General features: G+C 53.6%; 2 protein-coding genes across 2 annotated transcripts; both read right to left on the bottom strand.

Annotated features, from left to right (window-relative positions):
• Window positions 1-3,609: 3,609 nt before the first annotated feature.
• Window positions 3,610-12,616, bottom strand: LOC133351406 (calcitonin-1-like). Its single transcript, XM_061566576.1, has 4 exons — window positions 12,527-12,616; window positions 7,540-7,681; window positions 6,584-6,754; window positions 3,610-5,294 (listed from the first exon to the last, which is right to left on the bottom strand). The coding sequence occupies exons 2-4, from the start codon at window positions 7,620-7,622 to the stop codon at window positions 5,015-5,017; spliced, it is 534 nt and encodes a 177-aa protein (XP_061422560.1). The 5' UTR covers window positions 7,623-7,681; window positions 12,527-12,616; the 3' UTR covers window positions 3,610-5,014.
• A 7,481-nt stretch (window positions 12,617-20,097) lies between these two features.
• LOC133351353 (solute carrier organic anion transporter family member 1C1-like) lies at window positions 20,098-52,365 on the bottom strand. The gene is given in 16 exon segments (XM_061566487.1): window positions 20,098-20,368; window positions 23,093-23,210; window positions 24,678-24,742; window positions 27,215-27,393; window positions 28,779-28,950; window positions 29,735-29,930; window positions 30,226-30,390; window positions 31,055-31,288; window positions 31,291-31,308; window positions 32,374-32,472; window positions 33,111-33,260; window positions 33,724-33,878; window positions 34,803-34,935; window positions 35,277-35,418; window positions 43,192-43,270; window positions 52,259-52,365. Coding segments are annotated over 15 exon segments (2,172 nt in total). The 5' UTR covers window positions 43,267-43,270; window positions 52,259-52,365.
• Between the last annotated feature and the right edge of the window lie 311 nt (window positions 52,366-52,676).

Genomic DNA, 52,676 nt, shown 5'->3' with positions numbered 1-52,676 from the left:
GAGAGCCACGTGGACCACTGCCCCACGCTGTCCCAGACGTCTGGGACGAGGTGGGAGCTCTACCCACACTCTACCCCGGCGAACGCGACCTGCCGTGCTGCGCTTTGAACCCAGCCACCCGAGTTCGATTCCCGCTCACGGCCACCGACACCGGTGACGATGATCTCAACCGGTCCTGGCCGTCCCCTCGGTCGACTCAGCCTCAAACGAGTACCTGGTGCGATGTGCAAACATCGCCACTGGGGAGACAAAGGCGGTCGGGCGTGGTGTTGACCACCCACACCCCATGCTTGTGCCGTGCCTGCCTTCATAGGTGCTCGATAACAGCACTTGCCCCACCAGTCTGCCCAAGGCTACACGGGGGACCTTTGTCTTTGTGTGTCTATGGAGAAGGTTAAGAACCGTGGCTGAGGAGCAGATGTTGGGGCCCCTCTCTCCCTCCCTCCCCTCCATCCCCTCCCTCCCCTCCCTCCCCTGCGCTACCCCCTTGACTCCCGGCTTGAGCCCCGCATTCAGGGTTCCTGGCACCCATCCCACGCGCGGCGGCAGCCGACGCCACGACGCGCGTCTCGATACGCGCGGAATGTCACCGACTCGCCGCTCATTCATCCACTCATTTAGTCGTTCTTTCAGCCACCGGCTCGTTTACAGTGCTGGTGTATCCGTTCGGCGATGTATCCGCCTTTCAATCGCTAGCTCACGCGCTCGCGCATTCGCTAGCTTACCACTTATTCAATAAATCAGTCACTCAACACGTGAATTCAGTAACTCATGACCGATTCATTAATTAGTTCAGTCACAAACTCGCTTGCTTGGCCACCAGCTCATTCACTCAGCCATTGACTCATTTGCTCAGCCGCTAAATCATTAATTCAGTTATTAACTCATTCACTCCAGTCAACCCACACTTCGTAATTCCGCATTGGTTGATTATGATAATTTTGGCAATGTTGACCAACCTCCAGAGGCTGCGTGATCTGATGGCCATTGTAGTCGTGAGTGGGGCGTGCTGATAAAATGAGCCGTGGTGAGACCGGGTTCTCAAATGCAGAGAGTTGGTCTCAGCCCGGTATTCAGTGACTCACATAGAGACCCATAGACTCACACAGAGACCCATACACTCACATAGAGACCCGTAGACTCACATCGAGACCCATAGACTCACATAGAGACCAATAGACTAACATAGAGACCCATAGACTCACATATAAACCTATAGACTTATACAGACCCATAGACTCACACAGAGACCTATACACTCACATAGAGACCCATAGACTCACATCGAGACCCATAGACTCACATAGAGACCAATAGACTTATACAGACCCATAGACTCACATATAGACCCATATATTCCCACAGAGACCCATTGATATTCCTTGAGACCCGTAGAGTCCCATGTACACCCCTGCATAGACTCGTGCAGACTGATTGAGCCGATGGCCTTAGACCGGTCACCAACGAGTGCACACCAATCCGCATCGTCCAAGGGCGGTCTGCCAACTCCCGTCGGCTCAGCACGACGCTTAGAAGTCGAACTTTCGACTTGACTGACGTCAGGCGAACCGCTCTCTGCGTGTCCTGGACATCAGTGAAAAAAAACTTCATAGCCCATCGCATTCCTCCAATTACTGGAGGACGCGGGCTACCATAATGTGTATTCATACTGGACTCCAGTATACTAGAGTCCAGTATAAATACATATCGTGATAGCCCGCCTGCTCCTCGTGTCGATGCATTGAACGCGCAACTCAGAAGTAGCTAATTGGCATCTAATGAACAACTTCCGAGATGCCGTTCTCCCACACAGGTTGGTGCACCGATCGATTCTACAGCTTCCCCGTGTGGAGATGTCTCAACTTGACGACACGTGCGGGCGTGTGTGCGACACATAGAGACCCGCGCATGCGACACGTGTGTGTGTACGACACGTGCGTGCGTGCGACACGCGCGCGCGTGCTAATCTACTGCTGGACGAGGGCCAAACTGGTCACGAATATGTGACCACCGCGCGTTTGTGAATGCGGGGAGCATAGACGTGAGACGGTTAGAGCATAGCACGACACAACAGTGAATACTTCAACTGACAACGTTGGTGATGGTCACCCATCTAAGCGCTATCCAGACTCAACCACGCTCAGCTTCCGATATGTTTGGAGCCGCGGACGCATTCCGATTGATGCTTGGCCAGGCCAGCACATCCGGAACGCCGTACGGTGCTTACAATTCAGGCGATAGAGATGAAACATCTCAGACTCACTCACTCACTCGCCAGTCTCCGCGACTCACTGTTTATCCAAGAAGACCACGGCTCTTCGCTACAAGTAGCGGACACTCCCCAAAGTCCCGCCACATCGTCGTTCGGGCTACGCGCGCCTCCTTTGTATCCCCGCGAGCTTCTCTCCCGTGTCCGTCTCCTGTGCGAAGTCAAAGCCCCCACGCGTAGCCGCGCTGTGTCTAGGGCGGTGTTAATTATACGCCAATTAGCTCGGTGGCTGCGTGAGAACGGGAAGCTCCGCTCCCACGCTGATTTAACCCAACTGGCCTGCAAATGAGCAGCAGATACCGACTCAAAGCATATGCAAAATCACAAACCTCGATCTGTCTTTCCAAAAAACTGTACACATACATAAGACCATCGGCCTATTGGCTTTCCACGCCTATATCATATCAGAGCAGCATTTGCTCAAACAAGCAACTCCGGGGGGTTTATTTGGAGCGCCCTTGCCAATAACATCTGGGTAATCCAGGAGCATTTGTTTAACGAGGTGAACTATGCTGATTGCACCCAGATGGGTCGAATCCGGTCCAGAGTTTGCTGTACTGATGACACCTAGATCACGGGGTTCAACTGCAATTCGCTAACTACTGCGCCACCACTCCCCCGACATAATGATATATACGTGTTGCTGTGTGAGGGTGGCGTGTACTGTGTGTGTAGTGTGTCCATGTGTTCTGCGTGTCTTAGTGTGTCCTACGTGTGAGTGTTGTGTACAATGCAGTAATGTGATGTGTGTCCTATATGCCTCTCTGACGAGCAGTGTGGGGGGCATGGGGGGAGCAGTTCTCATCTTAATGTCTGGCCTGAGTCAGTGGCGAAATTCCACATTCCCATTACGGGGACAAGTCCATCCATCTCACAAATGATGACTTCCAAGTGCACTGGTGGGCGAGCTTGGGCAAGACGCGTGGCTAGAGGATGGGGCGATGACCCCGGCGGTCGAGACTGACGTCGGAGTGGCAGTCAAAAGAGAAAATCGCGCCCGTGAGGATCTCCTCCGCGGAGATGGAGCGATGAATTAAGCTGAGCTCTCATGGGCCATCGCTCGGCGGCTCGCTGCATCGCAGTAGCGTGGTGAAGCTTTCATTCAACAGTGGATTGAACGTGGCTGCTGCTGCTGATGATGATGGATAACGATTGAGACCATCGTAGTGGCTTGCTGTTGATGGTGGTGGTGGTTGTGGTGGTTGTGGTGGTGGTTGTGGGGGTAGCGATGCCAACTGGCCACACCCGGATTCCTGTGGCATGCAGCAAAGGTAGGGACTTCCGAAACGTGCGCTTCGCATGACTTTTGATAAATAAAATATTTATTGGATACTTTTAATTTACACGCAGCATCATCGTCGTCTTCTGTGTTCGCGCGCGTGCGTGCGCGTGCGTGCGCGTGTGTATTTGGAAGGCATGTGCATTGGACTCAGCATCATCAGCACACGTAGCCGTTTTATATAATCATCCGACACAGATACGACTATTCACAGTCTATGACATTTAGTATTGTTATTATCATAACTAATCATGATCTATATGCATGTAATAGCGATGCGCGTAATGCACCAATGCTGCACACATACTTGCACGGGACTACGGGTTTATATATATATAATTGCATGTCATATGCATACACAGAGAGAGAGGGGGGCAGGGCAAGCAAGCGAGAGATGGTGTACATCACATTCAGAACGGGGCGCCGATTTTACACATGACACCTTCGCCAAAGTAAACACCTCAATCGCTGCAGGTGATCACGTGGAGAGGAGTGCACGTCTCGGAGTGACTTGGCGTTCGTGAACGGAGCTCACCCCGTGGCACGAGAGGTGGGGAATTGTTGGCCAAATGACAATACCACCGGACACTTTATTTACCATTGAGGACGAACGAAATAAATAAAAACCTCATTGAGTCTCAAGACTCGCTATTTCAGGAGGGCCCTACCACATTGAAGACGTTTGACCTTGAATTCCGCTCTTTAGAGGTTTCATTTTGTGCAGCGGGTCAGGCCCTCACCCCGCACTGCCGCCTGCTGGCCCACTGTTACGCCCATACCCCGGTAACGCGGTGTAGCCTTAACAGACTGTTGGGGCAAGTGCTGTTAGCGAGCACATATGAAGGCCGGCACGGTACACGAGGGGGTGGGTGGCCTGCACCACGCCCGACCGCCTTTGTTTCCCCAGCGGCGATGTTTTGTATACACCGCACCAGGTACTCATTTGAGGCTGAGTCGACCTAGGGGAGGCTCAGGACCGGTTCAGATAATCGCCACTGGTGTTGGCCGTGAGCGGCAATCGATCTCGGGTCGCCGGATTCGTAGTGCAGCGTAGCGCTAACCGCTACACTACCGCTCCCCACCCTCAAAAACAGAGACACAGACACGCACAGACACACCTCACAGACACACACAGACACGCACAGACACGCGCAAACACGCGCTCGTCACGGCTCGGTGAGCACTCCTGCCTCCTTGCTCTCATCCACGCGCCCGGACACGCGCGTGGATGATGATGATGAAGACCCCCGCGCCTGCTGCATCTCTCACACTCCCATCAGGGACACGAACTCGTGGCGGGTGGTGGGGGCAGCTAGGGTGGTGTTGGTGGATGGTTGGGTGGGTGGGGGCGCAGATAGAATAAAGTCGCAGATATTTAACAACAGAGAGAGAGATAGAGACGGGAAGAAGGAGGCACGGAACGCAAACGACTTCAGCAGCCACCGCCGCCCCCCCCCACCCCAGGTTCAGACCGCACGCGGTGGGAGCGACGCCGGCTTGAGGCTGGAGGCGGACGAGGAGAAGGAGGAGGAGGGGGAGGCGATCTCCCCCGGGCCCTGGGAGCCTCCCCGGGGGATCCCGGCGGGGGAGGAGGAAGAGGGGGCCGCGCGTCGCTTTCGGCCAGGCGTCCCGACGCCCACGTTGGTGCGCGTGCCGCTGAGCCGATGTAGTTTGTCCGTGAGGTCCGCCAGGATGCACGTGCTGAGGCCCACGCAGCGCTTGGACACCGCGAGGTCCCGCTCGGGGCTGCCAGGAGGAGGGGGCGGCGGGGGTGCAGGAGGGGAGGGGAGGGGAAGAGACGAAGTGACACGTGGAGGTGACACTGATATTGATATTCATATTCTTAGGTTTTTTCGGTAAAATAAAAATCACGACGTTTCGGAGGCAACACAAGCTTCCGTCTTCAGGTGGTACCGTCACAGCCACGACAGCTGTATCAAGTAAATGAGAGATTGCAGAAGCTACCACTCCGTTTATTTAATGGTTGGAGAAGGTGGTGGGGCAAGGGCCGCATACTTTTATTAATATGGTAAGGTGAGGCTTGAGACTAAGAATAGACTGCATAACAAAGGCTGAGCCTTTGTTATTGAGAGGTGCGGTTTATGACTCAACCTGTAACAAGGAGACCACCACTAGACATGGTAAAACTGTGATGGTTGTCTGTCAAATAAGATTTTCAAATAAGTGTAGTTAAATCTTTTTTGCATGGTTAATCACATCTTTCCAATGATTACTCAGTTTGTAACCGTCATCACGGTTGAAATTATGTCTGTGTTTGTATATTTGTATGGCTTCGTGTACAAACCTTTGATGGTAGCCAGGAGGTTTGCAGAGAACCATGGTATTGACTTTATGTTTCAAACGTGCTACACACTCGGCAATACCACTGTCTTAAAAGAAAAGCCATTGCCCGAAACGTCGTCGATTATAATTGTGGTTTGTGCTCGTGCACCACTGCCAACGCAGCAGCGCTTCTATACCTTGCACTGCTATCGTGGTGTTGTAATGTTTGTTATTGTAATGTTCTGACCTGCCCCTACTGGACGTCTGTGGAAAAGAGCTTTATAGCTCATCGGATTCCACCAGGATAGCTAAATATTCTGCTTCTGATTCAGACCGCTGGTTCTCAAAGAGGCGCCCCACGCGCGTCTCGCGACTTGCGTCTCATCTCCACACAGCCGAAGGGGGCACCCCCAGTGGCAGCTGTCCACGTGTCGGTAGGGGTATGGATCAGCGCCCGGCTTGCAAGGCGGGCTTTACTGCGCCACTGCTACTTCTGTGTGTGAACCCAATTGTGCCATTTGCGGGTATTTTGTATTATTTGGCAAACTTGAACCGTGACGCCGGCACAACAGTGGCCTTCTCTGGCGAGTGACATCACGGAGAGAGGGGTGGGGGGTCTTTAACGTCTGCTGTGAAACACACGGAGCTTCGCTTTTACGGTGAAGATACCCGACAGTATTTTCCAGGGCGCGCCTACTGGTGTCGAACTGCGAACCTCCGACGGGGGAAGACAGCAGGGTGTGGGCTCTCACCTGCCATCCCATCCCAGGGGCTCCGACTCCCACTGCCCCCCCTCCTCATCCTCTTGCTGCTGATGCTGATGCCCTCTGCCGTCGCTGGAGGAGGGACGGAGGTAGCCGCTCACGAGCGCGCCCAGCAGCCTGCCCGCCACGCCCGGGGGGCCTCCCTGCTCCAGCACGAGCCTGGGTGGCGGAGCGGACGAGTGAGTTCGTGGGTGGGTTCGTGGTTGAGTGGGCGGGTGGGTGAGCGTTCGTGGATGGGTGGATGAATGAGTGAGTGGGTGGGTGGGTGGATGGGTTAGTGGGTGGATGAATGAGTGTGTGAGTTGGGTGAGCTTTCGTGAATAAGTTAATGAGTAAATGGGGTGAGTTTGTGGATGAATGAGTGGGTGGGTGGATGAATGGGTTGGTGGGTGGATGAATGAGTGTGTGAGTTGGGTGAGCTTTCGTGAATAAGTTAGTGAGTAAATGGGGTGAGTTTGTGGATGAGTGAGTGGGTGGGTGAGTGGGTGGGCGACTGAGTGAGTGGGTGAGTGAGTGGGTGGGTGGGTGAGTGGGTGGGTGAGTGAGGGAGCGGTAGCGCTGCGGTTAGGGCGCTGTGCTACGACCCCGGCAACCCGGGTTCGATACCAGCTCTGAACCGGTCCTGGACCTCCCCTAGGTCGACTTAGCCTCAAATAGGTATCTGGTGCGGCATCCCAAGATCATGGTATGCTAATCTTCTCTGTATCGTTCCAATGTTAGTATATATACTGCCGGAGTAAGAGAGAAAGAGACAGAGAGATAGACTGAGAGATAGACTGAGAGAGAGAGAGACGGAGAAAGAGAGAGAGATACACAGAGAGACAGAGACAGACAGACAGAGAGAGACAGAGAGACACAGAGAGAGGCAGAGTGAAAGAGACACAGAGAGACACAGAGAGACACAGAGACACAGAGAGAGCCGCACGCGCGCGTGTTATGTGCACCTTGGAGGCGCGGCTCTGGAGCCGCTGAGCCGAGCCGAGAGGACGAGGCAGGCGAGGAGGAGCGACGCGTGGCGCGGAGACATCGTGAGTGAGCGGGGACGGCGGCTGCGGCTGCTGCTGTTGCCGGAGTGATACAGCAGGGCTGTCGCGACACCAACAGGGCGATGCATTTGTGTGCGACGCGATTCGACGCGACCACGGGGCGACATCACGCGACATCACGCGACGCGGCGAGATGCGACGCTCAGTCAGAGATTTAGCGCGGTCGTGTGCCACGCGGTGCGACACCCATTGCGAAGTAGGCTCATTTCCCGAAACGTCGCGTATCATATACGTTACCTTTTTAAATGCCACGGTGTTTTCATTGATGAGTGTGTGGGGGGTTGTGCTTTTGTGAATTGTGCACCGCTGCCAACGCAGTAGCAGCAGCAGCATCACCAGACGATGTGTTTAAGCGCCACGTAACGGCACGTAGTGAGATAGTGCACGGTCGGCTACGTACGGTGCCAAAGAAGTTCAACGCACGTTGCGACTGCCGTTGTCGGTCGACCCGAACGCACTGGCGGACTCCGTGGCTCGAGCGATGTGCTCGGCACGTGCTGCCCGCAGCGGCGAGGGTTGTTAGCGAGCGCGTGCGAAGGTTGGGACGGCGCACGAGGGAGTGACGCGGCTCGCAACCCGCACGGCCGCCTTTGTCTACCACAGGGCCAATGCTCAAACACCGCGCCCAGTTAAGGCTGAGTCGACCTAGCTGAAGGCCAGGATCGGTTCAGATATCACCCTTCACTCATGTCGGCCGAGGATGGGAAATTGGATCGCGATGCGCTAACCACTGAGCCCACCGCTCTCTCTCTCTCTCCGAACACGCAGCGCACTCGGCTGCGTTGGGCGCTATCGAGGAATCGCCGCCAGCCCTCGACTGCGCGCGCACGGAGCGATGCGTGTCCGTGAATCTGGATGAGCCGTCGCTTCGTTTTAAAGGGCACGGGTCGTGATTTACCGAGCAGGGGAGGGGGGCAGTGTGGGTGGGGGGTGGGGGGTGGGGGGTGGGGGAAGGGGGGTGGGGGAAGGGGGGTGGCCAGCGAAGGAGAAGGAGCGACCCCCTGGACATGTACAGCACGCTTGTCATCCACTGCTGGGTGAGTGTCTCCCGCGCAGTGCGGGTTGGTTAGTTACACAGCGGAGTCGCCGATAGCACGAACCAGGCTCACGATCCAGGCTCAGATGAGCTTGCGAGATTGAGCGCGCTCCGGTGACTTGGACATTCGCCTACTTATCCCTCATCGAGCGCTACTACCGGAGCTGATATTGCCGTTAACTCCACTCATTGATTGCTCCTCCACTCGGGTCCACCACATCGACTCTTTTATCTCATCATCCACCACTGCGTTCAACCAGCACCACACTGCAGGTCATAACAACACACTCACTCAAGCACTCACCCATTCACTCACACACTCACTCACCACACTGCAGGTCACAACAACACACTCACTCACCCTCCCACTCAACCACTCACCCACCCACTCAACCACTCACCCACCCACTCACCCACCCACCCACCCACTCACCCACCCACTCACTCACCACACTGCACCTCACTGCTCTCTCTCTGCTGTATTCCTCGCGCTGCTCCCCTCTGGGATTCCCTTCCCCCATTGTCGTCGTCGTCACCATCGTCTCTGGCCCCCCAACTCTTACAGAAACAATAACCTCCGCTCAGTTCAAGAAACGCCTTACACTCTTTGTCGATTTCAACTATTATGATAACGGTGCTGTTTGTGACTGCCCGCTTGGCATGTTGGGCTTTTGAGCCCTGTGCTCAGCGACTTTGAGTTTCAAACATGGCAACAGAAATGCACTAAGAGCGCTCCGCCTTCGTGCATTGTGCAAAACACGACTCCGCAGTTGCTGGAGAACTGCGTCGTGGTCCTATCGTCTTCGAGAGGACCACGATGCTACGGTTGGCAGGGTTGGCTGCGTACGGTGCGAAAGAAGTTCAACATACATCAATCTAACTATAGATACACACATCTATACGTACACACAGCTATACAGACACGCATCTATACTTACATCAAAATAATCTCTATGAAATATGACACCAACTGAAAGCAGCGGCAGCAGCAACAATGATGCGCAAACACTGGGCCGGTTTCGCTGTAATCAGGACTCATCAGCACAGATACGGTCACCAATGCTGACTGCTGCAAAGTGTGCCTCTGGGAAAGCGCGTGCGTTGGAGGCGTCCCCGCGCCCACACGGCGTGGGCCCGGTGACTCCGGCTCATGCCAACGAGAGTCACGCCGCAAAGCGCGAGACGAGGTCAGCATCGCAGAGCAGGGCAATGATAGCGCAGGGCCTCAAACCGCGAGTGCCGAACATCTACAATCCTTCCCTGGAAGCAACAATGACAGATTCACTGATCAGTGATTTAGCCGATCGACGGCTCGTTTTGGGAATCTGGTGAAGTTCTATCGATATCGACTGCTGCTGATGCACCGAGACGCACATTGAGAGGGTGAGAAAATTCACGGAGCTAGCCAGCAATGCCTCATTCGCATCTCCGTCTCTCCACGTAAACACAAAATGAAAGTGAATTCTCACACATCCCATCAGCCGCACGCTCGAATACACAGCCCATCTCACACATCTGGGCGTGCGTACATTCAACAAAATCGACTCATCAATTGTGTTACGTTCTTACCCGTCCCTTGCTGGACATCTGTGTTAAAATAGCCTCGTAGCTCGTCGGATTCCTGCAGTATGAATACTAATCTTGATTCTGATTCCCGACCGGTTTCGACACAGAGTCTTGACATCCGCAGCAGAGTCGGGCTCGCTCGAACCACTGCTGGCGAACTTCCGCTCTCTCAGGCGAGGATCATATTCTCTTCTTGGTTCTTTCGGTAAAGTCACGTAGAAGGGAAATAATAAAATAATAAAAATAAAACATAATAAAATAATTATCACGACATTTCGGCCACAACGCAAGCAGCCGTCTGGCGTTGTGGCCGAAACGTCGTGAGAATTATTTTATTATGTTTAATTTTTATTATTTTATTATTTCACCTTCTACGTGACTTTACCGATAGAACCAAGAAGATGAATCCCTGCAGTCACGAAAGCTTCAAATCGAAATTTAGATCATCTTCTCATTACGCTACGGGGTCAATGGAAGGGGTCAGGATCATTGACCTATTGACAAAAAAAAAGTCCGGGGTACTTTTAATTTTCTGAGAGATGTCCTCTATGGCTGGAGGTGAGGGCATTTGCCACGTGCCTGCCAAAGATCCGACGGAAACATTTGATGTGGATGAATAAGAAGAGGCTTTACCCGTTCAAACACTAATTAGATACCCTATTGCACGGCATCAAGCCTGCATTAACCAAACACACTTGCGGCAAAACATACAACAAACATGCTCTGCTCATGTATGTATTGTTTTTTTTTAAAACTGTTTGACCTACCACCTGTTTCATTGCCAGCAAGGGCAAAGCCTATTTTTATTTTTTCATCATTTTGAAACTGGCAAAGAGGTTCCATCGATATGGAAACCTTTGTTGTCAGAGACAGCACTGAGGGTCTGGACCGAGCAATCTCCTGCCGCTCAAACGAGCATCGGGGCATCGGTGATCATCTCCTGTCCACAGCCCTGCCGAGCTAGTGGTGTAAATTCCACATTCCTATGACAGGAGGGGCGAGCCTATCCCATACGACAACCATACACTGGTGACTTCGCCACAACGTGGTACTTACTTTATGGATCGCGTAGGTTTGATGGGTTGAGACAACCCCCTGCCAACCAGGATTGTGTTGTGTTATTATAATTCGCCTATGGGATAATCATCGTCTAACATCAGTGGCGACCATCCTGCACTTGACCCGCCTGGTGAAGTATGGCGAAACAAACCGTAGACCGACATGGCATGGCGTGGAGGAGGGAGAGGCCTTCATCCAGCAGTGGATTACCCAAGCACTGAATGTTTATATCAGTAATATGAATTCATGCCGACGGCCAAATCACCCTGCATGCAACTCGTGAGATCTCGGCCGCTGAGCGCGGATGAGCCTGGTTCGATATCGCCACGGATGTTGACTCGAGTACACGCAGCGTCCAGCAGCTCGCACGAAGACGACGTGGAGACGCATCGAACGTTGTCGTTGTGACGGACACGCCACGTTGTGGCAGAAGAGACGTCGTATTAAGAGATATATATATAGTTATGTTTGTATAAAATATATTGATGATATTTCGCGATCCCATCTGTAAGTATACGGTAGAGCGAGCGGCTCGCAAGCGGAAGCCTGCGAGTAATCTCGGCCCATCATCCTATCGTGGTGGATAAAACGAGTAACCACTTTGCGCTACTTGTCAACAAGTGGTTGTCGCCTATGGAGGGGGGGATAACCTCGCCCCGTCAAAGGAATGTGGAAATTCCATCACGAGCTGAGTGAACTGTAAACGGAGGGAAATGGCCAACGATTCACTGCTCAATGCGAGGTAAGAAACCACTTTGGCTTACGTAAACCTGGGCTTACATGTGTGCACAGGTGTGCACAGGTGTGCACAGGTGTGCACAGGTGTGCACAGGTGTGCACAGGTGTGCACAGGTGTGCACAGGTGTGCACAGGTGTGCACAGGTGTGCACAGGTGTGGGGAGTGGTAGTGCAGCTGTCAGCCCGCTGCGCTACGAACCCGGCGAACCAGGTTCGATTCCCGCTCGCGATCAACATGACAACTATATTTAGCAGTCCTGGGACTCCCCTATGTCGACTCAGCCTCACATGAGTAACAGGTGCAGTGTGTCAAAATCGCCACACAAGGGAGACAAAGACGGCTGGACGTGTTACTGGCCACTCACCCCCTTGTGTCCCGCGCCGAACTTCCTAGGTGCTACTCGCTAACGGCACTTGCCCCAAGTCTGTGAAGGCTACACGGGTGGTCTTTGCTCAGGGGTGTGTACAGGTGTGTGTCAGTCTCACCTGATGGCTGGGCTCGGTTTCGGTGCTTCCTTCTCCCGCTTGCCCCAGGGCAGGCCGATCTCTCTGTCTCTGTCCCGCATCACGCCACGGGATATTTATACCGAGAAAGGCTGGGGCGTGGAGGGGCTGGATGGGTTGGGGATGTTGGGGGGGGGGGGTCGCTGGAGAAGATGTGGTTTTGTGGGGGGGGATGTTGGTGGTATTGGGGGGAGGGGGTGGGGGGCTGCTAACATGATGCGGGGGAGGATGGTATGCGCCGGCGAGGAGACACGTGTCTAATTCGCGTGTGTCTCTCGCGTGCGTGCGCATTGCGCTCCGAACACAGCCACTCCTGTTCCCTTCCGGGCCACGGCGAACATCACAGCAATACATCTGCACCGGCCCTGACCATCTGCTAAGTCGTCCTGCTACGATGTGTAAACATCAGTACTGGGGAGACAAAGGCGGCCGGTCGTGAGGACAGGAATATTCTCTGGTCCCTGCACTATTTAACATCTTCTTTGATCACGCCGTTCGAGAGGTTGCGCGTGGCTGTAAGAATCTCCATCTGATACAGAACGCACAGGAGACTGATCGATGCCCGGGTGCGGTTAAGGGATGACTCCCCATTGATCAACCATGTTACGCATGCGGATGATCTGCTAAATTGCTGCTTACTATGATAAAAGTCGGAGATTGCGCCGTTGAACCTGGAGCGTGACACTAAGAGATTGGGCCTTACCATCAGACCCACAAAAATATAGCGCCTGCCTGGCGCACTTGATGTCATCAAACCCTCCACTACCTCAACTCCCCACGAGTCACGAGGCACGTGTGCAGAGAGTGGAGGAGTTTCCGTATCGGAGCAGTGTGCTCGTGACTCGCTACGGTTTGACAGCAGAGTTCTTATTCCGAATCAGTCGAGCGGCATCATCTTGTCATCGGTCGCGCGCGTAAATAACGCTGCTGCGTGGAAGCCACGCGGCTTGTCGCTCTCTGCGACGCTACGGGTCATCTCGGTCACGGTTATGGCCTCTCTTCTCTGTGCTTGCGAAACGTGGAGGAGCTGACAGATTTCTGAATTTATCTGGACGCAAACCCATCGATGAGCTCCTTCGGCGAACGAGGCTGCGTTGCCTGGGTCACGTAGCCCACAGAGCGAGCCACCGCGTGCCCAGTCAGATTCTGTTTGGCCCGTTACAGGGGGCTAAACGGGCGCGGCACGGGCTAGAGAACAGATGGAGTGATGTGGTACAGGAGGATGAGGAGCTGAGTGGACTTGCCGATGACTGGTACCAGCGGTGTCAAGATCGGCCTCTGTGGAGGAGGCTCGTGAAGGACTCCGCTGGGGAGTTGGAGGCAGTCGCCCTCCAGCAGCAACGGAGAGCGACGCTGTTTTTGTGAGTGTGTGTCGCGGTTTCCATCGTATCGGTATGTTTGTGTGCCACTGTCAATGATTGTGTCAGTGTAAAGCTGTTTAGTTTGTTTCACGTGTATATTAATGTGCATATTCATGTGTGCTACTCTCATTGTGTCACTGTGTGTGAAATTGTAGCTCGTTGTGCTGGTGTGTATATTAGTGCGTGACGATGTGTGTGTGTGTGTCACTGTCACTCTGTGTTAGTACGTATCTGTGTGTGTGTGTCACCGTGTCTAGAGTAGCGGTTAGCGCGCTTCGCTACGAACCCGGCGACTCGAGTTCGATTCCCGCTCACGGTCAACACCAGCGCCGATTATTTGAACCGGTCATGAGTCTCCCCTAGGTCGACTCAGCCTCAAATGAGTACCTGGTGCGATCTGTGAACATCACCACTGGGGAGACAAAGGCGGCCGGGCGTGGTGCTGGCCACCCACCCCCTCGTGTGCCGTGCCGGCCTTCATAGGTGTTCGCTAACAGCACTTGCCCCAACGGTCTGTTCAGGCTAGACGGGGGATCTTTGTCTTTGTTTAGTCACCGTGTGTCACAAGAAGTCGTCTCGTGACGTCACGTCGTTTAGACAATGCTCCCTCCCCCCTCGCTCCCTCCCCCCTCGCTCCCTCCCCCCTCGCTCCCTCCCCCACCCAGCCATCAATCCTCATAACTATCGATTGGCTCTCTAAATCAAATCGGCAACTGGCATAACTCCCCCCCCACCCCTCCTTCCCCTCTTTCCACGTTGCCCGCATCGAGACCGCACCGGCCAAAAGACCATGGGGCAACGTAATGACATTACTCGCGCAGGAAATAAGATGACTTCTCTACGAGCCGGAGACATGTTTCCTCCTGCGACACTCCGGTCCAGTTATATAACTCCTCTTCTCACTACAGGATAGTTGCCGTTGCATAGACAGCAAATTCTACTCGGACGGTATTCTACAGATTTAAAGAGGGAACTTTTTTTTGTTCTGCCTGTGCATTTAGAAACGCGCGCTGAGAGTATTTGTAGTCTTTGGTTCTTTCGGTAAAGTCACGTAGAAGGGAAATAATAAAATAATATAAATATTTTACAAAATTCTCACGACGTTTCGACTGCAAATTTTTCAAATTTTCTTGCTGTCGATTTCACACCTGATGATGATTGCTTGTGATGCAGTCGAAACGTCGTGATAATTTTTATTGTTTATTAATATTATTTTATTATTTCCCTTCTACGTGACTTTACCGAAAGAACCAAGAATATGAATCCCTGCAGTCACGAAAGCTTTAAATCAAAAGTATGTATACTTTGGTTCTTTCGATGAAGTCACGTAGGTAGGAATAATAATAGATCACGACGTTTCGATCGCGGCGCAAGTAATCGTCATCAGGTTTGCGTTGCGATAGAAACGTCGTGATCTATTATTTTTTCTACCGACGTGACTTTACCGACAGAACCAAAGAGTATGGATTCCTGCAGTCACGAAAGCTTCAAATCAAGATTGAGAGTATTTGGTTGCGACACGTTCCCACGTGATAAGCCACTTCGTTGAACTATCATTTGTGGCCAGGTCGTTTCTGAAATAGCTCAGTGGGCCTTACCTGTTAAAATGAAAATAGTTTAGTAGTTTAGTTTAAAAGAAAAGTTGGGGGTGCGTCTTATAATTCGGCATATATGTGCGCGTGTATTTGTGGACGTCTTATAATCCATCATCATCAGTACCATCATTAGTATCATCAGTATCATCATCAGAATCATCATCATCAGTATCATCAGCATCACCAGCATCACCAGCTGTTGCCTATCCGATGTTATTTTTGGTTGTACCGCAATGCTGTTCCTGAAAAAGCTCATACACAGCACGTGGAGCGAACCGTTGGACAATGTGCCGAACAACAACAACAGGGGGTACAGTCAGAACACAGCCATTGTCTATCCACTGCTGGTCAGTAGCTGAGATGGGAGACTGCACGGACACATTCCAGGCGTTGTAGTAGTTGGGAAGCGAGGTGGTCAGGAGTTGGCAGCGAAGCGGTGAATTCATGAATCTATCTGTGCGGAGTTTAGTATGTGTGTTAACCCCTCTCACTCGCAGCCAACCTCTCGTCATGTAATACCGCAGCAGCAGCAGCACCCTCTTGAACATGAATCTTGAGACTCGGCGACACTTTCCTGGGTAAACGAGAAGCCTTGTTATTGTATTATTATTATTAACTCGAGCAGTGAGTGGGCTCCGGCAGGCCCCTCGCTAGACGGATTGACGGTCGACGGCCAACACTCATCACTGTTGCGTGGCAGCCAGGAACTGCGAATCGCGCCACAAGGAGATGGAGCGATGATTGCTCAGAGCGAGTCGCATGGCCTGGGTTTGATTACTGCATCGCAGGATCGCGAGAAGTGGCGACGGCCTGGGGAGGGGGGCCTTCATCCAGCAGTGGATCGACCATGGCTGATGGTGATGTTCTTGATGATGGTGATGAGAGATTCCGCAGTTGTCACGACAGTGATGTTCGTGAACTCCCACGTGCGTTTCTCGCCACTGGGCTGCCGCAGATCATTAACAGCAAATGCAGACCGAAGCTTTAAGCAAATGAGGATTGATAATTAGACAGGGTCTGTTTCATTTTAACATTTAACTCGAACAAATAACTCAACCAGTCGCCAACTTGACCTACTGGTTATAATGATGACACGAAGTGTACAGCTCCTTTCTCAAGCCACTGCTATACGAAGGCCTCCCCACGCGGCGTCGTCCGAGGATGGTTTGACCATACTTCACCTCGCTGGGTCAGTGCGGCTTGCTCGAAACGGTGCTGGAGGTATCAGCCCGGGCCCATCGCGCGGTGCCCCCAACCACTGCACCACCGCTCCTCCCAACTCCAACGCATTGGACTCGAGCGCAACGACGGTGACGCGCGAGTGGCAACTTCCTCGGAGTTGCTGGAGCCCCGAGGGCGCCAGAGCTCAATGGGCGTGACTCTGCATTCACGCACAGAGTCCTCCAGGGGTCTTAGGCCGAATAATAAATAAATAAAGAGTATTAAAAGATTAATTCGAAATCAATGGAATCAGTCTCATCTGCACGTCACCGCGTGCGCCCCCAGACTTCCCATTCTCCCCTCCCCACCCTCACCCCCCACCCTCACCCCCACCCTCACCCCCACCACCACCCCCACCCTCACCGTCCACACTGCGACTTGCTCAACCCACCCCCCATCTTCCACCACACAGCCCCCAGCCCCCTCCCTCCCCCTCCGTACCCCCCACCCCTAATTTGCTCAATGGAGTTCATCCTGGGCGAGAGGAACTTGCGCCGATGCGGATGATGATGACCGTGCTGATGATGATGATGACCGTGCCCCTGATGATGATGGCCGTGCTGATGATGACCGTGCCGCTGATCATGATGATGATGTGCGTAATGTGAACGCGGTGTAGAAAACGCGAGATGAAATGAGATGGATTTCCATTGCGATAAACGCAACGTCGATACAAAGGGATCGAATGAAAATGCGTTTGCATGGAACGTGACTCTTGCAAGTTAACGCGTCCGCACGGACCGTGCGCGCGTGTAGGGGTAGTTGGGAGCGGTGGGGCAGCGGTTAACGCACGGCGTTACGAACCCCGCGACCCGAGTTCAATTTCTGCTCAAGAACCATCAACACCAGTGACGAGTATCTGTACCGATCCTGGGCCTCTTCTAAGTCGACTCCGCCTCCAAAATGAGTTCATCTTGATTTGACTCTCGCCACTCCACGAGTCTTGCTTAACGCCAATGCTCATCGATAGTATCGGTCTGGAGAGCCAATAGGTTGATGGGACTACAACGACCAGCAGTTCCTGAAGAACTGCGCCGTCTATAAATTGAGCAAATGTGAACAACCGACGGACAGCATTGAGACAGCTGTAGACCGGTTTCGCAGACATTGTAGCGGTGAGCATCGGTCACTGTACTTTAGTGAAGATTCTCCAATCAGGATGACACCGGTGCACAACCGTCTTTGTCTCGCCACTGCACGTGGGTTGGTCGCAATTGCTCGAGTCACGGATGGCGACTGAAGACAACGTGACCGCAATGCACTTCTTCGGGAGCGTGTGGTTCCGCACAACGCGCAGCGCATCGTGCGCATTGTGCACGTGGCTGTGGATTGTGGGAACTCCTACCCAGAATGCTTTACAGCATCGCATCGTTAGTTTGTTTGCGTTGACACGCACACGGACACACAAAGGAAATAATTTCGCCATATAGCCTGAGCAGACTTTTGGATCAAGTTCTGCTAGCGAGCACCTATGAAAGCCGGAACGGCACACGAGGGGGTGGGTGGCCAAGACCCCGCCCGGCCGCCTTTGTCTCCCTAGTGGTGATTTTACACACCACACCAGGTACTCATTTGAGGCCCAGTCGACCTATGGGAGACTCATGGCCAGTTCAAATAATTCGAAGTGCAGCGCGCTAACCACGACACTACCGCTCCCCACACGGGACAGACACACAGACACACAGAGATGGACAACGACACGGACAGACCAACACGCAGACACACGCAGACACACGCTGACACGGAGGCAGACAGCTCGTCTGCAGGGAAAAACATTGATAGAGTCGTCTATCGGTTTCCTTTATGAAATGGATTTACAATTTATTTCAGATTTATAGACAACGGACAATTGCAATAATACAAGTCCGATATAATTGCACCCTTCGCATGTTCACAGCATCTCATTTGTATAGCATTGTTCGTAATTAAATAAAAAAACATTTATATCCAAGGTTGAACTCATCAATCCACCATCGGATTAAGGCCTCCCCACGCCGCCGCAACGGTCGCGTGGGATTTTCGACCATACTTCACCACGCTGGTCAGTGCGAGCTAGTAACGAGGAGAGGGAGGGGAGTGTTGACACTATTTGCCACTGATGTGGGCCGCGGCCCGGGAATCGAATTGGAATCCGCCGGGTTATTAGCGCAGCGCGCTAACCACTGCGCCACCGCTCCCTCTTCCCCAAGGACCCCCCCCCCCCCAAACGTCACGGGGGACAACACTTCTAGGAGTTTCAATTGTCCCCAAACCAGGATGGCTCGCGAGCACCTATTAATGAGGCCTTTAGGCCGCCGCTAACACACGAGCCGGTGGTGCGGTCAGAAACACGCACGCTAGGCCACCTTTACCTCCCCTCCGCCGTTGTTCACACTACACACCAATTACTCACGTTATTTAATTTAGGCCGAGTCAACCTAATGGTTGAGGCCCGGGTTGTGCTGTTGTCGGTCAGCCCCGGGCTGCCACCTGAGCGATCAGTTGCGTAACCGAGTTAAACTCGAAGTCGCACAACTTCAACGTTGTCGCCTGCAACTGCGTCCAAGCGAGTGGTTGCGCAACGCGGGAAATGAAACCGCGTGCTATGAAGGATCGTAACGACCAATCACAAGTGCGCAAGCGCGCAGCACGTGACGGTGAAACACGTGGTAACAAATTGCCGATGCGTTTCGATTGCGGTTGAAGAACTACTCGCAACAAGTTGCAGAGACGTCCCGCGTATAATCGATTAAGCTGCAATGCAACTCAATGTTGACCTGGCCATACAATTGCCAGTGACTGATTGCGGAACACATAACAATTATTGTGCCTTTCTGGAGGCAAATTGATGCCAATACGAGCACACACAGGTTACACACGAAGACCAACAGCGCCCATATAGTGGTATACACTGCAAGGATAAACTTGTAAGTGCTGTCAGCGAGCATCTATAAAGGTCACACACAATCAGGGGAGACCCAGCAGCGGGAATCGAACTCGGATTTTTGTTGGTACCGAGCCTCAGAGCCTCTGCCCAGCGCACTGCGCCGGGTTCGTATACACAGCACACACAACAAGACAAAGATCCCCCGTATAGCCTGTCATAGACTGTTGGGGCAAGTGTCGTTTGCGAGCACCGATGAAGGTTGGCGTGGCACACGAGGGGGTGGGTGGCCAGCACGACGCCCGGCCGCCTTTGTCTCCCGAGTGGCGATGATTTTCACACCGCACCAGGTACTCATTTGAGGCTGAATCGACCTAGGGGAGGCCGATGACCGGTTCAGATAATTATCACTAATGCTGGCCACGAGCAAACATCGAACTCGGATCGCTGGGATCATAGCACAGGCCGCGATCCGCTGCCCCCCCCCCCCCCCCGCCACCCCCCTTACTCCACTCACACCACCGTCTCCCTGTGGGGATCAGCTTCCGGCAGCAGCAGTTTCTGCGGCTCCCTCAATCGGGGATCATCCCCCGTCTCGGCGGGGCAGGAGTCCCCGTCGCTTCGCGCCACCGTGAGGAGCTCCTCGTGGCCCCCCGCGCCTTTCCCTGCGCCCCGCGCGGCCGCGGCCTCCCTCCGAAGTTGTCGCCGCACGTTGAAGACGACGAGGAGGCCGAGCGCCACGGCCGCGGTGCGGAAGCCCAGCATCAGGGACACCACGGTGTACCTGTTGCTCGCAGGGCCGGGGGGGGGGGGGGAGCGGGGGTGAGGACCGGGGCATCGAGACACGGGGACCGCCCCCACCCCCTCCTCCCCCCCCGTTTGCGACAAGAACATCATGGCGAGCTTATGGTGCGGATGACCATCGTGGTGAAGTATGGTCAAAGCAATCCCCAAGCTGAACTGTTCTATCAAGCGGGTAACTCTCCCCGAGCTACGAGCCCTGTTTCAGAGGGCGGCCTGACCACACGCGTGAAGAGAGCTCCTCATTCAAGCGGCTCCTCTTTCTCGTGTTCAGGTCCTGGCTCAAGAGCTTCTTCAACTCTTCCGACTGCGAGGGTTGGCAGCGGAGTGGCGTTTTGTCCGTTCCCGTGATGGCGTGGTTGGTGGTGGTGGTGTGGCTGCGGTGACGGTGGTGTCCAGTGATAAGAGGGGTTGGTTGTGTGGTTGTTGCCGCGTGGTTGTTGCCGCGTGGTTGCCGCGTGGTTGTTGCTGGTTGTTGCTGGTGGTTGCCGCGTGGTTGCGCGAGCGAGCGGGCCCAACCAGAGCGCGCGCTCCACGCAGCACGGACGTTTCAATCAGAGCCAATGTCCTGCCCCGCATAATGAATCAACTCATGAAAATACATTTCTGTTCAATCAGCGAGCTTTAATTGAACCCGGCAAAGGAGCAGAGGTCATTGCGTGCTGCCAATTACAGGAGAGCGGAGCGCTTGAATACCGGGAAAATGGGGGGGGGGGGGAAGGTACTTGTGGGCGGGGGGGGATGTGGACGGGAGCGAGGGGAGGGAAAAGGGTGAAGGGGGGGGGAGTTGGGGGCCGGGGGGGGGAGGGCGAATGCGTCAGAGTCATCATGCGCAGGGACACGGGGTCGCGATGCGCACCCCCCCCCCAGTCCCTGTCCCCCATCCCTCCACATCACCCAACCCCTCCCCTCCCTCCACATCACCACTACACCCCCCCCCCCCCCCGTTCGGCTCCCAACTCCAGACCTCACAAAACCAGCCGAGTCCTCGGCGCGCTAGAGACGCGCACTTGAGATGGTCCGTGAAACCTGGCAAGGGTTACGAGATATCCATCGCTGACGATCATGGGTTAGGCGCTGCTCACAATCAGGTTTCTTTTAGGGGGTTGGAGCGCGTAAGAATAAATGTATCCATTCGCCAGCCGCCACCCGACACAGCCAATGAGTAATTATTGTCACGTAAACTGAACGCGCCAATTGATTACGACTGCAGCCCACCGGTGTGTTGGAGAGTACATCCACAACATTCACAAGTTCAGCACCACGTTGTGCTGGTAATTACAAGCAGCATCATCAGGCGATTTTGCTAGAATTGTGCTGCTGCTGGTGGCAGTGATACTGCTGCTGATGATGATGAAGCAAGTGTCGCAGCTACCGAGTGAGATAGTCCCCCTCCTCATTAACCTCCTTCCGTTCCTTTCTTAAAGCCTCACCACCACTTCTCAATTGCCCATTCTCTTCCCTCCGCTCGCCCCTCCACTCCTCCGGTCCCTCCCCGAACCCCTTCGTGTTCCCCAAGCACCCCTCCCCTCGATCGCTACCTTGCAGCGTGTCTCCTGCCGACTCCATCGTTCCATCATGGGACCTCCTCCCCTTGCCAGCATCAAATTATAAGAATAGGTGTTCTAACAGATGCTAGAACACCAAACGAAAACCTTTTGCAAGCAATCATGTCTGCATTAAGCACACCTATACTTGAACATGCAAATAAATAAAAAGCATGCTGTGGTAGTATATGCATTGTCTTTGAAACTGACTGTCTTCTCCCTCTCTCACCTGTCCCCTCCCTCTCTCACCTGTCCCCTCCCTCTCTCACCTGTCTTCTCCCTCTCTCACCTGTCCCCTCCCTCTCTCACCTGTCCCCTCCCTCTCTCACCTGTCTTCTCCCTCTCTCACCTGTCCCCTCCCTCTCTCTTTTTTTTTTTTTCGAAGTCAAGATGGGCAGCTTTATCTAACACGAATCACCATCAGATATTTTTACAACAATCGTGCATGGGTGATGCGGCCCAGCGGCAGCACTCTTGATGGTTATTACTGCCATGACGGGATGTCAAGACATGATGTATCCTCTCCTTTGCAGTGGATGTTGAAGATCTCCCCTAAGTTCGTTCAAAACGAGTAGGCCATTGTGTGCCAGGGGTCATATTTGCCCCAATTAGAATATATCATGAAAACAAAAAGAAATCATGACAAATTACTTAGTTGTATTTACAAAGCAACGCTGCCTGCTACTGCGACACTACAGCAGACTGTATGAGACACAGTGGTACATTCCTTCGTGATAATCTTGTCCCATCAGAATGACAGCTCTGACATGAAACGTACTCAATTTTTTCATTGTTATTAAGCTCGGTTTAATCTGCCACACCAACGGGAGATGGGGAGGTGACTGCAATCTCTGTCATAGCAAAAGGTGGAGTCGTGTCGTGCGTGTGTCTTCACAGAGTGAAACCGGTGCAGCCCAGCTCCCTCTCTCACCTGTCCCCTCCCTCTCTCACCTGTCCCCTCCCTCTCTCACCTGTCCCCTCCCTCTCTCACCTGTCCCCTCCCTCTCTCACCTGTCCCCTCCCTCTCTCACCTGTCCCCTCCCTCTCTCACCTGTCTTCTCCCTCTCTCACCTGTCTTCTCCCTCTCTCACCTGTCCCCTCCCTCTCTCACCTGTCCCCTCCCTCTCTCACCTGTCTTCCCTGTCGCACCCCCCCCCCACCTGTAGGATTTGATGTCGTAGAGGCGGCAGGAGCCCCGACCGCTGCAGCCGCTGCTCGTCCACTTGAGGCACGTGGAGTCGATGGCGGCGCCGAAGAAGATAGGGGCAGGGATCCCGGCTGCATCGCACACGCGGCAAGTAGCTCAACTCCTCCCCCCCACTCAACACCCCCCCCCCCCCCACTCAACAACCCCCCACCACTCAACACCCCCCCACCACTCAACACCCCCCCCCACTCAACACCCCCCCCCACTCAACAACCCCCCCCCCCCACTCAACACCCCCCCCACTCAACAACCCCCCCCCACTCAACACCCCCCCCACTCAACAACCCCCCCCCACTCAACACCCCCCCACCACTCAACACCCCCCCACCACTCAACACCCCCCCCCCCACTCAACAACCCCCCCACTCAACAACTCCCCCCCAACTCAACAACCCCCCCACTCAACAACCCCCCCCCCCCACTCAACAACCCCCCCCACTCAACAACCCCCCACCACTCAACAACACCCCCCCCACTCAACAACCCCCCACCACTCAACACCCCCCCACCACTCAACAACCCCCGCCCCACTCAACAACCCCCCCCCACTCAACAACCCCCCACTCAACAACACCCCCCCCACTCAACAACCCCCCCCCACCCCCCCCCCCCACTCAACAACCCCCCCCCACTCAACAACCCCCCCCCACTCAACACCCCCCCACCACTCAACACCCCCCCCCCACTCAACAACCCCCCACCACTCAACACCCCCCCGCCCCCACTCAACAACCCCCCCCCCCACTCAACAACCCCCCCACTCAACAACCGCCCCACTCAACAACCCCCCCCCCCCACTCAACAACCCCCCCACTCAACAACCGCCCCACTCAACACCCCCCCCCCCCACTCAACACCCCCCCCCCCCACTCAACACCCCCCCCCCACTCAACACCCCCCCACTCAACCCCCCCCCCCCCCACTCAACAACCCCCCCCCACTCAACAACCCCCCCCCAACAACCCCCCCCCCACTCAACAACCCCCCCCACTCAACAACCCCCCCCCCACTCAACAACCCCCCCACTCAACAACCCCCCCACTCAACAACCGCCCCACTCAACAACCCCCCCCCCCCACTCAACAACCCCCCCACTCAACAACCGCCCCACTCAACACCCCCCCACTCAACACCCCCCCCACTCAACCCCCCCCCCCCCCACTCAACAACCCCCCCCCCACTCAACAACCCCCCCCCCAACAACCCCCCCCCCCCCCACTCAACAACCCCCCCCACTCAACAACCCCACCACTCAACAACCGCCCCACTCAACAACCCCCCCCCCCACTCAACAACCCCCCCCCACTCAACAACCCCCCCCCCCCCACTCAACAACCCCCTCCCCACTGGTGGTGGTGGGTGGTGGTGAGGGGTAGTGGTGGTGAGGGGTGGTGGTGGTGGGTGGTGGTGGGTTGTGGTGGCTGGTGGTGGTGGTGAGGGGTGGTGGTGGTGGGTGGTGGTGGTGGTGGGTGGTGGTGGTGGTGAGGGGTGGTGGTGGTGCGGCCCGAGTAGGGAGGTGATGGGAGGGCGGCACTCACCCAGGGTGCGAACCACGAGCATCTGGATCCCGATGGCGAACGCCTTCAACGACTTGGGGATGCAGCTGCAGGGCCACAGAACGAGGCCACCACGCGGTGAGCGGTGGTGGTAGTGGTGGTGGTAGTGGTGGTGGTTACACTGGTGGTGGTGGTGGTTACACTGGTGGTGGTGGTGGTGGTTACACTGGTGGTGGTGGTGGTTACACTGGTGGTGGTTACACTGGTGATGGTAGTGGTGGTGGTTACACTGGTGGTGGTGGTTACACTGGTAGTGGTGGTGGTGGTTACACTTGTGATGGTAGTGGTGGTGGTTACACTGGTGGTGGTAGTGGTGGTGGTTACACTGGTGGTGGTGGTGGTGGTTACACTGGTGGTGGTGGTGGTTACACTAGTGGTGGTGGTGGTGGTTACACTGGTGGTGGTGGTGGTTACACTGGTGGTGGTGGTGGTGGTTACACTGGTGGTGGTGGTGGTGGTTACACTGGTGGTGGTGGTGGTGGTTACACTGGTGGTGGTGGTGGTTACACTGGTGGTGGTGGTGGTGGTTACACTGGTGGTAGTGGTGGTGGTGGTTACACTGGTGGTAGTGGTGGTTACACTGGTGGTGGTGGTTACACTGGTGGTGGTGGTGGTTACACTGGTGGTGGTGGTTACACTGGTGGTGGTGGTGGTGGTGGTTACACTGGTGGTGGTGGTGGTTACACTGGTAGTGGTGGTGGTTACACTGGTAGTGGTGGTGGTGGTTACACTGGTAGTGGTGGTGGTTACACTGGTAGTGGTGGTGGTGGTTACACTGGTAGTGGTGGTGGTTACACTGGTGGTGGTGGTTACACTGGTGGTGGTGGTGGTGGTGGTTACACTGGTGGTGGTGGTGGTTACACTGGTGGTGGTGGTGGTGGTTACACTGGTAGTGGTGGTGGTTACACTGGTAGTGGTGGTGGTGGTTACACTGGTAGTGGTGGTGGTTACACTGGTGGTGGTGGTTACACTGGTAGTGGTGGTGGTGGTTACACTGGTAGTGGTGGTGGTGGTTACACTGGTGGTGGTGGTTATACTGGTGGTGGTGGTTACACTGGTGGTGGTGGTGGTGGTGGTTACACTGGTGGTGGTGGTGGTTACACTGGTGGTGGTGGTGGTTACACTGGTGGTGGTGGTGGTTACACTGGTGGTGGTGGTGGTTACACTGGTGGTGGTGGTTACACTGGTAGTGGTGGTGGTGGTTACACTGGTAGTGGTGGTGGTTACACTGGTGGTGGTGGTGGTTACACTGGTAGTGGTGGTGGTGGTTACACTGGTGGTGGTGGTTACACTGGTGGTGGTGGTTACACTGGTGGTGGTGGTGGTGGTTACACTGGTGGTGGTGGTGGTGGTTACACTGGTGGTGGTGGTGGTTACACTGGTGGTGGTGGTGGTTACACTGGTGGTGGTGGTGGTGGTTACACTGGTGGTGGTGGTGGTTACACTGGTGGTGGTGGTGGTTACACTGGTTGTGGTGGTGGTGGTTACACTGGTGGTGGTGGTGGTGGTTACACTGGTGGTGGTGGTTACACTAGTGGTGGTGGTGGTGGTTACACTGGTAGTGGTGGTGGTTACACTGGTGGTGGTGGTTACACTGGTGGTGGTGGTTACACTGGTGGTGGTGGTGGTTACACTGGTGGTGGTGGTTACACTAGTGGTGGTGGTGGTGGTTACACTGGTGGTGGTGGTGGTTACACTGGTGGTGGTGGTGGTGGTGGTTATACTGGTGGTGGTGGTGGTTACACTGATAGTGGTGGTGGTTGTGGTGGTGTTGGTGGTTGTTACACTGGTGGTGGTTACACTGGTGGTGGTTACACTGATAGTGGTGGTGGTTGTGGTGGTGTTGGTGGTTGTTACACTGGTGGTGGTGGTGGTGGTTACACTGGTGGTGTTGGTGGTTACACTGGTGGTAGTGGTGGTGGTGGTTACACTGGTGGTGGTGGTTACGGTGGTGGTGGTAGTGGTGGTGGTTATACTGGTGGTGGTGGTTACACTGGTGGTGGTGGTTACGGTGGTGGTGGTAGTGGTGGTGGTTACACTGGTGGTGGTGGTGGTTACACTGGTGGTGGTTGTGGTTACACTGGTGGTGGTGGTGGTTACGGTGGTGGTGGTGGTTACACTGGTGGTGGTGGTGGTTACACTGGTGGTGGTGGTGGTGGTTGTTACACTGGTAGTGGTGGTTGTTACGCTGGTGGTGGTCGTGATGTAAATGGATGACGATGCTTTCGATGTGGGTGACGAGGTTCGTGCTCGCTGCAGTGGTGACGACAAGTCACACCGCACGTAGCCGACCGTGCTCATCGGCGGTGCGGGGGCAGGACAACAAACCAAACGCAACAACAACAACAAGCAGTTCTAACGAAATTAGCATTCAATCTAAATGATTTAAAAGTGCATAAGCTCCCAAGGCAGAGCATTCCAGACGGCCGCAGAAGCGCGTCTGAAAGCGCCGCGCGACGCAGCGGTCTGTGACGACTCCGGCGATGCTGACGATGATGCGGATGGCGCCTCGTCCGTACCGCAAGAAGATGAGCTGCGTCGCGGTGAACCCCATGGAGCCGGCGAAGGAGGCGAGCACCGAGGCCACCATGAACTGGAGGAAGGCGGTGGGACACTCGGCGCCTCGCGGGCACTGCCCCAGCACGGCCGAGGCGTTCCCCCACGCGGCGCCGCCCACACACGCGCACTGCTCGAACGCCTGCGTGCAACAATGACAGAGGATCCAGACCTTCACCCGCTCGCACGTGCAGCCTTGAACAGCGCGCCCGGGGCAAGTGCTGTTTGCGAGGAGCGGTGCTGTAGACATGCCCTGCCTGTGAAGGCCGACACGGCACACAAGGTGATGGTGGCGTGTGGCTAATATCACGTGCGGCCGCCTTTGTCTCCCGATTGGCGAATTTTTTTGTTTGTTTTGTTTACAAATCGTGCAAGGTTCTCGTTTTAAAGGCCGAGTTGACCTGTCCAGAGATTGGCCAGCTGGTCGAGGTTGTGAGTGGGAGCCGAATTCTGGCCGCCGGGTTAGCGCGCCTATTTCAATGTTTTATTCATTTCTCAATCATGGGCAGTCCTCTGCCTTGAACAGCCAAAAAGAACAGGGAAAAAAAGCCGGAGAAAAACATGACCATAACCCGACTGGGTTAGCGCGCAGTGCGCTAACCGCTCCACCACAGATCCTCATCATCACAATCATGGAACCCACCTGCATTTATGGAACGCACCTGGGTGCGCACACACACAGGTCTCACCTGTACCAGCCACAATCATGGAACACAATTGGATTGATGCAACGCACACAAAAAACATACCTGGGTGCACACGGACTGCTGTAACACCTGTGTAAAGGGCCGAACACCTGACTCATTATATTTGTGTATGGCCTCGCTTATTTACCCAGACAAGTATCACTGAGCCTCAGCAGTCTTTCTCGGGAGGGTCCTGCCCAATATTGTTTGCAGTAGGGGGCGATAACTGCTGGGGTGAATCAAACCCCGATCGAGTAACCTGCGGGATAATTCTTTCAAATGTGGCAAATATGGACCCGATCAAACGTTGAAAATCACATTTGCAAAAATGGTTGTATCAAAGCGCTAATCTTCTGCTTCAGCCGCCGTGACCGACGCGGCGCAGGGAAGCCTTCTCATCCAGCAGTGGATTGGCACAGCGCTGGCTGCACGAGGAGTCGTCGATGTACCACCATAGGACGATCGTCCCCTCCTCGACCCATCCCGTCTCTCAGAGCCACGCGAATATCGCCACCTCGTGGCCACTCAGCCAAACCGCACCCCCCCCTCACCAGGACCCCCCCCCCCCCCCCCCCCCAGGGACCCCCCCCCCCCCGCCTCCTCGCCATCAGTCATGGGCAGGGGTCCGCAAACTTGCGGCTCTTCAGGACTGCTTCGTGACGTCATTTATTAAGGACCCCCGCCGTAACATGTTCACCACCACTGTCTCGTGTTCACCACCACCATCGTCTCGTGTTCACCACCCACTCACCCACCCACCACCACCCACTCACTCACTCACCCACTCACTCACTCACTCACCCACTCACTCACCCATTCACTCACCCACCCACTCACTCACCGTGGCCTTGCCGCTGCCGGACATGGTGGCACAGCCCGCGAGGCAGGGGGACACGTAGGTGAGGTTGTTGACGCCGCACACGGGGTCCCACTCCCCGGGGGGGCAGGGGCAGGCCGCGTTGCAGGGCTCCACCAGAGACTCCGCCAGCAGCGAGCGCATGGCCATGGGGACCCTGGGGGGCAGGCGGGAGGGGGGTGCGGGGGAGCAGCACCATAAGCGGCGTGGTCATCATGAGTGGATAGACAGGGGGATCCTAGAGGAATTTACGCAGTCACCCACCCACTCACTCACCCAGTCATTCACGCACCCACTCATTCACCCACTAATCCACCCACTCAATCACTCACCCACTCACCCACCCACTCACTCACCCACTCACTAACCTACCCACTCACCCATCCACTCACTCACCCACTCACTCACCTACCCACCCACTCACTCACCCACCCACTCACCCACCACTCACCCACCCACTAACTCATTCATTCACGCACCTACTCATGCACCCACTCATCCACCCACTCAATCACTCACCCACTCACCCACCCACTCACAAACCTACCCACTCACCCATCCACTCACCCACTCACCCACTCACTCATCCACTCACTCACCCACTCACCCACCACTCACCCACTCACTCACCCACCACTCACCCACTCACTCACCCACCACTCACCCACCCACCCACTCACTCACCGACCCACCCACCAACTCATCCACCCACTCACCCACCCACCCACTCACCCACTGCTTGTAGTGTGTTGTCCTTCCCCGCACCTCCGATTAGCACGGTTGGCGATGTACGGTGCGAAAGAAGTTCAACATACCCCCACCCACCTCCTTGACTCACCCTACTCACCCACCTCCCTCACTCGTCCACTCACTGCCCCTCCCCACTCACCCTACTCACCCCCCGGCCCACTCACATAATACTCACCCACTCGTCCACTCACCCACTGCTGTCCACCGTGAGGCCCACGACCTGCGCCTCGCTGCACCCGAACAGGAAGTAGGTGAACACGAGGAGGTAGGCGGGCAGGTCGGTGAGCAGGCCCATGACGGAGAAGCCCATCAGTGAGAGCTTCAGCTTCTTGCTGATCATCCCGCCCGCGAAGATGCCCAGCGCCACCACGGGGATGTTCACGGCACCTGCACGGGACAACACGGAGTGGTGGTGGTGGTGGTGGTGTGGAGAGCGGTGGCGCAGCGGTTAGCGTACTGCGCTTCGAACCGGGCGACCGGAGTTCGATTCCCGTTCACTGACATGGACTCAGGCTGAAGTGAGTGGTGTTGCTTCAGCGGTGGCAACGGTTAAGTGGTGGTCCTAGGGGTGAGGATGATTGATGACTGATGATGATGCCGGTGACGCAGATGATGACGATGCTCGTGATGGTGGCGTTGCTCATGAGAGTGACGATGACGGTGACGATGGCGAGGGTCGCACCGATCATGAAGTTGGCCTTGGAGGCGGTCTCGCCAAACTGCTGCTCGATGTACTTGGCCTTGAAGGTGTAGAATCCCACGAGCGCGTTCACGTTCATCACGGCCGTGACCATCATGCACACGTACACGCGGTTCCCCAGCAGCGTGCGCATCGACGGACCCAGCTCTGGGCACGCGCGCACAAAAGGCAAAGGTCCCCCGTATAGCCTTCACAGAGTGTTGGGGCGAGTGTTGTTAGCGAGTATGCGTGCGCGCGGCACGTGCACGCGTGCGCGCACTGTGTTCACGCTCGAACTGGGGTCACGAGTCGATGACTCTAACAGATAATCGATCATCAATGACTTGAATAATTGGATATCGCAGCTCTAGCAGACACGTTGTAACCATCATCAATGCCCCCTTCGCTATTGACCGCTGGATTGCAAGTTCAGTGCGTGAACCATTACACCACCACTGTTGTTCGCGGTTCACGCAACTCGAGCGAGCTCTGTTACTCATTCCTTTACTCAAGCCAAGATGACCGGGTCACGTTCTTGTTGTTGTCGGTTCGACCGGGTCCACACCTCGACACGTAGATGATCGCTTGCGACTGATTTGTCCACATCCTAGCGCTTAGCTGCGCAGGAAGGAAATTAGACAGCGCGTAATTCAGGGTCCTGATGACCAATCATAGTCGCACACATGTGAGCAAGCACGTCATGGAACACGTGGCTCAAATCGTTGAGCAGACTTCCCTGATGGCTGTGCACGTGGTGACCGGTTTGCGCAACCGGTTGCAGAAAGCCATTGAGTTGCAGCGCAACTGATTGCTCCGACGTGGAACAACCCACCTTTCGCCATCGCTTTCACGCCGACGGATTCGGAGGCTTTCGTGTCATCCCTCGGTGGCCCCCGCAGGGGTTCGGCATCCGCTTTCTCATTGGAGGTTCCCGTAGCGGGGGGCTCGGGCTCCGCCTCGCGCGCCATGGAGCGAGGGAAGAACCAGAAGGGGATGGCAGTGGCCAGCACCACGGTGCCCGAGATGAGGAAGCCGAGCCACCAGGCGCCCACCCAGCGGGCGTCGCGGGCGAGATTGTCACGTCCGCTGTGGGGAGGAGGGAGCAGGGGCACGGGGGGTGATGGGTGGGGTGCAGAGGACGAGTTTAGTTCGCCGGGTTGAGAATAAGGTGGCGTGTGTCTCAGACGGGTGAGAGCCCGAAGCGATTCGTTGTCCATTTATTTACCCCGAGTCAAGAGCCCACTTGGATGCACATTGGTCTGTGTCACGTTCATAACAAAAGGTTTTTGGGTTATTACCAGCGAAACGTCGTACTACTCAAAAATGTTTATTGTACACTATGGGGACCTCATTTGCCAGTAAAAATATGATAATTGGTTCTTTACCCTTCTATCTGGCAACAAAAGGTGTCAGTTTTGTTGCCAGATAGAAGGGTAAAGAACCAATTATCAATGTTTATTGTGTTAATTCACTCTTCAACACACCGGTGGGCTAAAGCAGTGAACTATTTGTCTTTTGTAAATGTGACACATGTTTTACTGTTTGGCCGTGTCGGGTGGTGGAGGGTTAGGACACATTTATAAATAACGCGATCTAACCCAACAACCTTTATTATGAATAATATCAGTCGCGAAAGCCGACGTGATAAACGGTCTGTTTCTTGCTTAATCATGTGGAGGAGTCCATCAAGGTTTGCAATCCCTTGTGATTGACGTCCAGTTGATAGCCCATTGAGCTTCTAATTGCTGTCTGTGACAAACCGGCTGAGTGCCCGACGGTATTCAACCCCCGCGTGGGGATCGAGCTGTTTTATTGAGTCAGCTGAGCGCCCTCCAGGACCGTAGTTCCATTTGTGAAGGAGCGCCTTCAAATTTGATAACATCAAAAAAACCCACGCTCGTGTGCCCTCCTCGGGAACAAGTACACAATGATCAGTGTCTCGGTGTGGCCACTGAATCGAGAACCACTTTATTGGGAAAGCCAACAGCGATACTTATCCTTGCCATGGGAACGTGGATTATCTTGGCACAACGGAGACGATGGGAGGTGGGGGCATTGCACAGTATGTGTGGCTCATCTCCCCCATTTGCTGCCAACCCGAGCCATTATCCACGTTCCTATGACGGGTCCAAGCGTGCGCGGCCCCCGTACCCATGTTGATGAAGCCGATGTCGACGAAGACGCGAGCACAGAACGCGCCGAGCATGAAGCCGAACGCGGGGCCCAGCAGCCCCACGGTGTTGACGCAGCCTGCGGGGGCAGGGCAGGAGGGCGGTGATGGTGATGATGACATCTCAACGTCTCAATCAGCTCAAGCCTCCCGTGGCCACCACCACTCCGAACCCCTCCCCTCTCCCCGCCCCCTGTGAGAACAGTCGCCGCTCCTCCTCATCCTCCTCCGTGCAGCTCTCTTCTGCTCGCTCCTTCCGTCTCTTTTCTCCATCTCCTCTCACCACCACCACCACCACCGCCCTCTCATGATCACCAACACGTTGGCCCGTTCATTCCTTCTACTCATCCCCTCCTCCCTTCTCCTCTCTCTCTCTGCCGCCGCTCATCTTGAGCCGCACTCTCCTCTCTGTCCGTCTCGAGGACTTCCATCACGCCCCCCCCCCCTTCCACTCCCCACTCATCTTGCCTCTCGTGTCTGCTGCCCTTTTGCGCAAACGACTCCACTCCCCTCTACGTGGACTCAGCCTCGAAATGAGTCACACATGCGGTGTGCATCAAACATCAGCATTGGGAAGACAAAGGCGGCCGGGCGTGACCGTTCGCGAGCCGTGCAGGCGGCCGTTCACACGTGCTCCTCGCTAACACCACTTGCCCCTACGGTCTGCTCGAGGCTATACGGGGGATCTTTGTCTTTGCGTGCGTGGCGTGGGAGTCACCGAGGTAGAATGCGGTGTTCTCCTCCCGTACGTGGTCGTCGAAGAAGGAGATGCCCAGGGGTCCGATGGGGGCCTCCCCAACCCCCCGGAGCGCGTTGCCGATGAGCACGAGAACCCAGAGGTAGGAGCCGCTCTCGCGGTCGCACCCGGCTGGAAACATCATCACAATCATCATCACAATCACCACCATCATCATCACAATCATCACCACCATTATCATCACAATCATCATCACCATCATCATCACAATCATCACCACCATCATCATCACAATCATCACCATCATCATCACAATCATCACCATCATCATCACAATCCTCATCACAATCCTCACCACCATCATCACAATCATCACCAGTATCATCACAATCATCACCACCATCATCACCACCATCATAATCACCACTATCATCATCATCACAATCATCACCACTATCATCATCATCATCACAATCATCACCACCATCACATTTATACCGTCATCACACTCATTATCACCATCGCCGTTAATACACAACTCAACAAATTCGCCAAAAACCCTGTGTGTGGCCTTAAAAGATAAATACGTATAATGATCGACGTTTCGGACGATGGCGCTTCCTCGCCACGGTACCTGGTGCAGGCCGCGTGGTTTCTTCCCGGGCCAAGGTGACCGAGAGGGGCTCTGGTGGCAGGAGCGTCCCCTCGCCGCCTCCCTCGTGCTCGAGCGCACAGACGGCGCGCACGTGGCTAGAGTTGCCGCCGCCGGCGATGCTCTGGTAGGAGTACCTGGTGCACACGCACACACGCGCACACACAAAGATAAAGACAAAGATCTCCCATGTAGCCTTAGTAGACTGTAGGGGCAAGTGCTGTTAGCGAGCACCTATGAAGGCCGCAACGGTACACGAGGTGGTGGGTGGCCAGGACCACGCCCGACCGCCTTTGTCTCCCTAGTGGCGATGTTTACACCCTGCACCAGGTACTCATTTGAGGCTGAGTCGACCATGGGGAGGCTCAGGACCGGTTCAGATAATCGTCACTGGTGTTGGCCGTGAGCGGGAATTGAACCCGTGTCGCCGGGTTCATAGCGCAGCGCTCTAACCACTACACTATCGCTCCCCCACGCACACACACACGCACACACACACGCACACATGCACGCACACACACACGCACGCACACATACACATACGCACACACACGTGACCCGAGTCCCATTGCCGCTCGCGGCCAACACCGTTGTTGACGATTATCTGAATCGGTCCTGGTCCTCCCCTACATTAACTCAGCCTCAAATGAGTACCTGCAGAGATGTGTAAACATCGCCGCTGGGGAGACAAAGGCGGCCATGGGTGGTACTGGCCAGCCACTCCCTCGTGTGCCGTGGCCGCCTTCACAGGTGCTGCTACTCGCAAACAACACTTGCCCCAACAGTCTGTTAAGGCTACACAGGGGGGGTAGTCTTTGTCTTTGTGTCGGAGCGATGGCGCAGCAGTTAGCGTGCGCTGGACTATGAACCCGACAACCTCACCCTATACCCACGCACTTATCCACACATTTCTTAGAACTTCATAACAGTTTAGTTTTTCGTCCTTCCCCCGCACCTCCGATTATCACGGTTGGCTACGTTCGGTGCAAAAACAAATACCTACAAATGGCGCGGCGCGCTAACCGCTGCACCACCTTCCCCCCCCCCACATCCATGCTAACCTGCCCATGAAGAAGTGCGGCATGGCCATGAGCAGGGTGCTGAGGCCCATGAGCGTGGTTCCCACCGCGATGATCCGGGGTCTGTGGAAGCGCGCGCCAAAGAAGCTCACGAAGGCCATGACCAGAAGATTCCCTGCACGCACAGAGAGGGAGGGAGAGCGCGCAACAGGAGTCGGCTCCCTTTACCTGCCCAGGCAAACTCAACACGTTCGTCAATACCACTGTGTGGCCCTAAAGGGAGCATTTATATAATAGGCAACGCTTTGGGCCGTGCCCCTTTCCACGGATATATACGTTCCTCTTTGTGTACCTCTGTGATTCCGAGCATGCACCTTAGGCATGACCTAAATATTAAATAAATCATCACTATCAATTGCAGCCCGTTGTCAATCCACGGCTGGACGACGGCTGCCACCCCCCCCCCCCCCCACACACACCCCCAGCCCCCACCCCCTCTAATCTCAAGCAGCTCACCGAACTCAAATCCACCGTCAATCATCCCCGCCACGGAGCTGGGCAGGTCGAAGCGGCGCTCGATGGAGGTGATGGAGCTCTTCATGTAGCTGCCAGCGAACGCCTTGGAGAAGTAGAGGAGAGACAGGCAGATCAGGAACACCTGGAGGGTTCGGGGCGGGGAGGGGCACACGTAGAGAAGAAGGGCCATTGCCCGAAACGTCGCCTATTATACATTTGTTTATTTAAATCACAATAAAATCATTTTTGGGTTAGATCGCGTAAAAATAACCGACCACCACCCAATACAGCCAATTAGTCTGATTTGTCGCGTAAACAAAACACCTTTATCATGAATAATATTGGTCACGTAAGTGTTATTTTAAGTCCGCATGGTGCTGTTGATGAATGTTGTCGAGATGGTTGTTGTTGGTTGCTTATTGGTTGTGCATGTTGTACCACCACTGCCAACACAGCCGCAGCATCACCACCACGACCACCAGAGGCACAAACTGTGAATGTTTGTATGTTGAATTTCTTTTGCACCGTACGTAACCAACCGTGCTCATTGTTAACTGCATTGTAATTCATCTTCTTCTCGACGACTCCAATAGTTCTTATTCCACGTTTTGTAGTATTGCCTTGCTTCCAACTTGGACCAATATCTCACGGAGAGAGAAAGGATGCTTGCCCATGTGGCAGCTGACCAGCAATGTTCCAAGCGAGCCGGACTCAAGCCTGCGAGCTTACGAGACAATGATTGTCGAATTCGGGTCACAGTGCTGCTTGCGTTGAGCCAATGCTGAAGAAGACAAAAAATGCGTCCGCAGAAAGAATGCCGTGCCGCTGATGGGATGCGTAAAACAATACTCGTCTGTGTTCAGATAGGAGCGGCACATGTGGGAAGTAAGCGTCGTTTAATGTGTAACGGACATGCCGCTGAGTGCCCGACCTGACACGGCGTGCAGGAGCGAGGGTGAATGGTAATAATGGTGAATGATTAAAGTCATTAAAATGTAATGGAGTGAAATCCTGGGGAAGGGACCTCCCGACTCGAGTGAGAGGCACCGCGGACGAGCCAAGAGGGCGGCAGCCGCAGCAGTCGCTGGAAGCGAAATCCTGCGGGGGGCGTGGGATGAGTTGGGAGAGGCCACGAAGAGGAACTCCTGGGCAGCGTCAAAGATGCTCTGGCAAGCCACCCTACGCCTCAGGAGGGGCCGACGGGACGTGACTGAGGCTGTTCTCAGTGCGGGTGACGGTGTAACATTTATCTCGACTGAAGGAGATAGTTGACAGGTGTAAGGAGCACTTTGAGGAGCTCCTCAGCCCGGTGGACATGCCCTCGTCTCAGGAGGCAGTCCTGAAACAACAGCTGGGGGGGGGTGGGGTCGGATCCACCACGGGGGTCGTCGTAGCGGCAAAGTTGCCGGGGTGGACGAGATTCGCCCAGAGTTGTTGAGAGCGCTGGGCAGTGTAGGAGCGTCGTGGTTAACGCGCCTCTTCGATGTTGCATGGAAGACAGGTACAGCACCTCTGGATTGGCAAACTGGGGTCGTGGTCCCCACTTTTTTTAAGAAAGGGGACCAGAGTGTGTGCTCCAACTACAGAGGGATCACACTGCTCAGCGTCGCAGGTGAAGCCGATGCCAGAGCGCTGGAGAGGAGGCTTCGTCCGGTGATGGAGCATCAGATTCAGGAGGAACGATGCGGATTCCGTCATGGTCGCGAGACAATGGACCAGTTTTTGTTCCCTCTCACAGATATTCGAGGGATCATGTGAGTACGCTTCTGCAGTCGACCTCTGCTTTGTAGACTTGGAGAAGGCATACCACCGTGTTCCCCGCAGTGGCTTGTGGGAGGTGCTGCGGGATGACGATGTACCGGTGCCACTTGTGTTCCCGGAGTGAGAGCTGTGTCCGTATTCTCAAAGTCGTTCACCGTGGGTGTTTTACTCCGCCAGGGGTGCGTCTTGTCTCCACTCCTGTTTGTGATTTTCATGGCCAGGACATCAAGGCGCAGCCCCAGGTATGGAGAGTGTCCGGTACGGGGGGGCATGGAGGTGGGGTCGCTACTTTTTTCAGACGACGTTGTCCTCTTTGCCTCGTCACACTGTGATCTCAGCGGGCACTCGAGCGGTTCGAAGCCGAGTGCGAAGCGGCTGGGATGAGGATCTGCGCCTCCGAGTCTGAGGTCGTGGTTCACTCCTGCAGATCGAGAGGAGCCAGTTGAGGTGGTTCAGTCGCCTGGTAAGGAAGCCACCCGGCAGACTTCCTCTGGAACTCTAGCGGGCAGCAGCAGCAGCAGCAACGTCCCACTGGGCGACGAGCCCGGGGCCGGCCCAGCACCACGATGCTGATGCTGCTGCTGGCGGGACGACGTCGCTCGGCTGGCCTGGACACGCCTGGGAGTTCCCCAGGAAGAGCTACAGTCTGTGTATTGTAGTGTAGTGTATAGTAGTGTATAGTGTATAGTAGTGTATAGTGTAGTGTATAGTAGTGAATAGTGTAGTGCATAGTGTGTAGTAGCTTAATGTATAGTAGTATATAGTAGTGTATCGTGTAGTGTATAGTAGTGTATCGTGTCTAGTAGCTTCGTGTATAGTAGTGTATAGTAGTGTATAGTGTGGAGTAGCTTCGTGTATAGTAGTGTATAGTGTAGTGTATAGTGTAGTGCATAGTGTGTAGTAGCTTAATGTATAGTAGTATATAGTAGTGTATCGTGTAGTGTATAGTAGTGTATCGTGTCTAGTAGCTTCGTGTATAGTAGTGTAGTGTATAGTAGTGTATAGTGTGGAGTAGCTTCGTGTATAGTAGTGTAGTGTATAGTAGTGTGGGGTGTTGTAGTGTATAGTAGTGTATTGTGTAGTGTATAGTAGAGTGTAGTAGTGTATAGTGTATAGGAGTGTATAGTGTAGTGTATAGTGGAGTGTACAGTATAGTGTAGTGTATAGTGTAGTGTATAGTGTAGTGTGTAGTGGAGTGTACAGTGTCGTATAGTGTGTAGTGCAGTAGGGAGGTTTGGACCCCCGCAACTCACCAAGCTGCTGTCGCGACCCTCACCAGGACAAGCGGATTGAGAAACGAACGAATCCAATTAAACACAATAAATGCCACTTGATTTATTTACTTTGTCGCGATTACATATCTAGTGATCAGGATGAATCAATGGAACGGGTCCGAAAGGACTTACACCGCGCGGAGATGGAGCGATGGAATCATCAGTTCCGTGTGCAGGGTGGATCCTCACACACGGGGGATCCGTGAGACATAGCGACGGCGTGGGCAGGGGGCTTACATCCAGCAGTGGATTGACCATGGCTGCTGCCGCTTCCGCTGATGATGATGGTGATGATACATTGGATGGCGGCACTGGGAACTCGACCGTTCGATTTGGAATCCCGACCACGGCTACCATCAGTGGCGAGTATTATCGGAACGGGTTGTGAGCCTCATCCCCTAGGTCGATTCAGCCTTAAATGAGTGGCTGGCGGTGTGTGTATATATGCTACAAACTTCACTACTGGGGAGACAAAGGCGGCCGGCCGTGGTATTGGCCACACCACCCCTACGTGTCCCGTGCCGGCCTTCATAGGTTCTCGCCAACAGCACTCTGCCCACCAGCCTGTGAAAGGCTATACGGGTGATCTTTGTCTGTGTTCGTCGGTGCATCAGCTGTGGAGTGTTCCGCTGAGTTCGTCCCCGTGTCACCGCGACCAGACGAGACACCAATGAAGCGGAGACACATGCACACCTATAGTCTGTGGCAATGATTAATGATGGCGAGCAATGGGGTGGGGGTGAGGGTGGGGGAAGGGTGGCGAGGAGGCGGGGGGTCGCGTGGCGCGGGAGTTCAATCTCCCGAACCCGATGATCCCAGTTCGATTCCGAAGAAAGGATTGGTAACGCATTAAAAACAAGTGGAAAATTCGCCTCCTTTCCCGTGTCTGTCCCTCCAAATAACTACACGTCTGCAAAGTAGTGTTTGTTCTACTGGACATCTGTGAAAAAAGAGCTCCACAGGTCATCGGATTCCTCCAGTCTAAATAAAGAGTTTGATTCTGCTTTAAACGACCCCAGCCGACAAACGGCTGTCTTCTCTGGGAATGCACAACTTGCGCAAGATGGGTTCAACACAAGCACAACTCCACACCGGTTTCGACATTCAGCGCCTCATCAGCGTGGCCGCATTCGCTTGAGCCAATGAATGCCCTGGTGAACTGCCAGATGTCCACATCCAAGCGTCCTCTGCGTGAGATGGTATAGATGGTAGCGGAATCGAGTAACGGATAAAAATAGGCGATTGAAGGAAAACAATCTCAACACAGATGTCGATAACACCGCAGCCATAAAAGGAAAAAAGATATAAAGTGACGTTTCGGACAATAACCCCTTTCACAGAGCACAGTAATTCACAGCACGGGAGTCATTCGTGTGCTTTACTGCGCCGGCATTGCTACCTCCACCCCATTTGACCGCCATCCCCACAATAAAAACCACGCACACAACATCACAGACGTGAGTTTCATTCCAGGGGTCATTGACTCAAGGCGAAGAGCTGTTGTGCATTGGTTAGCCCACTGCGATGTGAACTCGGAGACCTGAGTTGAATTACCCACGACAACTAAACATCAGCGGCGAGTGATGGATCTCGATGTCGAATTCAAAAGACGCACACGAACTCAACAAAGACAAAGCCCCCCGTGCACCCTGCACATACTGTTGGGGCAAGTGCTGTCCGGGGGAGCACCTATTGAGGCCGGGACGACACACGGGGGGGTTGAGTGTAGCCATCACACCACCCGGCCGTCTTTGTTTCCCATATTTACACACAGCACCCGGTACTGAGTCTACCTAGGGGAGCCACAGGACCAGTTCTAGTATCACTCGCCACTGACGTTTTCCCTTGACGAGAATTCGAACTCGGGTGGCCGGCGCTCACCACTGTGCAACGACAAAACCCCAACAACGATCTTCAATCGGACTGGGTAATGTCTCGACAATAGGCGACGTTTCGGGCAATGACCCTTGCTCACAGCATAAAGAGCAGCCTGTCTCGGGACGACCCCCCGTACGACTCGATATCGTATTGTGACGGTATTGTTATGAACAACATTATTGGCCATTCTCTCGCCACTGCTGGATGAGGACCCCCTTCCTGCCTCCACGAGGCACGTGGTGTCCTCACCCCACTGCTCCAATCTGCGAGGTCGACGTGTCTCTCGTCAGCGACTTCACCCGTGAACCACTCGTGACACCGTCTCTCACAACGAGATGATTTGCCCGTTTGCCACTGCCCAATTGGCGCTGATGGCCTTCGTTCATTTCTTTAGAACCGCCCGTGGCTGCTGTTGTTGTTGTTGTTGTGTTTACTTTGCTGGCATTCCATCCGCACCTCAGCTTAGCACGGTTGGCTACGTGCGGTGCGAAATAAGTTCAACATACGTACCGTTACACTTTTTTTTCCAAAATATTGGTATTTTGGGGTTGGATCGCGTAAATGAATAAATGTGTCGTTAAACCCGCCACCACCCGACACAGCCAACTAGTAAGGATTGTCACGTAAACAGAACGTGCCAATTCGTTACTAGTACAGCACACCGGTGTGTTGGAAAGCAAATCCACAACATTCACAATCTGAGTACAAACACACCGGTGTTGCTGTACTAGTAATGAATTGGCATGGTGCGTTTACGTGACAGACCTCACTAATTGGCTGTGTCGGGTGGTGGAGGGTTTAACGACACATTTATATATCTACACAATCTAACCCAAAAAAACACCCTCTATTACGGATGATATTGGTCGCGAAAGCCTTCGATTTTTTTTTAGTCACGAGCTGCGGTGGCGTTGTCGTGGCTATCGCCACTCTGGACTTGCAATGTGACAGAGGTCAAGGGTTCGGTTCGATCTCCCGGCACGGCTGCTTTGGCGAATGGTGCAAGAATCTCAAATCTCTCCCCCCCACCACCACGACCGCGACCGCGAGGCGGTGTCGGCCAATTAATGAGTGTTTACATGCGGTAGGAAAGCGGAGGATCCGGAGAAATCCCCCGCGTGTGAGGGGGCAACGCGCTATCCCATACAGACCTCGTGGCGAGACAGCGCACGGGAAAGGAGTCTCACAAATGTTGTGCAGTGATGTGATTTACCAACCCTCGCTGTTGCCCCACAGTGCCACGTGCATAGCCACCACTGCCCGACAAATGGCAGACCATAAATGTATATACATTCCATCGATGTATAAATATAAAAGAGACACATATAGAACTTATATCCACGCACACATCATAAACACAGACACACACGGACTTACACAAATACACACTGACGCACACAAATACAAATATCTCCCATGTAGCCTGCACAGACTGTTGCGGCAAGTGCTGTTAGCGAGCACCTATGAAAGCCGGCACGGCACACAAGGGGGTGGGTGGCCAGCACCACGCCCGGCCGCCTTTGTCTCCCCAGCTGCGATGTTTACACACCCCACCAGGAACTCATTTGAGGCCGAGTCGACTTAGGGGAGGCCCAGGACCGGTTCAGATAATCGTCACTGGTGTTGGCCGTGAGCGGGAATCGAACTTGGGTCACCGGGTTTGTAGCGCAGCGTAACGCTAACCACTGCACCACCGCTCCCCACATACTAGAATTGACAGACACACATATAAAGATATAGACCCCAGTTTATAATCACCTTTGCACAGGTAACACAGTCTGATAAGGGCTGTAAATATAAATCAGGGGTGAGATCGCTTACGCAGTCAATTACAATGAGACTGTGTCCACGGCTTATGCAACATGAATTTTATAAACGAACACTCAGGTGCCATAGGTCGACCAACTTAAACAAACATTAACAGGCTACTATTACCATCAACACATTTGTCTTAATGAGAAAATAAAAACAATATAAACCTGGTGTGCTCCGTGTGATGCAATCAAGTATGGACTGATTACGGTCGACATCGTCATCATCAGCTGCCGCCGCCGCCACCATGGTCAATCCACTGCTGGATGAAGGCCTCCCCAATCACCATGATCCACCCCAATATACGCGACAAACGTTAGGCGCCTCTGACCCAAATCGTACCACAATCACAACACGTGATCACAACACGCAACCTGCAACACGAAATTACCAAGCGTCCCCCACTCCATGGAGTACGGCAAGTACAGCCTCCAACTCTTATCATTCACTCTGTCTCTCTTCTGGCCTCTCTGCGTGCAATGCAGAAGGACCCGTTGCCCGAAACGTCGCCTCTTATATGCGTTTCACTTCAAGGCCACACACGCGCGGTGTTGTTCCCCACTACTTGGCCCGGCCGACTTTCGTTCCCCAGTGCTTATTTAAGGCTGAGTCGACCTAGGGGTCGGGCAAAGACTGGTTCAGATATCACTCAGCTATTGCTCGAAAGGCCCGACGCAGAAGAACCCTGGGATTTGGTCTCCCACGAAGCTGCTCATTGTGCACCCGAAGCCGCGTCCACCGCACAAACCACGGTAGCAGATGCGGGCCCCTGACGATGCACAAACGGAGCATTAAAAACTCTCCAGTCGCGGTGCGGCTGTGGTCATCCAGCACAGAGCCGGCGCGACATCTAACGACACCCGATCCGCAAACCGAAGGAGACCTCGCAGCGGACCACTCCGCCACCACTGCTGCTGCTGACGCGGTCGTCTGGCTCGGCCACCTGGATGTGGCGTTGTGGTCGATGCCCTGCATCGTCACCAGCCACGCGACAGCAAGAAGAGAAGTCTGCTGGGAAGCCGTGGCCAGGATTAGAACTGAAGGGGGCTGCAGTGTAGGGGAGATGGGGGGGGGGGGTCTGGGCTACGGTGGAGGAGGGGGGGGGGGTCAGGGCTACGGTAGGGGGGGGGGGCAGGGCCACGGTGGGGGTCACATCGTAGGGGTCACATCCCGGGAGCTCGCGGCCTCACCCGCACGGAGGCGAAGCGCCGTGTCCTCCCTGCGCCAGGCGAGCCGACGCTCTTCTTCTCGTGCGCCGCCTTCATCTCGCTGCTCACGCAAAGACAAAGATACCGACAGGGAGGCTTTAACAGACTGTTGGGCCAAATGCTGTTAGCGACCACCTGACTGATACATCAATGTCATCGTCATCATCACGGTGTTGATCATTGTTCCCGAGATGGTCATCGTTGCTTTTGGGAATGCTCATAGACATCGTCCTCATCATCATCATCGTTGTCGTCATCATCTTGAATAGATTTAAAATCAAGACATGCCTGACGCGTCATCAGCAGAAGGGTCATTGTCATCATTGTTTCTGACAACGCACTCATCATCATCATCAAGTTGAAAAATCATTATTCACATGATTATCATCTGGGAAATGTGAAAAAAAATCAACCCATTCTGACTCACCATCGATATTATCATTTTCAAAATCATTGTCATCATCGTTATATTATTATTTCATTTTCCACTGACACAATACTCAGCATCATCATCGACATCGTAGTGGGAAAATAAAACTGGCAACATCATCAACAGCCATCATCACCCACATCCCTCACCATCATCACCATCATCCACATGTTCACCAGCTAGATGCCCAACATAGAGGTCTGATGCTACTGCTGATGCTGGCCACGGCGAGACGGCCTCAGCAGACAGACAGAGTTGGTGTCGTGTCGCTGTTCCTCCTCCTTCGTGAAGAAGCGCAGACCACAGTATGTTTACTGTGCGGCCCATAGGTTGTGTTTCACGTCTTCAGTCGCACTGCCACGGCTCGACTTCGATGCATCTCCATGGGTGCTTGTCTGTGTCGGTCGATATATATCGGTGCGTCTCGTTGTGTAGCTCTGCATCTCTGTTCGTGCAGGTGATGCGGGCGGTATTCAAGTGAGGAAGTATAAGAGAATAGAATATTTAATAATTGCTCATCTGGTTAATAATTAGGAAGTGTAAAGAAACTACATTGCCATCAATCTCGCACCAGCATCTACCTGATTGCATGTGAGCGTACAGGCGAATGCGTGTACAGGCGAGTGAAAGTACAGGTGAGTGAAAGTACAGGTGAGTGTACAGGTGAGTGAGTACAGGTGGGTGTACTAATAAGTGAGTGTACTGGTGAGTGAGTGTACAGATGAGCGAGTGTACAGGTGAATGAGTGTACAGGTGAGTGAGTGTACTGATAAGTGAGTGTACAGATGAGTGAGTGTACAGGTGAATGAGTGTACAGGTGATTGAGTGTACAGGTGAGTGCACAGGTAAAAACAACAAACACAGCTTAGTGCCAAAGGTATCAAGATCGGCCTCGAAGCCAAGTTTTTTAACACAGTACTTGTTATACATTTGTTTATGATACTACAATTTGTAACCACTCTTTTAGGTTAAGGTGTGAATAAATGCGTGGGCTTGTGTAAATGTGTTTGTTATTTAATTTATCAATAATTTAAAAAGACATAACGGATTCTTTCGTTTTTAACGGATTTTAAAAACTGTTATTTTAGCGTTTTTTTTAAGATTCTCAGTTTTTAACGGATTTTGTATACAGGTTTTTTTGTTATTTATTTATCATACGTATTTATGTGTGTGTTTATCTGTTTTTGTGTGTTTGTATGCATGTTCATTGTGTGTTTGTGTGCATGCCCATTGTGTGTATCATTTAATTAAGAGTACTGCATGTACACTGCCGTAATGTTTAGTTGGACTTTGATGGGTAGAGTGTAAATGTGTGGTATAGTAGCGAAGTGTTTGATGAATATTGAAGTGTGCGGTGCAGCTTGATCTGCGTGTGGCGCAGCGTGCCGTAGTGTACTGTGTGCACTCTATTGTGCGGACCCCCTTGACATCCCCAGCAGCCCGTGGCGTGCTGTTCAGCGGGGCCACCCCGTGAACAACAAGAAGAGCACGGAACAGAGTTCTACGCCGTGCGTCTGCGGCACCGCGCGCGTCGCCTCTGCCATCTTCGGCTGGGCCGACAACCCCCAGATGCTCGACTGCCTCGGCCACTGCTCCGGGAGGTCGCTGCATGAAGTCTCCGTGCAGTGGCCATGACATTCAAGATGGGCTCCTCCTGCTGGTGTTTGTGGAGCGGACTCACGCTCCTGCTCCCACCCACTAACTGTGCTCTATTGTTTTGACCACATTGTCACTCGGCCATTCAACTCACTCAGTCACCTCATCCATCGCACACAACACCCTCCTTCCACCGCCCCCCCCCCCCCCCCATAATTTCTCAAATAATGGCACCTCCCGTATTCTGTGCATTATTTTCCTCCAATCTACAAAATTCTACAATTGCATATTATTCGCTTCAAAGCTTAAAAAATACTCATAGCCATGTCTCACTACGTTTAGGACAGCACTATTATAAATATATTTTAAAACTATTAATATTAATATTGTTGATTTAGTCAGGTGTTGAAACCAATCCTGGTTCCATTACTGCCACATCTTCTGCATCACTCACCTTTAACCCAGACAGACGGGGTCTTGGCATTGTCCAGGTCAACATGAGAGACCTCACAGCTAAATTAAAATAATAATAAAAATTGAATTCGCTAATTTTTTCCCGGGCATCTTCTGCCTGTCTGAAACATGGCTCACCTCGCATATAACTCATAGCCTCGGAGAAAATGAAGGATATCATGAAGAGGAGATGTGCCAGGACATGTGAAAAATAACCTACCTTGCATACAACTAACACTGTATCCGACTGGGTTCGTTTGAATGTATCACACTCATGATTTATTCTCCAGGTAACCGAACTTTTACTTTGATGGTTGCTATCGACCACAAAATAGTACATTTCTAATTAATCCCCGTATAAAATTACGTTACCCATTCCAAAAGGTGAATTATTAATCAGAGGTGACCTGAATTAGAATTAGCTAAACATACCACATGATGCATTCGACTTTGCAAACGCTACAATCTACATCAATTGATTTGCTTCAATCACGAGACCCAATATAAACAACTCAGATCGTTTGTCCATACTTGATGTCCTATACTAACACATCTACCCGGTACATCTTCAAAAGTGGGAGTCGGCGGTAATCATCTCAGTGATCGTGCCATTATATTTGGCATTCGTCGTACAAACATAAGTAAAATAAACTCATAACATTATCATAAAACGGTCTTAAAAACATTTAGACCTTCAAGCATCTAAACACGACGCTCTCCATTCTGACTGGGATTCGGCGAGCAAAATCTTAGTTTTTTTAAGTGCCTGGACATATTTTAAGAACCAATTCCTAAAAATAATTGATAAACATGGCACTTAAAATAGTTCAGAATAAAGGATGATAGTCCACGTTGGTTTTAATCGAACATTCCTGAATGAACGAAAGCTCTAGATATAGCCTGGAATAAAATATCCCTGATTGGATTAGCTACAGAACAATAAGACATATATGCGTACTCGCTAAGGAAAAAATTCAACATTTTCTTAACACCACCAAACTTTGCCAAATTCACAAAAACCACAAGACTTGTCTAGAAAACGTTCAACTCGGTTGAACACTAAAGGGAAGCTAAGTACTACTCTTTGGTTTGTTCGGTAAAGTCACGTAGGTCAAAAATTAAAAACAATAAGTGAAAACAACTAAATAAAATCACGACGTTTCGGGCGCAACACAAGCGTCCGTCATCAGGTGGGAAAGCATGGCCTACTGCTGATGCAGACTGTTTTACCCACGTGACTTAACCGAAAAAAACAAAGAGTATGAATCCTTGCAGTCACGAAAGCTTCAAATCTAGAAGCTAAATACTCTTCCAAAAAAAACCCTGATGGGATGGCAAAGAACTGTTGACAAAACAAGACCTTGTCAATGGATTTAATTCTCATTGTGGATTAGCATGGCACATCTTTGACAGAACAAGTCAGAGTGAAATATCTCCGAATACACCACCGCTGTTCACACCACTCACTCGTTCCTCTTCACACCCCAAACCTAACGACGTGTGAGTGAGAAGTCATCGTCCAGACTTCTCGTGGAATCCCATATCTGAACGGGACTATTACACGAGTTGGCATCAATTACGAAATCGTCATCCGCGGAAGCAGTTGCCTGCATGCATTTGCAGTTGTGGCTGTGGGTAAATCTCATTCGTAAACCTCTCACACGCATTTGCGAGCTCTCACCGAAGGTACATTTCCCCTGGTGGAAAGCATCTCTTATTCCTCCAGTTCATATATAAATGGCTCAGAAGAAGACCCTAATAATTAGAGAGAAATCTATATTATTTCACAAATTACTAAAATATTCGAACAAAAATGCTTAATTCACGAATCTACTGCTACCCAAAGAGTCACAATCTCCTTCCCGGTAAAATTAGAGACGCAGGGTCGTAGCTCTAATTTCCAATGTGTGACGGAGATGCGCGCATCCGCCTGCAGACGATGTTTCTGAGACAGTTAATGGTTCTAGATTTGAAGCTTTCATGACTGCAAGGATTCATACTCTTAGTTCTTTCGGTAAAGTCAGGTGGGTGAAAAATTAAATTAAAATTAATAAAAAATAAAAACAATAAAATCACGACGTTTCGGAGGCAACACAAGCCTCCGTCTTCAGGTGAAACTGTCACACTTGGTACTGAAGACGGAAGCTTGTGTTGCCTCCGAAACGTCGTGATTTTATTGTTTTTATTTTTTTATTAATTTTAATTTCATTTTTTACCTACGTGACTTTACCGAAAGAACTAAGAGTACAGTTAATTGTTGCAGCGGTGACTTCGAGGAGGAGGAGGATGAATGATGAATGGGTCTCGAATGAGGAGGGCTTCATTCTGAGCACCGCTGCGTGGGGAATGGTGCACACGCGCACACTCAACACCAACAACTCAACGCCTTCATTCGCGACACTGCGTGTGTGTGTGTGACCTTAACATCGGCACTTATTTAATAGGCGACGAATCGGGTAATGGCCCCTTTTCAAAGCACGTAAATTGAACTGATTACAAGGACTACAATGATTATTATACATGTTGTTTCTACTCTGCAGGAATGTGTAGCAACACAATGATTACATTCATACGAAATTATTACAGATTAAGGTCTTAATTACAAACGGCAATGGCTAAGCTGAGGATTTGCATGCAGCAAACAATGCCACCTCCACACCCTCCCTCTCTCCCTGCGAGTCCCGCCACGCGGGCCGTTCACTCGCCAAGGTAAGAGGAGCGGTGTGCGATCTTCATCGCCGCTGTCCACCTCGTTAGATTGTGATGGTGGTGGTGGTGATGACGACTGTTCCATCTACGTGTGTCGAGGTGCATTTGTTGATGGCCGAGGAGCCTGATCCTCGAAACAGCCAGATCCACCCCAGCACGTGGACACTCAGTCGTGCTTCTCATAGTGGGACTCATCACTCACCCACCCACCCACTCACTCACCCACCCGATCACTCAACCACCCACTCACTCACCCACCCGATCACTCAACCACCCACTCACTCACCCACCCACCCACTCACTCACCCACCCGATCACTCACCCACCCACCCACTCACTCACCCACCCGATCACTCACCCACCCACTCACTCACCCACCCACCCACTCACTCACCCACCCGATCACTCACCCACCCACCCACTCACTCACCCACCCGATCACTCACCCACCCACTCACTCACCCACCCACTCACTCACCCACCCGATCACTCACCCACCCACTCACTCACCCACCCGATCACTCAACCACCCACTCACTCACCCACCCGATCACTCAACCACCCACTCACTCACCCACCCGATCACTCAACCACCCACTCACTCACCACCACTCACTCACCCACCCGATCACTCAACCACCCACTCACTCACCCACCCGCTCACTCACCCACCCGATCACTCAACCACCCACTCACTCACCCACCCGCTCACTCACCCACCCGATCACTCAACCACCCGCTCACTCACCCACCCGCTCACTCACCCACCCGATCACTCAACCACCCACTCACCCACCCACCCACTCACTCACCCACCCGATCACTCACCCACCCACTCACTCACCCACCCACTCACTCACCCACCCGATCACTCACCCACCCACTCACTCACCCACCCGATCACTCAACCACCCACTCACTCACCCACCCGATCACTCAACCACCCACTCACTCACCCACCCGATCACTCAACCACCCACTCACTCACCCACCCGCTCACTCACCCACCTGATCACTCAACCACCCACTCACTCACCCACCCGCTCACTCACCCACCCGATCACTCAACCACCCACTCACTCACCCACCCGATCACTCAACCACCCACTCACTCAACCACCCACTCACTCACCCACCCGCTCACTCAACCACCCGCTCACTCACCGACCCGCTCACTCACCCACCCGTTCACTCACCCACCCGCTCACTCACCCACCCGCTCACTCACCCACCCGCTCACTCACCCACCCACTCACTCACCCACCCGCTCACTCACCCACCCGCTCACTCACCCACCCGCTCACTCGCCCACCCGCTCACTCGCCCACCCGCTCACTCAACCACCCGCTCACTCGCCGACCCGCTCACTCAACCACCCGCTCACTAACCCACCTGCTCACTCACCAACCCGCTCACTCACCCACCCACTCACTCACCCACCCACTCACTAACCCACCCGCTCACTCACCCATCCGATCACTCACCCACCCGCTCACTCAACCACCTGCTCACTAACCCACCTGCTCATTCACCCACCCGCTCACTCACCCACCCACTCACTCACCCACCTGCTCACTAACCCACTCACCCTGCTCACTGACTCAGCCACCCATTCACTCACCCAATCAACCAACCACTCACTCATTCACTCAATCAAATAACCAAATTCCCACATTCAACGTATTTTCTCTGGTAAATATAAATACATATTAAAGACCAATATCTGGGTTTTCAGACGTCACTGGAAGAAATGAGGTAGCTCTGTGATATCAGCTTCCGCGGGCACGAAGGGTGGCAGTGCTTTGCGTGAAGAGCGATGCCTTCCCCCGCCCTGGTGTCCTCTGCTTCGGTAGTCGGGTGTCTGTTCATTGCTCCGGTATTTACAACCTGTTTGTTTGTAGTAGCCGAGTGGTGAAGAAGATGCCACCATCGCCACCGCATTCACGATCCCTTTTACGACCCACCCCCTCCCCCGTCTGTTGACGTTGGCTCTCGATTCGTGCCCAAGGTTCGGGACGAACGTTTACGCGATATTGAAAAAAAAGGCATAAAAAAAGAAATGAAACCATAAACGCACCCGTCAGAGACGTTCGATACAACAGGCACGCACGCTCATTCCCGCGGAGGTGCAGATATAAAACGTCGCACCTTGATACCATCGGCCTTGAAACATCAGCGAATTTAATCTGTTAAGCAAACACGTGCGCGTTTGCGGAATAGTCAGACACTCCCCATTCATTCCATCCGCACGAGGTCGCGCAGCCTGTGGCATGGATGCCGTGCAGGAGAAGTCCCTCCGTGTAAACACGCGAGCGGCGACTCGCTACCACACTCGGTCAAGGTCGAGCCCGCGCATGGAATGTACGAGAGGGACATGTGTCAGTGTGTGTGTATCAGTGTGTGTGTGTCAGTGTGTCTGTGAGTGTGTGTCAGTGTGTGTCAGTGTGTGAGTGTGGAGCCAGCAGTGGGGAGCGGTGGCACAGCGGTTAGCGCGTCGCAATACGAACCCGGCGACCCGAGTTCGTTTCCTGCTCAACATCCGTGACGATTATCTGAACTGGTCATGGGCCTCCCCAAAGGTTGACTGAGCCTTAAATGAGTACGATGTGTAAATCTCGCCACGAGGGAGACAAATGCGGCCGGGCGTGATGCTGGCCACCCACCCTATCTTGTGCCGTGCCTTCATCGGTGCTACTCGCCAGCAGCACTGGCCCCGGCCGTCTGTTCACAGGCGATACGGGGGGGGGTCTTTGTTTTTTTGCGTGCAGCCTAGTGGCGATATTGGGCCGGGCGATATCACTCCCAGATTTGCGATCAACTCCAGCAGCAGTGGCAGCAACGGCAGCAGCGGCTGCTGCCACCAATGCCCCGTTGTGTCCTGCTGTGGTTTCTTCCGTCTGTTGGTCAATCCGTGCCTTCCACGCAATAGCGGGCGCATGGGGGGGCGGGGTAGGCGGCCCCCTTCCACAACTAACAGCGACTTTCCAAGAACGGTCAAATGCCCTTTGCTTTTCTAGTTTTAGTTTTGATCTTCGAAAGCTCGGAGAGCGGGGTGGTTTAAAATCGTCGGACGATGACACAAGGCGAGTGGCATGGCCACAAGGGGGCCGAGGGTGGCCGCTACTCGAGACTGGCGATAGAGCGGCAGGCCACGGAGCCACGGAGTGAATAATCGCGCGCGCCGATACAAACTTCAACTCAACGATATTTGATTTTAACCAGGTAAGGCCCACTGAGCTATAGCTAACATCTCGTCACCAAGTGTGATGAGTGAGTCTAGTTGGTGGGGGGAGGGTGTACAGGACGTTGTGGTCTTAATTGGGGAGCCGCTATACCAACAATATACACGATCGTGGTGGTGCCAGGCTCGGTGCACGACTTGCGATGAGAGAACACAACAACACAATAGACGCACGCACATACTGATGGACGCATCATACGCAAGTGCATATATATATACCGTGCGTAATACATGCTACGTAATCGTCATGAGCCATTGTCTATCCACTGCTAGATGAGAACCTGGAGGAAAATCCACGCGACCACGGAGAGAGAGACATCCAAACTCCAAATACGCAGGTGTCAGGGTCGGGATTAAACCTCGAAGCTCCTCTATACCAGGCGAGGTAGCCAACATCTCGCCACTTGACCGCTGGCATTATCTCGCATCTCACTTCCCCTCCCACTTCGCACTTTACCATTCGCCCCTCACCTCACAACTCTCAGCTCACAACTCTCAGCTCACACTCTCACCCATCACCTCACTTCTCACCCCCCCTCCCCCAACATCTCTCACATCGCACTTACTCTGCCCTCGGCTCACCGCTCACCCGGTGAGGCTCACCTCCCTTCTCGGCTCACCTGGCCCCGTCGCTGTTGCTGCTTGTCCGGTCTTTATCGTCGCATCAGCGGCTCGACTCGCTCCTGGGTGTCGTTCGCTCTCGGAGCGCCCACGTGAGCGATGTGGCTCTTGTATTAAGGCGGGGTTGGGGAGGTGCGGGGGAGAGAGCGAGGGAGGGATCAGAGGGAGGGGGGGTCAGAGGGAGGGGGGATCAGAGGGAGGGGGGATCAAAGGGAGGGGGGGTCAGAGGGAGGGGTTGGGGGTTAGGAATTTTGTGTCCAATCTTTGGACCTTCGTGTGTCGCGAGTTCTGTTTGTCGCGTGCCGAGGATCGGTGAGCGAGGTACCGGGGTGGCAGAGATGCGCTGCTGCGGCCGTCTGGAACGCTCTTCCTTCCGATATTCGGTGGCCACTGGAGTTACGCACTTTTAAATCATCT

The sequence above is a fragment of the Lethenteron reissneri genome, chromosome 37 (assembly GCF_015708825.2).
Source record: "Lethenteron reissneri isolate LAM-NWPU_2019-01 chromosome 37, ASM1570882v1, whole genome shotgun sequence".
Lineage (NCBI taxonomy): Eukaryota > Metazoa > Chordata > Hyperoartia > Petromyzontiformes > Petromyzontidae > Lethenteron > Lethenteron reissneri.
Note: the sequence above shows the minus strand (reverse complement) of the source record. Positions and strands in the feature narration are given on the sequence as shown.

What these genes read in the sequence shown, in the direction of transcription:
- LOC133351406 (XM_061566576.1), bottom strand. Translation starts at nt 7,622, where the DNA reads ATGTCTCCGCGCCACGCGTCGCTCCTCCTCGCCTGCCTCGTCCTCTCG. An exon ending in TCCAGAGCCGCGCCTCCAAG is followed by an intron (nt 6,755 to 7,539) that starts GTGCACATAACA and finishes TCCGCCACCCAG; the next exon opens with GCTCGTGCTGGAGCAGGGAG. An exon ending in CCCCTGGGATGGGATGGCAG is followed by an intron (nt 5,295 to 6,583) that starts GTGAGAGCCCAC and finishes TCCTCCTGGCAG; the next exon opens with CCCCGAGCGGGACCTCGCGG.